We start from the raw sequence: 72089 nt of genomic DNA on the forward strand, positions 1-72089 counted from the left end.
TGTCAGAGAATACGTTGGGAGTGTCGTATGGCAAGAGAAAGAGAGGGGCCCACTGCAGGATGGAGCCAACTCTCAGTTAGAAACAGGATGTCAATCCTAGGCTCAGTCATGAGATCAGTGACCTATGTGGCATGTTTTACTAGTGATAGTGTGTTTAAGAGAGCACATTTAATCCCAGAGGAAATGTTACTGTCTTCATTTATCACAGTAGGGTCAGTAGGTAGACACGATTTATCCCTACTGCTGAGGTTCACCATCAAGATTAAACTACTGACATTGGAGGGCAATTGTATCAAGGGCAATTTCCCATTTACTTCAGGCTGGGTGTCTGTCCTATCTCTAGATCCATTAGCTATATCAGTGTATTGCTTGCGCTCACCATTGATGCCTAACATGTCCTTAACGTTCATACCTGTAGCGATCGTAACTTGTTGCATACACAAAGTCAAAATAAATGGTAGCTGTCGTTAAACATATATGTGATGAAGAAAAGCAAAGAAACTGTGGGAATACAAAAAAGAAAAAAATGCAAGGTAACACAGGTGACGACTGAGGAGTGCAATCTTCATGATGTGTTCAACATAGAATTACTCGCTGATGCAACAGAGCCCCAATTGCCCAACCCATGAGTCGCGCACCATTGTGTAGAGATGCTGCGATAACTTGAAGCGACGAAGAAGAGTTAAGGGGCACCGCCATTAGCAGAAAGCCAGTCCTCAGAGATTAAAAGCAGTATTTCCCTTGCAGCAACACACATAAACGGGGTCATTTTCATTGAGGCCATAAAGAGACCGGAAAGGTATAAAAAAAAATAAAAAAAACAGGCGGAGAGAAGCCCTCTATTTTCCGGATCATTTTTATGGGGTTTCCTAATCAGAGCAGGGGCATGGAGTGGGAAACCACCTCCACATGTTCTCCCTGCTGCGTGCAGGAACACCTCCTGCGTCTCTGCCCACATTTCATTCTGAGGCAGTAGGAGAGGCCCGTATCCCTATGGGTCCCACAGGCTTTTCACAAGATTAAAAAGCAAGCAGACATCCATAGGGATTCATTGTAAGGCCAGATGCTATGTACGTGTAGGGAGTCTGGCATGAGCACTTCTTTTCTGGTCAGGGTGTACAAAAAGGCACAGGTACCTTGTCATGCCATATGACACCCCCTAACACACGAGTATTAAAAGCTCAGCGAGGGGGGCACTGGAATGTATGCAGCCCTTTACATGGGAATAGCACAGAGTTAATATAAGCACCTATATAGTTTGAACACACACTCACTGGCGAGGACGAAAAAAACATGCTGCATAATAAACAATGTTTACTTAATTATTATTATTTTTTTTGCTTTCATCTTTTCCTCTGACGTTCTGTGAAGTGAAGATTTAATCATGTTATGTAAAAAAAAAATGTATACTCCACCCGTCATCACTGTCAAAGCCGAAGCTTGTCTGGAGAGTGGGGTATTGTGTCCCTGCCGGGTGTCCATACATTGGTCTGCAAGAGAATAGTCAAGGCAGTGGAGCAAAGGAAAGTTTGAAGGGGAAGAATGGATAAACACACATGAATGATTCGGACGGGTTACATTTCATTTATAACGCGCTTAAGACCCAGAGCTTTCTAAGCGTGGACGCAGGGGTCAAACCTGTGTTGCTCTTGTCGTCTTGCTTCCAAGGCGAGAACGTTGCCCCTGAGCTATCCTCATAGAAGGAGAATGCCTTCCTGCAGTCAGAGTAGAATGATGATCAAAGCAGAGCAGGCATCTGAAAAGGGCAGATGTTTAATGCTGGTTTGATGTAGTGCCTTCTAGGGTGTGGAGTTTCCAGGGCGAACAGGAAAATACTGAAATTGGTCAGTAACTGGTTGCGTGGTGGGCTTGAGTTGTGCTCAAGTGTACTCATGAACTGTGTAGTCTTGTTTGCTTGTTAGTTGTTAACAGCACATGGAAGACCCCAAAGATACATTTGGAATTGTCCGGCCACTTGTCAGAAGTGAGAGAGCCTCGAGTGGACTGTGTGCAAGGCGAATGAGGTGGACACTCAGGGGGAGACAGATTAAGTGCATGGACTGTGCAGCATAATGCCATTTTACCAATGACTCACACTGAGAGATGGGTGAAGTGGTAGGCAATAGTGCAATATTCTGATAATACATTTAAGCAATACGACCCGAGAGGCGGGGCATTACCGACTCAGGTAATGCCCCGGGGCCCATAGTTATAGGCCCGCCGCTCGGGTCATATTGCTATTAGTACTCCGGCCCGCATTATGTGTGTGACCGGGGCACTAAAAGCATTTTTTTCTGTCCCAAAATGCTGCAGCGTTTCGGGACAGAAAAATAAAATAAAGAAACGACCCAGAAAATGGCCACCATGGAGTCCGTTTTCCCTTTCCATGGCAGCCATCGGGAGCGGACGCGCTGGGAACACAAGTGTTCCCAGCGCGTCCGCTCCTGAAAAAGGATCAGAAAGAAGGTAAGTGGGGTTGGGAGGGCGGGAGTGGGGAGGGGATTAAAAAAAAAAGTTTAAAAAAAAATAAAGCGTACCTGCACCCCCGGCGAGGGACAAGGGCAGCCTCCAGCCTTTGATTCTCGGCCGGGCAAGGACCCGGCGAGAGCCAATCAGAATGCGTGTTGCATTCTGCTTGACTCTCGCCGGGTACTAATGTAATATATATCCTACACTTTTTGTCCAAAAATCGCCAGATTTAAAATGTGGTAATTCTGCCAGCGGTAAATCTGCCAAACATCCCCATGGAGTGATATGGACTCTTTACTGCCACTTGTAATCCCGTCGTAATGCCACAGGACCATGTGGGAAGTAACAGTAATTCTGTTTGGTGGTATTTGTGCAGATTTACCACCAAAATACTGCCACACTTGCAATGAAGCCCATTGTCTAAGAACGCAGCCAAGTTGTCTAAGAACGCAGCCAAGTACAGCTCAAGGTGTTACAAGACTGAAAACACCTAAGTTTATGGAACACGTGTTGCTTTTATAGCGTCTTATGCCGCCTCACAGCACTGAGATTGAGGAGCAAAGAGCAAGGCTTTGAGGCCGCAGACCAATAATGCATCGAGCCATGCTCTCATAGGACTGCACTGAAGGGTCTCTAAACCACACATGGTTGGCTCTATAGTAGGGATAAGAGGTTATCCCTGAAGACACTTCCATGTTATAGAGGCCTTCATTATCAAGGCTCCATGTCGAGAAGAGATCCCTGTGGATACTGCCCAAGTAGTCATTTGGCCCTGCCTGCAAACATTTGGGTTTCCTAGAGGGTTGTGGATATGGGCCTTTGTTGCGTTTGGGAATAATCTGCGTCTATACCGCTCATTTTCAACCACGTCAGCACTAAAGTGTACTAAGAAAAATGAGAGCTGTATTTATGCATTCATATTGCGACAAATCCCTCTGTTGTGAGAGGGAGAGGGAAGGTAAAGTATGCAGGGTGTAGTGGACACAAAATCAGCATGGCACACTTCCTTGCCCACCATCAGAAAATAGACTGATACCTGGCAAGTGTCTGGATTTCCAAGTAGGCTAGAAATGAGGGAGACGCAGAGCAGTCTTCAGGCCCAACGTGGAGAACAAGGGATAGAAACACAAATGAATTGGTTCCTAAACTGACTCACAGACAGTACTGGTATTATTGTGCACATTCAAAATGAGTGCGTACTTACAGTCTCAATACTGTTATTATTGGGAAAAGCAAATACGAAAGTCTCCTTACAGTGAAAGGACACCCTGAGTGCGTTTTTACTGTGCATATATTTGAACAGCTAGAGTGAACATATCTTACTGAAGTGTCATTATTGGCATTACAGGGGCAAGCCAACACAATTGGGTGCTGACAGTGGCAGTACTGGCATATATGCACACAGCAGCATCAATCTGTCTTGTCATAGATGAGAAAATACATGACGAAAATAGGAAAGCCACAAGAGAAAGCTTGGTGAGTGTATGACATAATCATTTTGCTGCTTGATGTCAAGAAACACAGAGTGCACGTTTTGATACATTTTAGAGGACGAAATGGGAATGTCATCAAGAGATGGTAGAACGCATTGGCTTTTAAAGTCGCATAGACTACATCAGATGTTACAGAGTGAAATAAGTAGCAAGGAAATGTACACGGGACAATTATTTCTGATAGAGAAAGAAGTGGTTTTAGTTTACACGTCATTGGCTGGAGGAAAGGAATGCATGAAGTGCACACCTGGGATGGTCACTTAATCTAAAGGACGATACATCTGGCCGCAGCAACACATGTATAGCAGCATTCGCTGAAATACATCCATATTTTTAGCATTACTGAGAAATGCATTTGAACAAAGAACATCTTATGCAAACATAACTGTTGATTGAACATTGGATGGGAATGTGCCCTGTGCGGGTATGTGCTCCAGTCCAGTTTTTTCTTGTATACAAACAGAAAGCTATTCCTTCAACATAGGCTTGTGCCAGCCAGGGTGTGGATGTGCTTGATGGAATATTGCATGGGAAGCTTAACGCAGTGACGGAAGCCATTTACTGATTCATGGCATTGTTTAAGAGAATGCTTGACTTCTGTCCAAATCAAGAATATGTCATCAATGTACTGCAGTCATGCCAGTGATTTCTGGAATTTTCATTGTAAGAATTCCAGTTTGAGGTCTGCCTTCAAAGGTTTAGCAGACTGGGTTGCCACTTTTGTGTCCATGTCTGTTCTGAACTTTTGTGTGAAGTGTTTTCAATCAAAGAAAACCTATTTGCATGTGAGCATGAATCTCATGAGATCTGTCTTGGCCCTGATTGAGGTGTCTTTCTGAGTGCTTGCTTTTTCAGCAATCCCCAACATGCAGCTATTCCATTTTCAAGAGAGAGGAATGTTGGAATAAAATTGAGGTGATTTGCAACTTGTCCATGAGTGCATTCCGTAGTACAGAGTTTACTCTTTGAATCTTCCTGAGGACGTGTTTAGTGTCCCGCACGGTGCATTTCGTGCCCATTACCAATGGTTTTAGAGAGGATTCTATTTACACAGGGATGGCTTTATTTAATATATTTTCTCTGGACAAGATCAGCCGCCCAGATTCTCTAGTTTGTTGTGCTTTTGGAGAATAAAGAACTTCTCAGGTGTCCTCATTACTGCTTAGCATGGACTTCATGATAGCAATGTATGTCAAGGAGTTGTGTTTATTCTTCCGTTTTGTAATTCTGTGTATACATGACCACAAGAGTGACAACTTGTCCAGCTGGTTGTTATGTGGTGCCTTTGCTTGTTTGGAAGCAAACTTACCAGAGGGGCAGAACGTTTTTTGCTATTTCCATTTGAAGGGAAACATTAGGCCCAGGAGTGGGATAGCTGACTGGAGAGGTATAATATTGCAACCTGGTTTGCAAAACCCATAAGCAAAGGGGAAGACATTCCTGGTGGTGGTAGTGTGCTAAAAAGTAATGCAACTGCCCCAGGAGGGGGACCCTTGACCAGAGGGTGGGAATGGCCATGCCTTATTACAACACTCTGCAGAAGCACTATATCCCTAGGAAAAAAGATTGCCAAGAAGTGTGCTGTGCCATATCCCTGCAACTGTGTTGCACTGAGGAATTAACCTGAAACTTTCACCAGTCCTTGCATTGTTGCTTCAGACCCAACTCGAGGAGGGAATCCTGATCCTTTTGTAGAGAGTTTATTTGTCCCGATAGCCGATAGATGTTTATCCATAATCCTTCCTACTTTGAGGACTAGAGCCAAGAACTGGGCAGGGTACTATACCCTGAAACTGACAGTGTTAAGGATCTGTAGTTAGGGAACCTTGGTGGAGATGACCATTCCCACAATTTTGCCGAGAGACATTTTGAGTTGAGTCATCTGTATGTGTACCTTACTCCAATAGTTATTATTTCTATTATTTCTAATGTGATTCCCCTACAGCCTTTTGGTGTTTGGTGTTATGCACATCGTCCCTGACAAAGTCAGTCCAGTTTTGGACAGTTGGTTTTGACTCATGTGAGTTCTGTTGATCCTACATCACACAAGCCAAAAAGATGTGAGAAGTAGGATCCCAGTCATGCAGCTTTTCTCAATAACTTGGTATGACAAGGAGTAGAATTTACAGAACGCACATACAATCAAGTGCATCTTGCAGCTGAGTAATGAAGAGGCAATAGGGAAGGGAACCCATCAATTGAAAAGCCAGTTTTTACAGTATGATGGAAGTGAAGACGGTGTGAAATGCAACAAGCTTGAGGGGACATACGGTTCCAAAGTTTTGGCTACAAAACAGTAAAGTATAAGTTGCCAACATGTTGCTCATGGAAAGCAGGAACACAACACAGATTTAGAGGAGATGAGCAAAGCAGCCAAAAGGAGAAGTAAAGGACCATCTTCTCCTTGATGAAAGCATGGCTTGTGCCATATAGAAGGTATTGCCCAAATTGGTCATTTCGAATTGACCTAATGGTACAATTGGCTGAATTCAGCCAGTACCATTTGGTTGTTTCAAAACGACCAATTTGGGTTATCACTACCGAACATGGGGACCTGGGTTTGCGGGGGTGTCCCCCGCTCCCCATGTTTGGTAGTGATTGCCTTTGGGGGTATTGGGGGTGTCCCCCACTTCCTGAGGTATGGAGGCAGGGGACAAAAAAAAAGCGGTCCCTGCAGCGTCAGATCCGACCCGCGTAGGAGGGACGGATCCACCACCGCAGGGTCAGAAAAGGCCTGACTGTGAAAAGGTAAGTAGGGGCTGGGTGGGGGTGTGTGGGAATGGGTGGGGGTTTTTAAACAGGGTGGTTTTGGCCATGGCAAAATTGGCTTCCCAGCAGAATTGGCCACAGTCAATTCTGCTGCAACCAATTGTTACACGGCCAAAAGGTATACATCCCCATAGAAGGCACAATTTACCAGCCAGAGGCAAAGGAGATTCTGTCAAAAACTGGCAACCGGTAGAAGGAACAGAAAGGGGGAGATATGACCAGACCTGCAGGCCACCATTGTCGGGAAGACTGCAGCATTCTTTACAATATGGAGATATCTAGCAGGCATGCTCGAACTTTACATTAGGTGCCCCACTGGACAGCAGAGCTTTCATGGCCATATTCCACAACATAATGGTTGTTGTTTGGCTGTGCAGAGAGGAGTGCAGAGCAAGCTTACAATTTCATTGTGTGTTAGAGGAGCTTGGGAGTGCTTTTTGTGAGTTTAGCTATGTTTTGGGAATGTTTTGAAGGATTGTATTCGTATCTGCTTTTTTATGTTTCTTGATCTCTGTTTTATCCCTCGCCTTTTTGTGTGTGTTTGTGAGGGCCTCCGCTAACATTTTTACCCCTACTTCCTTATAGTAAATATTTAAAAAGCCAATAAATGTAAACAAAGCAACAAGAAAAAAAGAGTTTCCAAACACATTTCCTTTCCTGTGTTTGCTTTTTGTGTGCCTGAAACATCTTCCTGTGCTTGGTCACCTGCATTACTGCTGTGCCTGTGGTATAGTTGGACAAATGGAATTGGCTAGACACATCTTAGCACAATGTGCTAGCTTGGATCCTCTATATATGTGCATGCCAGGCAGACTCACCCACAATTATGAGGCAATTATTGCAGATTCTTTTTGGGATCACTGTCTGAACTCTGACACCACCACTATGCAACTTGCTTTATTCAGGGTATGGCAGCACGTTGAAACCCCTTCTTCCTAATTAGGGCCATGGCGTTTCTCGGCCCTTGAGTTTCCATGGTCCTCTGAATCTTTGGTCTTGTCCTCTCCTAAATAATATGCCTTTCACATCTGATAGTAGCTGGGAGGTCATGGTGTTATGGGTACATGTCCCTCTTTCTCTATTTGTACTTATTCTGTGTTGTTTTGATCACTTGCATTTATCTGATGATATGTCTGATGAATTTGGAATTGCATTGAAGTTATATGATTACTTGAACACTTTGTACTATGTATCATTGGATCGTATGACCCACAACACAAATCAGACTGAAAGGTCGTCAACCTGGGAAATTAGAGGCCCCCATGGATGGTTTTGGCTCCACATATACCTACACATTTGGAATCACACAACATTCCACTGGGAAATAGGAAATCAAGAAAGTATTGCATTGTATGGTTTTGTTCCTTGTATTGCATTGTACTTTGTATTTCAGATGTCCTAAGTTTTATGCTATATGTATTATATGTTTTATATGTTTTTATGAGTTTTATTATGTGTAAAGTCCTAATTATGGACTAAATCACAATACAATTATTATATTACCCTTACTATTTGTGGTTTGTGAACACCTGCTCCCTTTGTGTAAGTCTTGAGCGAACCAATTTTTTACGTTTGTCACTAAGTTTTCGTTGAATATTGATGCCTTAGGTCTCACAAGCAAAATGGTGTTGCTTGTAGAGGGAGTGCCAGGTAGAGTGCCGGGCAGAGAAGTGGAGGAACTGGACTACTCCTCAATCGCTGTGTTAGAGGAGGTAACCAGCAACAGCCAGGAAGGGTGCAAGTGTGAGGAGACAGAGGCAGTAGCTGTGGTGGAGGCTACAGTGGCTGTGATCGAGGAGGCAGTGGATGAGGGGCAGACTACCAGTAATCACCAGGATGTTGTGTTAGTGGCAGAGTCATTGAAGGAATTCCTGGAGCATGTAGGCCCCTATTTACAATTTCACATTGATGGAGGTGTGGGGGTACCACAACCGCAGCAGCAGGGAATGGCAGCTACAGAGGTGGAGGAAGAGGCTATGGATAAGGGAGAGTGGAAGGAGGGTGCAGTGTTGCAAGAGACTGAAGAGCACCAAGAGAAGGAGCGTGGGATAATACCCCAGCAGATGGCTTAGGGGGAAACTGAAGCTACTGCACAGTTGCCTGCTCAGGGGGAGGAGAGTGTGGCGATGCCCCTTTTCCTGCTCTGGAAGTGTGCACGGGTGGGTCAGAAGTCATCCGCAACCATGAAATCCCTCTAGTCTGATCATGGGTGTGGCAGTAATTCAGCATGTCAGAGAGCCACACAGCCAGCAGGGTGGTAGGTAATGTAATATGAAACCTCTGGAAAAAGAAAGCCTATCAGGGTGACCCAAGTCAGACTGATTTGGGCACCTTCTCAATGAACAAGCACTGCTACACAAGGATGTAGATGAGGCGCACACATCACTTGCGGCAGACCCTGAAAGTGGAACACCCTTTTTGAGCAGTTATGGCAGTGACAAAGGATTGTCAGATAGCACTCCACCTCTTTACTAGGCACACAAGAATTGCAGCACATCTGTAAGGCAGGGGAGCTGTGCAACAAGACAAGGAAAAATGGCACGTTGAGGTACACCCTCATGCATCACCCTACCCTCATGGAGAAGACTGGGCAAAGGGGTACCAACAGGGGAGACATGGTGCACTAGGACCAGAAAAAAGCAGGAGTGGTACCTCTGATAGGTAGAGCTAAATAAATTGTGGCAGAACCACCAGTCTTAGAGTTCTTTAGAAGGTCATACCTGTGCTGGTAGGTAGAGCTAAATAGACTGAGGCAGAACAACCAGGCAGTACAATGTCACTGATAACCGGCCTTAGTAAAGAAGATGCCTTGCAAATAGACTAGGCAGAACCGGTAGGAATAAAGAATCGCTGGGTTGGGCAGAGCCCTGTCGGTTTGTGGTGGATTTGATCATGGATGCCTTGATGGGAGCTGGGCCTTGGTCATGACAACACGTCCACCTTGTACAATGTCATTGATAACCAGGCTGAATAAAGAAGCCCGAAATTGGGCACCACTACTAGGTAGAGGCAAACAGACTGAGGCAGAACTACCAGGGATGTAGAATCTTTGATTTGTGCCAAGAGCTGGAGTTTTGGGGTGGATTTGACCACAGGAGTCTTGGTGGAGTCTAGCCCATGATTGAGGCAGAACCTCCACAGAATAACATGTAACCGTTAACCAGGCTGAATAAAGAAGAAGCCTAGAAATAGGCACCACTGACAGGTAGAGCGCAGTAGATTGATTCAGAACCACAAGTGACACAGAATATTTGGGTATTGCCAAGCCCTGGAGTTTTGGGGTGAATTTGACCATCAGTGTATTGGTGGGGCTGGCCTTTGATTTTCGGGAGAACCTCCATGGAGTACAATGGAGTACAATGCCAGCAGTCACTCAGCTGCTGAGAGGTGAATGAATGTGTCATTCATAGCATCGTCCCTTCCCCCGCCTCTTTATCATAGGAATGAAAGGAGTTCACCATTCAAGGCATCTACCCCTTCTCTGCTGCCACATTGCAGGTATTAGAGGCGCTACTCACTAAGGCAACCCTACCAACATTACCCCAGAGGCTTCGTAGAAGAGAGGAATCTGCCCTCACCATGACGTTACACAGACACTAGGTCAAACTGCATTTAGAAATGAAGATGTCACCTGCATTCAATAGACACTAGAAAGTCCATGTGACACTAGAAAAACATATATTAATTGTATACGCTGGAACGCAAGTCACATAAGAATACATATAAAGCTTGCTTAACGCAAAGAACGCAAGAAGAACGAGTGGCAATTTTGAATAAAATGGACGGTGCAGCCACGCTTGAATGAATGGGAAGCATCAAAGAAACCTTGAGGCTGCAGAGAAGTTCAACTCACTGAGTTAGCTGGAAACACAGATTTGGGCAGACCAGACAGCAGCCACACAATTCCTTCCAATGTGATGGTAGAAAAGGAAGTCTTGCACTAGCACTGAGGAGAGCAAAATACAATAATTCCCAAGCACAATACTCATTCCTCTTAGATTAAATAAAGAAACAAACAGCCCTCGAAAACCAAGTGCTCATTAATTAAGGCTTAATATTGGAAGAAAGGTAGCTCAAATAAGTCTCTAGAGGACAGGAAGGGTAAAGACAGCCATGTTAATATGGGTACAAATCCTAGTAAAAGCCGAACAAAATAATCCAAAACATGGTCTCCTCACATGTGAACTGAAACTGGAGAAAAGGGGCTATTGATTTGCTCCAGACACAGATACACTAAGACCTTCAGTTCCCTTAAATTCTCAGAACAAAGATACAGGGCAAAGCCAAGTTCCATGCTAAAAGTCCTGGCTTGTGGCCTAGGAAATCAAAGTTATAATTGGGAAAACCAGCAGCTTGTTGTTGCTCCCACTACCATTATTGTGCTAATGTGCTGATGGTCTGCCAATTAGTCAAGGTTGGCGAGGCCAGTACCAACCAATACCAGCTCTCACATAACGCTGCCTTATCATTGTTGCATTAGTCAATCCACTAGTGTAGAGATGACATGTAATTTAGGGGGTGATCTCAGGTGGAGCCATCAGATAGAGCATGACCAATGAGAAAATAAAGGCACTCATCAGGACATGTAGCACAATGAAATGGGCATTAGGATTCCAGGAGGCCAGATCCAGTGCCCACACCAGGCAGGAGGTGAGGGAGGGAATGAGTGAGAGACTGAGTGGGTGATACCTATACATCCCAAAAAATGGAATCGACTTTAGCCACTGGGCATCCCCAATTCAGCCTTGCTGACAGTAAAGGAGGGGCAAAAGTCCATCATACAAGAAAGAAACCAGGCAGGCCAGGTCAGGAAGAAAATCAGGGGTAAATGTGTTCAAAGTGACTAATCCAATCAGTATGCCTTTTATGAAAGGCAGGCAAGACACAGAGAACACATATTTAGTAGGATAAAGGAAAGTTAGTTTCAAGCTTGAGAACTCCACCTGGCTCCGCAGGCAAAGCAATGCAAACTGGCATACCAGAGATGAGTGGTTCGTGCTCAGGCTACAGAAGATGTCATTTATTCATTTAATTGTGGTAGTTTCTGTGACATGGTTTCAGCCTGATACCCAAATGCATTGAGTGTTGGATTTTATTGTGATGTAGAAGTTCCATTTTGGTTCTATTCATTCATCCACATTTCTTTTGTCCGCAGAGTTTTTTGCTGAATTATTTTGGCTGAGAAAACTCATCAAATGTTTTATTTTTTATTTGGGAGGTTCTCCCTTAACCCCACCTTTTTATTTCTTCCCTATCCTCCCACCCCCATACCCCTTATATGCCGTTACCACCCTCCCACCCCCACCCCCATATTCTTCAATGAGTTTTATTTGGCCAAAATACATCTGAAAAAAACTCCACAGAAAAGAAATGGGAGATTAATGAACGTTGCACCTTGCATTTGTCCATGCTCTTTGTCAGAAGTGGACAATTGCAATTTGTTGTAAATTAGCAGGATGTGTTGCACTGAACTGCAGATTCTTTAAGCGAGGGGTGAATTTTGTATTTGTAAGATGGACTGCGGCTGAACTGTCCTCCAACGATGAACAAACAATGTCTACTCACTTGTGAAGCAGCTCAGCTTGTCCTACCAAGAGCCAACCAGGTTCATGGTCTATTGATACTGCACCAGGCTTAATGGATTTTTAATAGCCGAAATATGACCTTCCCTTGGAAACTCAAACTCAGGTGCTGTGGAGTACAGCCCACATAGTGTCTGAAAGATAGTTATCTTGTGCTGTTGAATAATATAGCCATCAGGTGTCAGGTGTCAAAGCCAGATAGGGAGTGTGAGGAGACAGAGGTGAGACCTTAGCCAGTGCTTAATAGACAATATTATCTGCTACCATGTGTGGATTTAGATTTCTTTACTTCTACCCTTTTTCACGTTCCACACCTCTTGTGTATTATGAAATATTACAACATTTGTTTCACACATACAGACATTTTAAAGAATTCAAAAGGGACATGTTATCAGCAGAATTTACTATCTAATTATGCCTACTCCCTCGCTGACCTAAAACCATCAAATACACCAACATAAACAAACCCTCCTGCCTGACCCGAAACAAGTGGCGGGCTGGCAAAGGGGGCAAGGTGGAAATTGCCACCCAGGCTGGCTGGGCTCTGCTCCCTGGGCCAGAGCTGCAATATATACAAACAAATTGAAAAAGATACAAATCCTTCAGATCCTGGCCTGCCTTCAAGGAACCAAGTGCAACAAGGCCTGCTCGGCTTCTATGTAGGAGTGAGACACTCATCTTGATTTCAGGAATGCTGCATATGTGTCTGGGCGGCCCCCAAACGTAGCCCTCCAGAGTGAGTGGGTGAGAAGGAAAATAGACTAGGCAGGAGGCACATGTTCATACCACCCAGTGATAATGTTCACATTTAAATTACAGATTCTGTGACCATGGATGATAATTGTGGTACCACTGTGACCTATAAACGACTGGCCTGTTATGATCCTCAACAACTTATCACAGCTCCTACTTTCCAAGGAAGTAAGGGTCCATATTTTGTTAGACCTTGTCCGCAGTTTCATTCTTTCAGAATAATTCCACTATGCTCTGGTGAATTTCTTGATTACTTGTTAGTTCATCCAGCACTATGGTGCTTATAGAAATGGATGTTGGATTATTTGTAGTACTCACTTTTGGGCACAGTTGAAAAACACACAGAAGGATGTAACATTCAGGTATTAATTTCTAGTAGACTACAAAGTAAGGGATCATACAGAGTTGGGCAGATTTCATTTTATGAAATACCTCTGAAGAACGATATCACCTTAACCAGTGGTATTAATGAAAATCCATCCAACATCTAGAGGTACTTTAGAAATACCACCTCTGCCGGTGTTAACATAAGTACATGTTTTTTAAACCTTTGTTTCTGCCATTTTCACCTTCAATGTGAATGTAGAAATTAATTATGTACTGTAGTGGGTCAAGGCAAAAACAAAGAGGTGATGGCTGGAAGGTTAAGAATTAATTTTAACCTCTGGGCAAAAATCCAGACCATCGTTGTTCACCTGCCAAGCCATTACAGAAGGGGAAAGACCATATGCAAATCAGGCTTGGTCCTATCCCAAAAGGGGCAGTCCAGCCCAAACTGCTAGGTCACATCTCTTCTGCACGAGACCACAAGCATCCCCAGAAATGTTTTAGCCTAGTTGGGCCTCATCAGTGAGGAGTAGCTTGGGCCGCTAAGCCCAGCAGACAAGGGACCCAAGTCTAGGCATACCCGTCCCACTCAGGGTGACAAAGCAAAAGGGAGGGTTGCCCAGAGAAATGCCAGAGGTTATGATTCATTCAAAACCTTCCAGCCATCACCTCTTTGTTTTTTCTTTATCACCCTGTGTGGGGCGGGTATGCCCAGATGTGGGTCCCGTGCCTGCTGGGCCTAGAGACCAGAGCTACTCCTCTCTGATGAGGCCCAACAAGGCTGAGAGTTACTTGTCAGTTGCACATGGGATGCAATGTATCTATTTAAGGGTTCCATGTCATTTCATCAACAGGAATTACTTTGTGGTAATTTACTACAAAGTAATTCCTTTGAAATTATACTTTATTTTGTCTTTTTAATTTTGGGGGGTCCTCCCCCATACCACCACTTCCCCTTAATTACTACCCCTCCCCAAAATCCTCCCCACGCCTTTTGTACACCTTAACCGTTAAATACCTATATATTTCAATGTAATTTCGTAGTAAATAACGTTGAAGTTATTCCTGCCGATTAATAAACGGTATACGCTATTTAAGAGAGAGAGATTGACATTGGCAATGTGAGCTAGAGAAATGAGACGTGCCTTCAAGAAGAGGCCATTGGTTGGAGTGCATGACAGCAAGTTGCTTTGCCTTGTCAGCCCTATCGCCCCTTCCCCTGACTAACCAACTTCCCTCTAAGATCTCCTACAACTTCACCCTACACACACATACCCCCTACAGACGGCTGCCAGAGTCCTAGTCATTATAACATCAACTCTAACCAGCAACAAGCACCTAGAGAGTTCCAAGTACACCAAAGTGAAACTGGCATAGAAAACAGACAAAGCTAGCTAGAAACGCTTGCCGCCTAAAAGTAAACAAACCCAAATTGGCAATGCAGCGGACACATTCAGGCAAACACTATGGGATCACCATTTTTCAAATTGATCATAGAGCATGCACATCACCCCCAAAGGTTGAAGACAGAAAAAGTAAGGAACAATTTACCAAGTGTAGTAATACAAAGAAGAACACACATCAGTGTTTTCAACAATTGGGCAAAGATGATGTAAAACATATATTTTTTTAGAACACCAAAACTTGCATATAGTCCTCAAAGTTACCTGATATGCTCAAAATTTTTACAGCATAGATTTCCACAATGAGAATATATTTTTCCATATGTTCCAAAAGTTTTTACAGTATAGATTTCTACAACAAGCATATATTTTTGCACATGTGTTTCAAAACAGATCAACACTTTCATTACACTTACGGAGCATCTAGTGTTTATGCATCAAAAAATCTATAAAACTTTCATACTTATTTTTGGAACGTGCTGACTCAGAACCGTTCTCGCACAGGGGCTGCACACAAAGTCATTTTAGAATCAATATATAGCAATCAACCAAATTCGTACATCAGGATGTAAAGATGCATCTATTTTTATGCATAAACGTTGTGCCACTCTATTCCCTCATTTAAACCAATTTCATGGCTCCTGATTTTGAAAATTATATTTTGTTCCAATATCACTAATTTTTTGTCGTGGCTTCCTTATTAGTGCTATAAACACGTTTAAGGATTCCCAACATAGATCTTCAATGTGTGCCCCTTCTTCAAAAAATGCTTAACCCTGGGGGTTTGCAAAACTTTGGACTTAATGCAGCTCCTGTGCTCGGTCATTCGAGTCTTATATTTACGATTTGTCTTGCCAAAATATTTAAGACCACATGGACAAGTCATTAAATAGACCACGTTCATGCTGTTACAATTACAAAAGTCCATACATTCCGCCATTTTAAAATGCCTTAAGTTAATGCAAGACACCATGATTTCACTTACTTTGCGGCACCGCAATATACATAATAAAATCATACAACTTGCTTAACAGCACCCAAAGTATATGGATGGAATATTGTTTCACAATGGACAATGGACTATATTCAGGTCACAGGAATCGCACCACATAATACAGTTTACAACCTCAGTTCACAATAGAATCTGACCAATAAATTCTTTGCCTGTAACAGAATGTATTAAAACGATTTGCACCCAGAGACATATGCGCACCGTTGTTATAGATGAATTTGGCATATGATAGTTTGAACCTCAGGAGGAAAGTAAACCACTCTGTCACAGTGGCAATGGATGTTTACAGCACTATGCACTTTATTGAGAATATCTTCTTCTTGTACAATTAATGAGTTTATTTATAATTAAGCTATTGCCCGTATATGAGGAATAATGATGGCACTATGCACTTTATAAATTTTTGGTTTTATTCAGAACCAATGTTTACAGCACTATGCACTTTTATTCATTATGTTTCCTCTCTGTTTTCTTATATCTACGGACAATACACTTAAAGAAAAAGGAGATCTCAAATTGAATTTGAAATAGCAGTATATTCATTTTATTGTTCATTAAGATTGGGAAATGTAGTTGGTTTGCCAGTAAGCGAGTTAATAAGGTATATTTATACCGAATACGCAGCATTTCTTGCTTTGACCACTAGCGTCACAACATTTCTGCTAACACCATTAACAAATACTGCCGGCTTACCGAAAAAAATGTTATCTGGCATTTATATCCGACATAACGAGAATGATTTGAAATACACTCCAAAATGGCCGCCTATAGTTACACAGGAGAGAATCTATATGGATTTGGGAAAAAGTCGATAGAGAAAAGGGACTAATTGTAGTGGGTAAAAACCATAGAGTTCGAAACTTTCTTCTCTGATTGTATTTAAACGCTGTGCAAATCACTCATTTTATATGTGATCAAGCAACGGGATTGTTGCGAAACGCGTCAGCTTTGTTATACACTTAATAAAACTGGATATGGCATAAGTAACCTTGTTGGCGAATGGTGGATTTATTTTGAAGATTATTTTGACATCCTGACCGCTTTGAGTGCCGTCCTTGTTGGAAAAGTGGAATTTTCTTTTCCTTTTGTTTTGAATACTTTCGCGCCTAGCGACAGGCGCTGGACGAGCACCAGCTGGCTCCACCGAAGCAAAGAAGGAGTACTGTGTCGCGTACAGGCTGCCCGCCTTTGCTCCAGACCAGGAACTGAACCAAGGGAGAAAGCGTGTGCCGTGGCCGCCGGGAGAGACTCGACCAATCGAGGGTAGACCCGGTTTCATCAGAGGGTGAACGGAGACGCCAACGCTTTTGGTGAGTGTACTCTCGAACTTCCTACACACTGCGATATCCCTATCTTTAACGGTCTGTTAGGCGGAAAGTGCGTTTGACTTCACTCGCACATATCACTGCTGCCAGGATATAATGTCAAAATCTTCGTAATTGAACATATTCAGACGGAGTGTGTCTGAAATTTGCCTGCCAGCGCCATTCCCATCCAGTATATTGTATGAAAGAGAGTTTCTAGAAGGAACATGGCATCGCAACTCGAGAAAGAAAATACATGCCGCGAAGAGGCACAGAATCTATTCAGCGAAGCTCAGCAATTTAAATCAGCAAGCAAAAATACAACAGAAAACAATATAATTGACAAAAATGAAATTTGCCTACTTAAAGAGCTGGAAAAACTACAGAAAAAGGAAGTGAGCAAATGGTGGGAGGAGCATTCTCTTCAGAACTACGTGGATGTTGGGAGGATTCCACGTGGGCTTAGAATCTTAATATCACCCTCCTTTGAGGAACAAGACCCAGAGATGCTCAAGGAATGGGGTGACTCCACTAATATGTGCTCGGGACAGTTCCTAACTATATTGATTAAATATGCCCGAATTGACAGAGACAAGGTGTTAACGAGAATTGAAGAAATTAATGAGCAATTGTCCGCTATTGAACCTAGTGATGAAGGCAACAAACTCAGAAAAAGTATGGAAATAACCCTCAAAACTTATGTGGAAGATATAAAAGTGCGGAAACAGAGGAAGTTCCTTCGCGACAAAGAAGATTACTCAAGAGGAAGAGTTTACACCTTTGCACGCCGATTTGTAAGTTTGAGGAAAAATATAGCTAATCAAAGTATTGAGGGCAAAGAAACAACCCAGTCTCGAGTGAAGTAGCAACAACCTCAGATTCAGAAGCATCAACCAGCACCAACGAAAATCCACCCAAGAAAATCAATTTTTTAGAAGAGATGAGGATGCTCGGTCTAGATGGAAGAAAAAAACCCACCAAAAATATGGGCAAAGGACGGGGCAAATTTCAAGGGTCAGGAGCAAGAAGAAAACAAGGAGGGGACAAGGGCACAAGCAGCTCAGAGTCAGAGCAAGGTATAAGAACACGCTGTGGGAGGAAGAAGACATAATAGAACCCAGCAACTCTGACAGAAGCATCATCAATTTGTCAAAGTACGCACTCAATCAGGATCAAATAAAAGTTCTTCAATATGGATTTAATTTTTGTCCCACAGCAGGTTACGACCACATGGAAACCAGAATAGATTTCTTCAAATACATGAGAAAAATTTGTTTGAAGAAATTTTTCATTTTGAATCCACCTAAAATGAAACCCAAATCAAATTCATCTAATTGGAATTCACGGATTCGTCAACCGATATAGGCATTGACATCACCCCAGAAATGCTAAACATCGAGACTGATTGGCCTATTGAGAGCACTCTAAAAGCCAAATCAAAATGTAATCCCATGTTTTAGCCAGGTGGCAAAATTGAAGCATTTCAGGACTTGGTAATTCACGACCTGAAGAAAGCTAGATCACATAAAAACAATATGAAGCCAAATTTCTCATTGAAAGAAAGAAAAATTCTCAAAGAACTGCAAGAAATTGACCATGTAATCATAAAAGCCTCAGACAAAGGAAGTAACATTGTAATTCTCGACCGAGAAGACTATGTGAAGGAAGCACAACGCCAACTTGGCTACGAACTTTGCTATGAAAAGCTTGAAGATAATCCATTGGAATCCATTAAAACGAAAGTTGAGTGTTTTCTGCACAAATGGCAGGAATTTAATATCCTTGATGATGACGACTGGAAATATCTTTTCAATAAAACCCCCATCATCCCAACAATTTACTTCTTGCCAAAGATACATAAAAACCCTATTTGCCCCCCTGGAAGACCCATTGTCACCCTAAACGGTGCTTCATTAGAAAATATGTCTAAGTACGTTGATCAAACCTTACTACCTTTAGTTTTAACGTTACCTTCTTACCTACGTGACACGAAAGACTTCCTCAGTAGAATTGAAGGTATCACTTGGGAAAGAAATTTCATGTTTGCCACACTAGACGTAGTATCCTTGTATACGTCAATCCAACATAACGATGGTAAAAAAGCATGTAAATACTTTTTGGATAGCAGATCGCTAAACTATTTGAGCCATGGAGAAATGGTTATGGAAATGGTAGATCTATGCTTGACCAACAACGTATTTCTCTTTGATAACGTTTACTACAACCAATTACGAGGTACGGCAATGGGCACAAGCTTTGCGCCATCTTATGCAAACCTTACCATGGCATGGTGGGAAAAATTCATTGTCTGGACTGATGCCAACAGTAAATACACAGACCAAGTTGTCCTCTGGTTACGGTATATTGACGATCTGTTTGTCCTATGGAATGGTGAAGAACAAGATTGGCTAGATTTTGTGTCTATATTGAATGTTAACAACTTAAATCTCAAATTCACTGAGACCCACAGCCAAGAATCATTAATTTTCTTGGATGTCGTGGTAAAAACTGACAAAAAAGAAATCAGCACTGAACTTCACCGTAAACCTACAAGTTCGGACATGCCGTTATTTGCGACAAGCAATCATCCGACTCCGCTCAAATGGAGTATACCATATGGTGAGTTCATTAGAATTTGACGCAATTGTAGTAAACTGGATTGCTTTGATAGAGAGTGTAAAATTACAGCCCGGAATTTTAGAAAACAAAGATATCCTAAGGCTGTTATTGAAAGAGCTTATATCAAAGCTCGAAATTTAGATCGAGCAGTATTGCTCTCCACTAATTGAATTCCTGAACAACCATCTGAAACTGATGATGTAAGACTGATACTCACCTATGGCTCACACGCTAAAATAATAAGGCAAATACTACAAAAACATTGGCATGTCCTAAAAACCGATGAAGCTCTATCTCCTTTCATGGGAAAACGTGCTAATATAACCTACCGAAAGTCAATCTCCATCAAAGACACGTTAGTAACAAGCTTTATGGCACAGAAAAATGCAATGCAAGCCGAACTCACATGGTTGAGCAAGAGAAATACTGGTTTTCTGAAATGCACCAAATGTAAAGCCTGCCAATTTGCCCTTAACAAAACCAGTTATATACATCCGATACTGGGACATGATGTTGAAATTAAAACCAAAATCACATGCAACACCGAATTTGTGGTATATGTTTTAGTATGCTCATGCAATCTTTGGTATGCAGGCAGCACCATTGGCAAGCTGAAATTAAGGATCTTGCAGCACATGCGTGCCATAAAGAACGTAGATGCCTCATACCCTATGGCAGTACATTTTAGAGATCAACATCAGAGCAAGTTGGACAGTTTCAGATTTTTTGGTGTGTACCACATTAAACTCAATCCACGTAGTGGTAACCGGGAGCTAGCACTGCGACAGATGGAAACACGCTGCATTTTAGACTTCCAAACCAAAAAACCAGGAGGACACAACTTAGATGAAGAACTGTATACTTTCCTTGGGACATAGGGCACCCTTCCCATTTGAACTCTGACAAGTTTTTTGTAGCTCACCACTAATGGCAATACCTTAATTAATAATATTTTTGATACCTGAGCTCTTTTTAACATTTTCTAATATTTTGTAAATTGTATAAATCTTTTTGTGTGTATTGACTTTTTTAGTGAAAACTGCACAGCTTTTTTTATCCCTTCTCTCTCTATACTTTCCCTTTCGTTTAAAATCCGGCATGTATTTCCCCCAATTCTGGTTTTATTATAACCTATATCGCACACTGATTCACAGTGGCAATGGATGTTTACAGCACTATGCAATTTATTGAGAATATCTTCTGCTTGTACAATTAATGAGTTTATTTATAACTAAGCTATTGCCCGTATATGAGGAATAATGATGGCACTATGCACTTTATACATTTTTGGTTTTATTCAGAACCAATGTTTACAGCACTGTGCACTTTTATTCATCATGTTTCCTCTCTGTTTTCTTATATCTACGGACAATATGCTTAAAGAAAAAGGAGATCTCAAATTGAATTTGAAATAGCAGTATATTCATTTTATTGTTCATTAAGATGGGGAAATGTAGTTGGTTTGCCAGTAAGCGAGTTAATAAGGTATATTTATACCGAATACGCAGTATTTCTTGCTTTGACCACTAGCGTCACAACATTTCTGCTAACACCATTAACAAATACTGCCGGATTACCGAAAAAAATGTTATCTGGCATTTATATCCAACATAACGAGAATGATTTGAAATACACTCCAAAATGGCCGCCTGTAGTTACACAGGAGAGAATCTATATAGATTTGGGAAAAAGTCGATAGAGAAAAGGGACTAATTGTAGTGGGTAAAAACCATAGAGTTCGAAACTTTCTTCTCTGATTGTATTTAAACGCTGTGCAAATCACTCATTTTATATGTGATCAAGCAACGGGATCGTTGCGAAACGCGTCAGCTCTGTTATGCCCTTAATAAAACTGGATATGGCATAAGTAACCTTGTTGGCGAATGGTGGATTTATTTTGAAGATTATTTTGACATCCTGACTGCTTTGAGTGCCGTCCTTGTTGGAAAAGTGGAATTTTCTTTTCCTTTTGTTTTGAATATATATATATATATATATATATATATATATATATATATATATATATATATATATATATATATATATATATATATATATATTAACTGAAAAAAATAATTAAGTTAGGGTGCAGTTAAGTTGATCATATAATGCTATCTCCCCCCTAGTAACATTTTGTATGTCATTCTGAATCCATTCTCTTATCATATGTATGTGCTCATGGGCTTTTCAAAATGGAAAGCACAGAGTTAAGCTAGTCATGACTTCCCACATCTGCTGAATTCCAGGGGTGTTGCTGCGTTAAATCTGTTCAATTTAACTGCACCTTAACTAACTTTTTTCAGTGAATTTCAAGGGTTATGTTATACCATTGTTTTTGTTACTGGCCACTAGCCATGGCCACAGCCTTCAGCCGCGTCGACTGTACATGTTCCCCCAATATGTTTCTTTTAGACCCACTAGGTAACCACGACCTTTGGCCATGGCCGCTGTACATGTCTTTCAGGCCCACTAGCCAGTGCCTTTAACCCCTGCCCAGTGAACACAGCCTTTGGCTGTGCCCACTGTAGGCACTTCCCATATTGCACCATTAGGTTCCTTAAAGTAACCCAGTATCAATATCCTTCGGCCGCACCCATTACCCTACCTCACTGTAGCTGTTTTGGATTAATCACATTTTTTTAATACTCTATTTAAAAAAAAACCTTTTTCTCATAACGGTGGTCATATTGGACTTCAAATAACCTGTAAAAAGTGGGCAAAATCTCAAACTATTGCCTGCCCTCACAGGCACTCACCAAGTGCCCACTACTTTTGACATGCTCCCCTCACTCCCCTAAAGTCCTCTTTCCCTACCCAACCCTATCCCATTCTCCCAAACACACGTTGTTTTGGGTGAAGTGGTTTCAATCCCGATCCCATTTTCTTTTATTTTCTTTTATAACCGTGGCTATCCCGCCAATAACCGCAGCTATGAGAAAATGTTCAAGCTCTTATCTTGGCCACCTAACCCTCCCCCTTGACCCCTGATCAATTTCACGTGGTGCCCCCCCCCCACCTCTAGCCTGATGCCAATGTATTCTTTTTCCACCTCAAAAGGGAATTTTTTCTACTTTTAGTTTTCGGCTAGCCATGGTTATTCCTGTAATAACTGTGGTTATCTCTCACATGGAACCAACGAAAATGATGGATTTTTATTAAAAGTCTCTCTCCTGCAAAGCACCATGGGAAATATAGCTATAATTTTGGGAGATGGGGCACCCTCTTCTCCATGAAATATTTTAAAAACTACTGGATGGAGTAATTCTAGGCCCCTCCCAGAAATCGAGTCAACGTTTTGTGCCCAAGCTGTTTCATACCAGGCCCAAATCTGTCCAGCAGTTTTTGCTGTGCGCTGCGCAGACATTTTGACTTTTTCTTTATGGGAAAATTAATGGGGAGTAGGCCGAAACATGTTTCTTTTCATTCTTAATAACGTTTGCATTTATTAACGGATCTTTCCCAAAATGTTCCGTCTGGGGGGCCTGTGACAAACCTTTTGTTTGCAAAATTCCAGCCAAATGAGTTAAAAGTTATTAGCAGTTCTTTTTTTGGGTTTCCTATATAGCTGAACACTAAACTTAACTATAGTGTGCAACACCACACTATAATATATATAATATCTACTCACACACACACACACACACACATGACATCATCAGGGTGTCAATGCCCATTCATTTGGTGTACGAGGTCCTTCAGAAAAAGGTCAGTGGCAAGAAACAAGAAGACCATTTCCATGGAAACAATGCGCAGTGCTTGTTCTTTTTTCCCTCTCCTCTGGTCCCTTTTCAGACTTGACAGAGTGGCATAGCCTCCATTGTGCTGCAGCTTGTTTTCCTGGCACGGGTCCTCCAGTGCACTGTGTCCCAGGTTGCTTAGATCATCCCAGGCTGTGTTCAGAGCACAAGGGAGCCGATTGTTGCCCCCACATTGAGACATTTACATCACTGCATCGAACCCTCATTAGTAATTTGGAATGTGCCCTCTCTTCTCGATGGTGGCAGTAATTCACATGTTCAGTTGCTGCCCTGTATACAAGCTGCATGGATGGGAGGGAAGGCCAGCGGCAAAGCATATTTAAAATCAAATTCCAAGTGATTTGGAGAATATAACAAGATATCTTGTTTTTTAGCAGCATGCATTATGTGCAACTCATCACAATCTCGAGCGTATGCCTGATTGTACCTAGGCCTAGGGATTGCCAGGAAAGATAATATGTGTTATCATATGGCATCCCTGTTAAATAGCAGGTAAACTATGGACTGGACATACACACTTCATGAATGAGTAGTAGATAAAACTGCAAAACAAAATTTTATTTCGACTAAAAGTTCCTCAATATTGCTTATAAAATCTGACATTTAAAATGGGTTTACAAATGCAGTATGCCTTGAATCTAGGCAGATCAATGTGGAGATTTACTTTACAAACTGCTTTTCATTTGGAAACATCATGTAAACACAACTTTACAACTGAATCATGTTATGCAACTGTTTACAAGAAAAATACAGATTGTAAATATCAAGTGTATTAATGCTTGAGATTTCTGAGGAAGCTTGCATTAGGTTCAGGTGTAAACAAAGTAATAATTATAGCCACTAAAGGACAAACTGAGCCAAACCAACAGTTAGCAGCACTGGTCATTATCTTACGGCCATTCTGTGTGCTGGCTCTTCACAATCAAATATAAAGGTGCAAACTCAAGCCTATATATTGGAATTTCTGAAAGGTCAAACACCATTCCTTGTTGTTCACGGTGCAAGAATCAACAACTCTTCCATCAGCTCTGAGTTTGATCAACCTTGACTTTAGTTGCATGAGATTATTTAAAAGCAGTGTTACTGTCACAGTTCTCAAACATGCAGTTTAGATGGACTTGTATGCTGTGTGATGTCACAGGAGAAGGGTTGTTAGTCAAACGTCACGGAAATACTTGTGGGGACCGACCAACAGAACACAAAACTAATGATCTAGGGAGAGGACAGGCTTTATTCTTGCCAAGATGGGAAATAGGAGGTACTGGTGCTTTCACTATAAGGGAAAGTGTTGTTCTTCTCACTGAGCAATTAAGACACAGGTGGAGGAAAGCGATCAAGTGCCATGCATCTGGATTTTCCTATTTACTAGGTATACTGGTCTCCTTTCGGTGCTCTGTTAAAAACACATTGGTAAGGATGGAGCACACAGCACACTTCTTGAAGCACGCTCTCAGTGATGTAGCGCCCGTATTACTGTTACCGCCGCCTGCCATCCCGGTGCTACCGGGATATCACAGACGGAGGCCGTACGCCACATTCCCATTCCCATGGAGTTTCCTAGGACTCCATGGGATGGGAAACCTGAAAATCCTACAGGTAGGGCCTAAACTCCCGCAGGTCAGGACTGCCAGTAGATCTGTGGTCCCCACTGGCAGACTCAAAGTGATCCGGTCTGGAAAAGGTTCTGGTAACATTTTACCAGCTCCTTTATTTCCAGATCGGATCACTTATAATAAGGGCCATGGTCTCAAGGAAGTTAGCACGTATAGACCACTTGAAACACAGTCTCAAGTTAATAGCACCTAACTCCTTATTTGTAACCGGAAGGCTGCTGGATCATTTGCAATCTCTGAGGGATATAGTGACCAGCTCAGTTCTAGAAATTCCCAGGGCAAAGTGCCCTGCTCAATTCCAGGCATAGACTGCTCTGCCCACAGTCTATACAGGACAAGGGTCTGCAACATTTGGCTCTCGAGCTGCTTTGGACTACAACTACCATCAGACATAGCCAGGAAAGTCAATGGTGAGGGATCTTGGGAGTCATGGCCCACCCCTGATCTTGGGATATAATGCCCTGCATGCTCTGCCACAATTTCTGGGATGTAGTCCCCAGATTCATTTCACTGATACCGATATTTCAGCCAACTGTCTGGGTCCCCCTCTGAGCAAGGTGTGATCTCACATGTCTCTCGGGACACCTGGGCTCCTTGCCCTGTCTTCCACATTTGTTGGGGCACTCAGGTGTGTCCAGTCCATCAGCTCCTATTGATCTCTTATAGCTCTCAGCTTTCTCAGCTCTTTCAGACCTCTCAGCTTCCTTAGATCTCTCAGGTTGTGAATGCAAAAAGAAGATATCGAGGCTGAGTACCCCAAAAGGAAATACACCAAACGCGGGTTCAAAAGATACACAGATCTTTATTCTACAACTGAACAGTTTCAAAGGACAAAGCAACAGATAGCTATCAGGCCCTCAGTACAACACAGCGAATACCAGCCCTGTTTGGTGTGTTCAGTGAGTGGGACTGTACATCAGAATAGTCGCACCTTTTATACAATCCAAAGCATGATGTCCAACCCACTTGTAAGTTAATGAATCTCGGATCTGAGGTTCATGCCGAGTTCACTTCTAATTTATGCATCTATACATTTACGGATTATCCTTAATACCTTCTCCAACAAATTACAATAGCAACAGTATATTCTTGGATCTAACATAAGCCTTAGTACATATTTTAATTCAATGCAGTCCAACAAGTGTTCACGTTTAGTATTTACACAACATTGTGCTTAATATATGTCCATGGATTAGTATCGTTGGTACAGGCAATCCTCTATACACAGGTCAACGAAGGACAAGGTCTCAGTACATGACCCTAACATTTGGCCTGCGGGCAGTTTAAGCATTAACATGCATGCAGAGGTCAAGACGGCCGTTTTACGTTCAAAATGACACTGTCCACCATCTTAGAACACAGGGTGACTTTGGAGTGAGAATCAAAACGGCGGATGAACCTAAAATGGCGGCTAACACAGATCTAAGGTCAGGACCTTGCAACGCGGATTTCCTCGCCGAGCGACTTGGCCTAGGCCAATATATATATATAATCAAGAGGGTATAATACGATTTCCCGTTTGACAAGGTCTCTCAGCTTTATTAGCTTTCCCAGGTCTCTCAGCGTTATCAGGTTTGCTACCTCTTTTGGGCTTCTGAGATTAGTCAGCTCTCTCAGTTCTCTATGGCTTGCTTGTTAGTACTCCCAGCTCTCCTGGGCCTCTCAGAATTACTGGATCTTTAGAACTCTGTCCTTATCTCTCTGCCAGGTCTTCACAAGTACTACTCTTGGGCCTCCCGTCATCCTCCCTTGTGCCCCTGAAAAGTGCCCTGCACGTGGCTGCATGCCTCATCAAGGGTCTACGCAGATACGACCACATCACCCTGGCCCTCATCGATCTTCACTGGCTCCCACTGCATATATGAATCACCTTCAAGTCTTGCCGCATCATCCATACGACAGTGGCCCTCAAGTGACCCAGCTACCTTGCACAGAAACTCAGCATCTTCGGCGGACAGCGCACCACCAGAAGCCAGGACATGAGCAGACTTGAAATCCACGACTGCAGAAAGGAAAGGACCAGAAAACAAGTCTTCTCTGTCTACACTCCAAAACTATGGAATCTCCTCCCCGTCAGTATCAGACTCGCCCGACACTCCGACAATTCAGAAAAAAACTCAAGACCCACCTCTTCAAGGAGTCTTTCCTCCTGAACACCTAGACCATTATGTCACTCCACACGCCACCTGATTCACTAGGTGCCGCCCGCACCTCTCCTCCCCGCTACACAGTACAGATGTACCCCTCCTCTGTGCCCTACCCCGCTGTATATCTGTTTTGTTGTTACCACTGAAAAGCGCTCCATTATGCATCTGTAATATTGAATACCTATGTAAATCGCTCTGTTATGTATGTGTATTAGTGTATACCTCTGTAAAGCACTCTGTTGCTTCTCAAAGCTAGGTCTGCGCACAATAAATACAATAATAATAATATTTATAATAATAATAATAATAATGATAATAATTGGGTTAAGTTCCCTCTGCGTTTTTTGCCCATCTGTGTGGTAATCTTCCTTAGCATAGTTTTGGCTTGGTTCTGAACTTGGAAACTCTCTTTGAGACCCTCTGCTCAGTTTATATGATTGGTTGTGCCATTTGATCCACCTGTGTGTCTGGTGCATACATCCAAGCCTTGAAATTGCCTGCTAGCCATTTTGCGGTTGATACGAAACTCCACATGTGCTCGCAGTCTGGAAGCAGCTCCTCTGTTATGCTCTCTCGCTGACAATCTTTTACATGGCAGTCAAAATGGTGAGTGTTATCCTCCTTTTGATTTGCTAGCCAAGCAACTGCCGATCTGTAAGCAGACCACGAGTGAACGCTTTTTTTGGCAGGGAGTCCGTGGCAGGCAACTCCACTCTCACAAAAAGCAGCTGCTGTAGTTCCCGCCCATGTTTCTCCTGAGTTTCCTCTTCTCCTGAGCAGTTTGGGACATACTTGTTATCAAAATGAAACAGTGACGGAGCAGTTCAGGGGCTGGGGGTAAGGCAATTCCATTGAGTTTGTCTGGATTATGTAGAGGGGGATGTTAGCAATCCCATACCACCCATTACCAGCTCGGAGTTGCTCAATGAACTGGCCCAAATTCCCTCATAGACTGACTTTCCTGCCTCCAGAGCCCCCCTCAGATCTTGGGATGTCAACTAGGAACTGACTTCATCACATGCTATATAGGCCATACATATGTTGACATTTCTGTCTGGGTCCCTAAATGCGAAGAAATGCCATACATATGTCACTCCACCCATATATGGATGAAGATGTTATCTGAGCATGTGTGTGTGTGTATGCCCCCTCTTTCTTTTTACAAAACAATTGTACTGATCAAGTGCATTTATTACTTCTTTATTTTGTCTATTGGTTGAGTATTGACCCAGGACTTTCAATAGGTAAATATTTCCACTTTCATATTTTCAACATGATAAGTATAGGAAGAATGTGGACATAATCAAAAGACCCACTATATGCACAAAACAAAAAATAATGTGATACTTGATGCAACAATAAAACAGCACTAATCAACAAAATAGGTGAGAAAAAGATCAAGGGACCCCTCAATAAGGTCTATTGCGTAAAGCTATTGTTTTCCACTGTCTGGGGACACCACGACAATGCTTTATAGTAAATAAGGAAAACATACCTAATTATTTCTATAGATACAGATGGTGTTGCACACAGACTAGTTAATAAATCCAACCATATCTGATATATAAAATACATATTTTATTATCAGAAAATACTCAATTTATTACAGAATGTTGTGTATCTATACACTAACCTCACAACCCTAAAACCAGGTTATAATACATGATCACACAGCACATATACATGTAAAATACAAAAAAAACTGCACATTAGAGATTGAAAAAAACAACAGTTAACATAAAAAACATAGAAAATTCAATTTGTTGTGTTCTTATGTATGACCCAGCATGTTTCCGTCCAGAGACTCATTGATGTCTGACATTCATCAGGAGTAGCTCATCTCAAACCATAGTAGGCAACCGTCCACTAGAATCCTGGTGGGGATAGATCTTAGAAAGATCTCAATAGAAATCTTGAGCTCAAAGTGTTCCAAGGTTAAATCGCTGGAAAAATGCCAACTCAGACCACCGGTTTTCCATCAAATAGAATAACCCTATTAATGGGTATCAGGAGGACACACTCTTTGAAACCACCTAAACCGGTACATTTCAAATGCAGCGTGCCTTCTTAACACACACCCATCTTCTTATGGATAAAGTACCATATTTTCTTCTTTGTTTTTTGCCCATTCAATCGGTACACAGTCTAGAGTACTGTGCCGTCAACTAGAGTCCTACAACTTCTAACAGCCAACACAGCTGGAGAAACGCCGTAGTCCGCATTAAAGAGCACTCTGTGTAACAATAAAACAGCATACAGACAAATGGCTGAATGTACTTCCAAAATGAAATAAAGTACACACTGCACAATACATATAGCAAAATGCAGAAATCGTTTAAATAATTGAAAACTAGTTGGCAGGGACACTTTTTGCGCATGCCCATAATTGATCAAATATATGAGTGTGGAATACAGTAACACAAATGGAATGCCAAATCACTGTGGTTATTCCCTACCAAAATGCCACATCATTCAGAAATACAGAGAAATTAATATGACACCATGCACGCTGAATGCTTGCAGTTGACAATCACCTGGCATAACATTAGAATACCTTCCAGAACTGATCACAGTATTAGAGATACTGTGGTGTGTGTTACTGCTCACCCAGCCTCACCAATGGCTCACCAGATACGAGGTGAGACAGTGCGGGTAAAGGGGTGGTGTTGTTATGGAGATATTCCGACAACCATAGTCATATGGTCATCATTTGCATGCACCTTATTCAGCAGGTATCAATCATCCTGAATGATCTTTGTCAGAAAGAAATGGATGAGCAAGCTAGGAAGTTGGGCCACCAGCACAGCGCATAGGAAGTTGGGCCACCAGCACAGCGCATAGGAAGTTGGGCCACCAGCACAGCGCATAGGAAGTTGGGCCACCACCACAGCGCATAGGAAGTTGGGCCACCAGCACAGCGCATCAGCAAATGATCACTAATGTCTTGAATAGGGTGGATCGGATGCAGGGGTGGTGCAAATCAATTGGCAGTGTTACATAAAGACAAAGGTGTGGCTGTGCAGCCAGAAGTGAAATTAGGCGTCACAGCGAGATGAAGACAGGCACAAAGTCACACACGTTGAACACAGACGGTCACATCAGAAGTTGCAGTTAGGAGGAAGATTCTAAGACATATCTCCAATCAGCAATTTACTTGACCAGTGTCAAGTATGTCAGAGGCCATATTAGTGAAACAACGCAAAAACAAAAAACGTAGCACAGTCAATTTCACATTGATGTCTCAGGATAGGCACATCATAGCACGCCAGACATACCATGCACTCATTATGCAACTATTACATCTGTTTTGGAAGGGAATTCTCCAGGGACTGTGTTCAGTGTGTGATTTTCATCACACACCAATCTAATAAGTCTTTGGTCTCTCGAAAGTTCACTCTGCTCGCCTTGAGCATCTGTGGTTGAGCAGCCAGGGCACAAGCACGAGGTGGGCCACCAGAAAACAGCATAATACGTTATTTTGTTGAATGACTGCATTGTCGACCCTCAGATTAGCAAATTAGGGAATTTGTTATCTGCGTTGTAGATGTGTACAGAAAAGGTATTTAGAGAAACAGGTAAGTATTGAGAGTAGAATATGAAAACATATGCTTGAGTAGTTGTTAGTGAAGTGCGGGGTAAACCAGAGTTAATTGGAAATGCAGAGTTCAGTGTTCTCAGCCAAAAACTACAATTCTCGTGCACAGGATTTGCATGAAAGTTAGGAGTTAGTGAGATCAAAGCTAACCTTGGATTTCCTGTGGGGTTCCCACTGTCTATGTGATCATCCATTGTGCAAATGCAGCAACACAACCTTTCAGATTCTCTGGTTGCTTGCTACAGTGCAGGATCTCTCTGTCAATTTTCTTTGTTTAACAAACCGTGCTTACCCAAAGTGTTCAAAGGTAGCAGCAGCCATTGTTCAGATATTTATCAGTGCTAACATTCAACTGTGGTACTATTATGTGAAAAGGGTCTAGAAAGGCACTGATACCACAATAGCCAAGAGAGGCATTCTCGGCAGTCCCAATTGCTGGGGATGTGGTCTCTGGTTGCAGGATGAGAACGAGACAGACCTAAGTGATGCAGCACTAGCTGGATAATGCACCATCCGTGTGTAAACGATGTTGGCAACTTCCTGGAAAATTCCCCGTAGAACCAGAGGTTGCCAACGCTACTGAGTGTTTTCGGTCTCCTCATCCGATGTCCTCTGTTTCTAGTATATCAAGGCAGTTAGAGAAGTCTTGCGACTCAGCTGTCTAGTGAGGGCCAATGTCAGGTCTCCAACAGTCCTGTGGGCACGATAGGGACACCATGCAGCACCTGGGGATTGCTGTTCAGCTAGGTAGGAGCCCTGGTTTGATGATGTGCACCTTACAATGTGCTCACTCCCACACTACTAGCTGGTTTCATGCTTCTCTGCTATCTTTGTTCCAATGCTCCACCGCATCTCCCCTCTAACACGCCTACGCGGCTTCCCACTCCATTGCCCCTCCATCACAACAGACTGCGCCTGTAACATACGCTCCACCCTCTAAGCCCTCCAAGTTTCTGCTGCCCATCCCCTTTCCCACACTCCACGGTGGACTGCACCTGATATATGATATGATATGATATGGCATCTATAACGCGCCTATACACAAGTGTTTCAAGGCGCTACGAGGCAAGGGAGGGGAAAAGGGGAAAAGAGGGAAGACAAAGACAGCGATCCTACTAGGCCAGGTGACATTGAGATTGCGCAAGTGCAGGGGAGCGGGGAATGGGAAAAGTGCAGGGGGAAGGGGAGGGGCAGACAACAGGTGTCAAGTGCTAGTAGGGGCTGTAGGGATACTGAAACAGTCCCCGAGTGCAAAGGTCGCCCAGGAGGCAGTGCGGCGTGCGACTGGCAAGGAGGAGACCTCGACCCGAGATTAGGGGGTAGCCAGGTAACCAGTGCAGTATCAGATTCAGCAGGGAGATCAGAAGGGGAGAGGAGGAGAGAATGCAGAAGCAAAGAGGAAGGTCTTGAGGTGCTTCTGGAACGGAAGATGCATGCATGGTCCACCTTCTTTTGTTTCTCCCACATTCCTGCATCTGTTTCCTGCCATCTCGCAACAGTGGACCACTCCTGACATATGCGGTCTGCCTCCAAGGATTTCTCCTCACCCTCCAAGGTCCAGTACCACTCTTTCTCCCCACTAGGAATGTGTCTGAGTGAGCATTTGTAGCTGATACCACTCCTGGCATATGCAGCCACCATTTCCTGGCTCCCTCTTTGTTCCCACCTACCCTGAAGCCCTTCTCGTCTGTTACCGCCCCTCTGGCTGATAGACATTGCCATCTCCTACAGCTCATCGCCCAAAGTCCCTTCCAGTGACCTTTATCATATACAGTACCTGCTATGCATTTTTTTACATGCTGTCCTGCTGCTTGCAACAATTTCTGCCCTATGCCTCTCAGCGAATCCTGTCAGCCTGGTTGTTGTCATACTGGCCTCCCGGTTGAGGTGTTGGCCACTGGACTGCCCTAAGAGGTAATCCCTATACCTTCAGGGCCCTGTGAGGTGGAAACTGGCAAGGCAATTACACAAGCACTCGCTAAACTTCCTATAGTAGTCACAGTCCCACTAACTTGCTGCCTGCTCCTCAGATCACAGATTCACAGCCTGAGGGTTGCTTCTGCCACTCGCTCCTGCTTATTGGATGTTCCTGCAAAAAGTTCCAGCCCGCAGGTGAGCCTCACACCTCACCCTAACAACTTTGTGGTCATGCCTGGGGCCCTGCACTGTGCTGTTATTGATGGCTGTGCGAAGCATGGTTAGTCTGTTTATCACAGCCAGTACATGCCTAGATGAAATGTACGTGCATTGTCTCTGCTGATCCTGTGCTGCAGACATTTCATCTTATTGAACAAGCACTATCAAAGTACAGTACTTTTTCTTCCCATCGTACTGGGTGATGTGCACAATGTATCTGCCTGCCTTTGTGTTCCTACAGATAACTCAGATAGTAGTAAGATTACTCCATTATCAGTGGTAAAGAAAAATAATATGAGTCTGGTGTGTTTTCAAAGTGCATGGCCTGTTAAATGTTTCAAATTCATGTCTGTTCAATAATAAACATTCTCTGTGATCTTGTGCAGCCCAGTTCTCTATTACACGATGTTCATCCCTGAATCAGGCCACATCCAGTAGATATGGATACACCATCTATCCATGCCATTATCATAGTTTTTCCTCTAAGCAAAAGGTCAAATGATTGTAATCAATAAAAGCCAGTTCAATATGATTATTTGAAGTATTATTCATAGCCAGGGAAGGGCTCTCAGCAAATCAGGTGGCTGGAAAAGCGGGTGAGAATGCACTGTGTACTGGCCGCTTTTTCCGGCCAGCCAAGGCCCTTCACGGATGGTGCCATCTTTATTGTGGGGAGGAAACAGAGAGCCTCTCCCTCTTGCCTCCCCATAGCCACATCTCCCCCTATCACCCCCAAATACATCCCTCACCCTTTCCCCAAACCCTCTCCCTCCCTCCACACTTACCCGCTGGACCGGAGCTTTATGCTCCGGTCCTGGCGCTCCACCAGCCCCTGCCGTCGCCACTGCCATGTACGCGCATCTACGTAGGGGTGATTTCTTCGGTATTCTCTATTGAGAACAGAGGAATGATTAAACAGTGTATATTACAATATATTCCTGCGACAACTGATGGCCGTTTGTTTGGCTTTCTAGTAAAATAATCTATTGACTATTGTGGGTGCCAGGATCATATAAATGTCACTGCAGGAAGACATGACCCCGAAACCTGTGAAGCTTCCACATAGTGTATGCATGAAAGAGTATTCCAGTGGCGTCTGATTAATTTTTCAATTGGAGAAGTGTAAATCTTGTCCATTATTATGCATGTGTGACTGAAATCAGATCAACCTACCGATGCGTATTTGGGCGGAGGGGGATTCTCGCACAGAGATTAGATAAAATAATGGGTTGCAAATTCGGCATTTTACAGTACATATTGTTTGAAAAACACATCCATACAAATGACACTCTGTTTTGTTGGGTAACACATGACAATAATACAGTAGATGCCAGGTCAGAACCCGCACATTAGAGCCTTTTTAAATGCATTTTCGCCGTACCTTTGGCCACAATATATGTCAGTATTCTACTAGTGTAAGAAGACATTTGTATTCTTGCTATGCCCAATAACGCCAGTATTATCACTGTAAGAAAACATGTACTTGCTGGCTCTGCCAGTATTCCCTTTCAAGAACACACTCGTGTTTGCTGTACCCATAATGGCAGTAATGCCATGGTAATAAAACATACCCATACTGACTATGCCAATGTATGGTTAATATAAACATTCATGAACACACTCATGTTTGCGTTGCTCATGATGCCAGCATTAAATAATGCCATGCCACTTTAATAAACCTTGCCCTCCATGATTGTACCACTCTAATGTCAGTATAACCATGTGAAAGCACACTCATGCTTGCTTTGCTCATTATGCAAGAAATGACACCATCAGAAAATATGTCAATATTGTTAGCATACCCATGTAAAATCACACTCATACTTGTGTGCCCATCATACAAATAAGGCCACCATATGAAAGCATGTCTATTCTGCTTATATTATCATTATCACCTCTTTAAAAGTACAATTATACTTGGTTTGCAAGGTTGGCAAGTAATGCCACCATAAGCGAAAAATGTGTCCATATTAGCTGTGCGAAAAAAAAGCTAAAATCCCCACATCCAACACACCTCGCAAACATTCACAATTACATACCCTCCAAGATTCGCATGCACACATTCATTTACATTCACTATGTATTCACGCACACATACACCTTTGCACTGTTCATACATACTGTTCTTCCATTCATACTTGCCTCCATTAAAGCCCACAAAATCACATGCATGCACTCGCAGACACACACAACCCATGCATGCTGTTAAGGAACCAAACTACACCTCACTGAGGAGGTCCAACAATGCCGAAACATGTCTGGGGTTGCTTGTGTTTCTGTGTAGAGGGGACCTGGCTTAGCAGTTCGGAATGGGCTGCTACCATTGGTGGCAGTACCTGACTGATTTGCTTATGGCTGGACCCCTTTTGCAATGGCGGAGACGGGCTAAAAAACGGTGGTGTGGAAGGTTGCCCAGAGCAATCCCAGTGGTACAGATTAATTCAAAACCTTCCACCCATCACTTTTGTGGTCACACATGTCTCACTATGTGAGAGAGGGTATGCCCAGACGTGGGTCCCTTGCTCGCTGCGCCATAGGGAACCAAGCTGAACCTCATTGAGGAGGCCCATTGTGTTTCCGTGCAGAGGGGAAATGGCCTAGCAGTTCGGGCTGGGCTGCGACCATTGGTGGCAGTACCTGACTGATTTGCATATGGCTGGACCCCTTGTGCAATGGCACACACGGGTTAAAAAACAGTGGTGTGGAAAGTTTCCCAGAGCAATGCCAGTGGTACAGATTCATTCAAAACCTTCCACCCATCACTTTTGTGGTCAGAGTTTGTCTCACTATGTGAGAGAGGGTATGCCCAGATGTGGGTCTCTTGCTCGCTGCACCATAGGGAACCAAGCTGCACCTCACTGAGGAGGTCCAACAAGGCCGAAACATGTCTGGGGTTGCTTGTGTTTCCGTGCAGAGGGGACCTGGCCTAGCAGTTCGGGCTGGGCTGCTACCATTGGAGGCAGTACCTGACTGATTTGTATGTGGCTGGACCCCTTTTGCAATGGCGCCGACGGTCTGAAAAACGGTGGTGTGGAAAGTTGCCCAGAGCAATGCCAGTGGTACAGATTCATTCAAAACCTTCCACCCATCACTTTTGGGGTCACAGTTTGTCTCACTATGTGAGAGGGGGTATGCCCAGAAGTGGGTCCCTTACTCGCTGCGCCATAGGGAACCAAGCTGCACCTCACTGCGGAGGTCCAACAAGGCCGAAACATGTCTGGGGTTTCTTGTGTTTCCGTGCAGTGGGGACCTGGCCTAGCAGTTTGGGCTGGGCTGCTACCATTGGTGGCAGTACTTGACTAATTTGCATATGGCTGGACCCCTTTTGCAATGGCGGAGACGGGCTAAAAAACGGTGGTGTGGAAGGTTGCCCAGAGCATTACCAGTGGTACAGATTCATTCAAAACCTTCCACCCATCACTTTTGTGGTCACAGTTTGTCTCACTATGTGAGAGAGGGTATGCCCAGACGTGGGTCCTTTGCTTGCTGCGCCATAGGGAACCAAGCTGCACCTCACTGCGGAGGTCCAACAAGGCCGAAACATGTCTGGGGTTTCTTGTGTTTCCGTGCAGAGGGGACCTGGCCTAGAAGTTCAGGCTGGGCAGCTACCATTGGTGGCAGTACCTGACTGATTTGCATATGGCTGGACCCATTTTGAAATGGCGCAGACGGGCTAAAAAACGGTGGTGTGGAAGGTTGCCCAGAGCAATGCCAGTGGTACAGATTCATTCAAAACCTTCCACTCATCACTTTTGTGGTCACAAGGATTTCAATCAGGCACACACCCGGGTCTCGCTTAGCATGTAATGCACAAATGAAATACTTATTTATTATGTCTATAGGTTCAATATTCTGAGTGATATACCACTCATATCATCTCAAAATACCCCCCAGGTCACATCACAGTGGACCAGGAATCAGGCTGGTTGGTAAAGGAAAATATATATTTATTATTTCAAATTCAAGTCAAAAACACTATATATATTATTTATTATTTATTATATATTTATTATTATTATATATATATATATATATATATATATATATATATATATATATATATATATATATATATATATATATATATATATATATATTACACAGCCACGGTAGTGGCTGTGTAGTTATGGTTAAGTTGCTGTTTCCATAGGAAGAGCACTTTTTGGGCGGCTTATATCTTCGCTCCCCCTGGACGAATCCTCACCAAACTTGTTTTGCAAAATTTGGTGAGGATTCGTCCAGGGGGGGAAAAGTTATAGGGGGGGTCCCAAAACTTTTTTTTTTCCCATAGACTGAATGGGAAAAAACTTTGCGCACGGCTACAGCCCGAACCGTTGGACGGATTTACACCAAATTTGCGGCAGGAGCGGCGGCCTGGTCCCGAAAGCGTGCTTTTGCAAATTTGGTGTAAATCCGTCCAGTAGTTTTTAAAAAAATTACCAAAATGCAAGGCAAAAAAATTAGTGATATCTGTGTTCGCTTTGCGGACAGACTTCCCTGTTCGCTCCGCGGACAGCACCCCGATTGGCCCATGGCCTTGCGTCATGTCCGCGGACATGCGACGTGTTCGCTGATTGGACGGCGAGGGGTGTGGAGCGCATCAGATTTTCTGTGGCGACCGCCATCTTGTATTCGACGTCGACCGCGTACAGCGCGGTGAAACGTGGATAAAAAATTGTATTTAGTGCCGTGTGTTGGTGTGTAAGAGTGTTTGGGGAGGGTGGGGGAGTATGAGATAGGTTCAATGTTTTGTTTTTTTATGTGCTAGACGTTTTTGTTGCGTTCGATTTGTCCGCGGAGAACACGGCTGTTCTGACATTTTGTAAATAAACTAAATGGTGGGGTGTTTAGAGGACGGAGTATGTGTCATTTTTGTTCGCAAGGAAGGTAAAAATGAGCTATGAACACTCGCGGTGTACTTAATTGTTTGTAAATACACAAACTGGGGGTGTCCTCAGGACGCTGTCTGTATTGTAATCTGTCTAGTTGAATGTGTTCTAAGAACACTCGCGGTGTCCCGAAATGGTTGCAATTACACAAAATGGGGGTGTTCTGAGAACGTTGTTTGTATTGTTCGTTGTCAGGGTGAAAGTGTTTTAAGACCACTCCTTTTGTCCGCTAATAGTACAATTTCCTATGGGCGTCAACCGACTTTTTGTCCACTAAAGAAACGATAAATCCGGCTGGTGTGTGCCGAAATTATGTGATAATCCTATGACTGGCGCTATTGACCTGGCTGACTTGCTTTTGCGACACTAAATCATATCTCCCGCCCCTAAGCCTGATATTATCAAAGCATTCATATTCCCCGCCTCTCTCCGTGACGTTACAGGGTGCGTCATCAAACGCGCCCAGTTCTCTGCAGTCCTAAGTGACTTTACACAGAACCCGGAAGACAACACATATTATGTCACAACACAGCGCGCCACAATTCGGAATATGAAACAGTGATTTAAAAGCAAACAGCAAGATTGTAAATTTTGTAAAGTACATTTATTTGACATCAAATGTTTAGAGAATATTCAGCAATTTGCATTTGTCTTTGTTGTCGATCCGCAAAAGTTCATGTTGAGGCACGCGATGTTCCTTTGCGGTACAGAGGGTATTAGATCAGCTTACAACTCAGAGCGCCACAATTCGGAATATGAAACTGTGGTTTAAAAGTAAACAGCAGGATTGTACATTTGGTAAAGTACATTTATTTCACATGAAATGTTTAGTGAATATTCAGCGATTTGCTATTGTCTCTGCTGTCGATCAGCAAAAGTTTATTTGGAGCCACGCGTTGTTCCTTTGCGGTAGATAGGCTGTTGGTTTATGATAAAAGCAGTAAATGGTCGCTCTGATAATCTGAAGGCTGCTCCAACAACGAACCATTAGACCACCCTATTGGTTGGTATGTTGTTTGTAGCCGCTAGTACTGCGTAAGGGCATATTGGTCCTTGGCGATTGTCCCATAAAATGGTGAGGGTCATGAAGTTGCATATTTGGACCTGCACCTGGCAGTTGAAGACCCCATCCACTGGAGTCTGTAAATCGTGACATAGGCAAAATGGGGCCACATACCTGTTTTAAAAAACATAAATTAGTCTCACCAGTGATCTTCATTAAAAATCATCATTTTATTTATTAGGGCGTGAAACTGTTTGCTATCGAAGATAGTGCAACGGAGTATGTTAATAATAAAATAATAATATTTTCCCATTCATATAGTGCTAAGAACCGTGAGGTATCTAAGCGGTGCTTATTATTAACCACGGTGTGTGGTGCTCATTTATCGACCATGGAAGGATGAAAGGCTGAGTTTGGCCTTGCCGGGATTCGAACTTGCGTTAGCAAGCTGTGCACGGATGTCAAAGCGAGCGTTGTACTCGCTGTGCCACTTGACAGGCTACAGTGAAGTGGCACAGCAAGTAGAGCGCTTGACCGCCTATAGACCGGTTACATTATTTCTATTAACCCACCCTGTGTCGTCTGCCTTTTTCAGAGCCCTCTAAACGACAGGGGATCAATTCGGCGGTGATAGTGCGCGGTAGAAAACATTATGCCACTTCCAACTAACAAGTTCAACTTGAGCGGTCTTTAATGCTACGCTATTGTAATTATATTTGGTATAAAATAATCTAAAGGCTTACTTACAGTACAATTGCAATTTCCATTGTCTACGAGTGGTGCAGTCCCAAAATACGACTCTGCGTGTGCGAACGATCTTTCGCATAGTGATATAATATATAAAAGTGGTTTCGTTTCAGAAATTTCATCTTTATCTTCTCTTACGTTTTAGCAACACTCCTTCAAGAGAAGTCTTTCATCACAATCTCTGTCTGTCAAGGTCAAAACACAATACAACCTTATAGTCTGCTTCGTGAGCCTCTCCGGGGCCCGAGAAAAAAATGGAAGCAGCTGACCTTCACTGTGAACGAGCATAAATTCTTACTTTGCAACATTCTGTGTAAAGCCATCTGTAGAAGTTAGTTTTTGCACGCCATGTTTGTATATTGTTTGCGTGATATTAAAAAAAGTTTGTCTAAGGGACGTTATGGTTCTAAGTACAGCCGAAAGACCCCTGAAAATCTCAAGTTATGGTAAGCTATGAAAAATAACTCGCGCCACCACCGTGCACTGCTAAGACTAACACCCAGGACATCAAAGATGCCATCGCAAATGTCATTGATGAAATCACTGATGACATCAGATGTGTTTGTACTTTTCATGGAATTTGTGTACTAGGGATTTTTATTATAATGTTGCGCAAAAAGCTTCAAGGATATTGCAATAAATATCATACCGTTATTAGTGTTTTGAACGATGCATTGATATAAATAGCATTGTATTATGGGATTCTATCTAGTATACTGAGCTACTAATGGAGAAACATAGCATTGTTTGCAGAGTACAAGATGAAAGTATAATATTTGTAATGTTAATATGTTGAATAATGAAATGATAATTGTCCTGAAATGTTTGAAAATTCACAAAATGGGGGTGTTCTGAGGCCGTTATTCGTATTGTGTGATTGCTTAGCTGTATGCAATGAGGGAATGGCACAGAGAGTAAAGTGGACGCCGTCCGCGGACACCGCGTCTGTTTGTGGACAGGGCGTGCTACATCCGGGTTTTTCCAGGAAATCCAACATGGAAAGAAGACTGTACGGATCAGCCAATCAGATGTCGAGGTTGTGGATTTGTGTTGAAAGAGACTGTGTGTGGTGAAGATGGCAGAAGCAGAGAAAGTCAGGGTGTTGGTGCTTGGAGATATGTTTGTGTATGGTTTACAACAGTACGCTCAATGCAGGCATGTTGCAAAGAACTCTGATGTGAAAGGAGTGGAGGTCGTGTGGAGCACTGTGCCTGATTGCAATGTACAGGGTATTGTACAAGTTTGTGAGGATATGGCACGATGAACAGTCCGCATGTGGTAGTTTTGCACTATGGTGCTTTCCATTTGGGCAACATCAGTGCCCCTACTTTGTTGGCTGATTTGGAACGCTTGGTTCAAGCCGTAATGAAGATCCTTCCAAATGCGAAAGTAATTTTTTCTGGATTACTACCTAGGGCAATATGGGACAATAGTTCAGTTTTTTGTCCTCAGCAAAACATTGCTAGGTGTGTCATCAACCAAGGCATGTGTGCCTTCATGCTTAGAGCTGGTATGTTCTTTTGTAATAATGAGAATATTGATGCCAGTAATGCTATTAATTTTAAAGAAGATGGCATTTCTTTATCTTTTACGGGAAATGCCTTTCTATTTTGGAATGTAAGGGTTGCTTTGGAGAAGGTTATGTGAAGATTTTAGGAGTAAAGTAAGAAAAAAAAACAAGGAAAAAAATACAAAATAACAGGTGTCTATCAAGCATTTATATCAATGCATTGCTTAATGCACTAATTAGCTCATGATATTTATCCCAATGATCCTTGACAGTTTTTGGTCAGCATTATAAGAATCCCTTGTACAGAGTTTTTATGAAAAGTAAATGCACATTTGATGTCATCAATGACATTTGTGATGTCATCTTTGATGTCCTGGGTGTTAGTGTTAGCAGTGCACGGTGGCGCGAGTTATGGTTGCTTATGTTACCATAACTGCTGAATTTCAGGGGTTTTTCGGTTTTACTTTGAACCATAACGTCCCTTTAACAAAGTTTTTTCACTGAATTTCATAGGTTTTTAGTAGCGCAACTTAACCATAACGTCCCTTTAACAACATTTTTTTACTGAATATATATATATATATATATATATATATTACACGGCCACAGTAGTGGCCGTGTAGGTATGGTTAAGTTGCTGTTTCCATAGGAAGAGCACTTTTTCGGTGGCTTATAACTCTGTTCCCCCTGGACGAATCCTCACCAAACTTGTGGTCACTCTGAATCTATTTGCAAATTTTGGAGGTGTTTGGGCCAGGGGGAGCAAAGTTATAGGGGGGGACCCAAACGTCTTTTTTTCCCCATAGTCTGAATGTGGGAAAAACTTTGCGCACGGCTACAGGTGAAACCACTGGACGGATTTGCACCAAATTTGTGCCAGGGGCAGGGGCTTGGACCCGAAAGCATGCTTTAGTAAATTTGGTGACAATCCGTCTAGTACTTTCCTTTAAAATGACCAAAAAATATGTCTGAATAAATTAGTGATATCTACGTCCGCTCCACAGTCACATTTCCCTGTTCGCTCCACGGACATGATCCCGATTGGCCGGGGGGGGTGGCGTCATCACCGCAGACACGCGACATCTGCGCCGATTGGATACAGCGAGCCGTGATGTACGTCAGAATGTGTGGATGCGCCTGACATCTTGGATCCAAAGACAGCGTGCTACTTACCAGAGGCGAAATGCTGTTTTCTAAACTGTTTTTGATCTCCTACAGTGCGTGGGGAGGATCACAGAGTAAGATACGGGTGAAATACTGTACTTGTTTGGCCGGCAGTTGTCTATTATATATTCTGCATTGACGCCTTCTTCAGGATGTTTATACGTGGAGAAAATGAGGCACCTTGAAAATGTTCGCAGGTCACGCGTGGCGTTAGTGACCATTAACTTTAAGTGTATTTCTCTATTATATTACATTTTCCTATGGGTGTGTTAATGCTTAGTACGCCACCATGGTCGTGACATGCTGCAGTGGTTGTGGGCAGGGCCTACATATCCTGCATTGGCGCCTTCTTCAGGATGTGTGTACGTGCAGCGATTTGCTATTGTACGTGCAGAAAATGAAGGATCTAATAAGGCTACTATTTGAGTCCGTGCTGTGTAGAGGCACCTTGAAAATGTTCGCAGGAAACGCGTGGCGTTAGTGACCATTAATTTTGAGTGTATTTCTGAATTACATTTTCCTATGGGTGTGTTATTCCTTAGTACGCCACCATGATCGTTACATTTTGCAGTGGTTGTGGACAGGGCCTAGAGTCTTGGATGCATGGCCGTAGGCCGTAGGCCGAAGGTCATACTTCCAAGACTGTTGGCCCTGCCCACAACCACCGCTGCATGTCACGACCATGGCTACACGTGTAGTATTGATTATCTATTACATGGTTGAGGGGAGAGTGTACAGTGTTGGGTGCATGGCCTAAGGCCATGCACCCAACAAGAAAGTTAAAAGCACTGGAGTTATAAGCCAGTGCACATCAACACATTGCAATAATATCTATGTACAAACAGGTAGGAATGCAGTGTCTGGCCAGAATAAATGAAGCATAGCATACCTATCAATACACCCGTACTACTGTACATCACTGAGGTGATTGTGGGCAGGATGTAGAGTTTTGCTTCTATGGCTGCAGCACGTAGCTCATACATCATACTCGTAAAACCCTAGGCCCTGCCCAGAAATACTACTTCGTATTACTGCAGTGCATACACTCGTCCTAGAGGTTAGCATGTCAGATGGTTGTCGGGAGGGTGTACAGTCTTGGCTGCAAGGCCAAAGCCCATGCACCCAGTAACGACCTTGTTAGAGGTGGAGGTATAAGCCATTGCACACCTATACATTCAAAAGTACGTGGACATATATCTTAACCTATAGGTCCTGCCGGCACCCACTGCAGCACATTCGAGAGGGATGTTAGTGACTGTGTTGCTTTTGTGGAGTGGCTGTTTCCATAGAAAGAACTGTTTTTGGCTGCCTTATAAATGTCCTACCCTTGGACTAATCGTCGCCAAACTTTAGAAAAAAATATATCGCCCACTCTGACTTTGGTTGGAAAGTTTGGTCATGTTTGGTGCAGGGGGGCAAAAGTTATAAGTGGGAGGGGTTCTCTAAACGTCTTTTTTCCCCTTACACTGAACGGGGGGAAAAGGTTGTGCTCACGACCATGTGGCTCTTTCCCAGATTTTTTGCAAAATAGCGTGCAGTAAGGTACCTTTGTTCGGTGGCCCCCTCTCTTCTACTAATTTTTTTGTGTGCGCGGATACCGCCAGAAACAGCTGCAAAACAAGAGTGCATTAGACTTCTCACACTCAAGTAATAGTATTTCACAAGGTGACATTTGAGGGGGCCCAATGAGCTGTGGAAGCACAAAGTGAAAAAGTGCAGTTTTCTTGTCTGCAAAATGATACATTTAAATGGAAGTTCGTGCTCACTGCACCACAACCAATTACAGCGTGTAGATTAAAATGTGTTTTTTCCACTACTATTTCCCTCAGATTGGCCTCTACAGTTTTGAGAACTAAGGATATCATCTGCATTGTTTGCTTGAAACAGCGCTTCTGACGCTGTATGGGAGTACAGGTTCTCATAATTAGATTTCATTATGTTGCTTCAAAGCAAGAATGTATTTGCCTTCTGAGTGAAGGCCACACAAGTTGCTTTTTTGGTTGACCGCTCAGTACGCCCGCGCATCCGAGTGAAAGTAAAGGGGCAATTGTTTTTTGACCTTGAGCCCAAGAGAAACCTGCGCGCTATTCACGGAATGAAAGGGTAAAAAAGAAACGCAATTGATAAGGTTATGTTTTAAAAAGTTTGTAAGTGACATGCGTATCAGTCAAGGAAGATTCTTCGCAGCAAACACATTTGTGACTGGTTTGTCGAAAAAGAATGGAGGCTGTAAATATTTTGTACGTTTATTTTGGCTCACTGTACAGCAATCCGTGCTTTATTTTTACATAACTGCCCATCTAATTGTGCTAATATACTTAACATATTATTTTTCTGCCCTTGTACAATTTTCTTTTAATGTTGTAGAGTGCACACGTTTCTCATATGCAGGGTATGACTGCACTCAACCTTTTTTACTATTTATATTTCTAATTTGAGACGCTTAATTTGTCCACATAGGTTTGTGTATAACGTTTTTTTTTGTCTTCTTTGAAATGACGAGACGAAATGTTTTTTTATTTCTCCACACTTTTTTGTTTCATACCTACATTATCGTCTTTCTGTGTACTTGACATTTTGTTTTCTCTTACGGCACATGCAAAATCTCGCCGTTTCTAACCTCCACCTATACGTACATTTGGACATTAGTAACATATTACTAAAATGTCAACTTTGAGCACGTATTTTTGTGTACCACTTTGCACAGTTTCGATTTGATCTTATAAAAATGTTTGGTACAGGTTGGTTACTGACACTTATTTTTTGTAACTTTTCCCGAATAGGTATATTTTGCCGTACTGTGCGTGCCATGGTTTTCAAATCCCGAGCAAGGGCTTCTTCGGACGAGAAATACAACTGCTGGTGAGCGGTTGCCTGTCCATAAGAATAATGTGGAATGACACTGTAAGCCTTCTTTGTCCGTTCGCTGAACTCGTTATTCGGAGCAACGTGACATCATTTATGGTGCTGTAGGCTCAATGTCATGACAACTTTTGGGAAATAACTGTGGAAACAAAGCGACTGCTTCAACGAAGTCCCCAAAAGGTTTGTTTGCCAAAAAAAAACGGCCTTCTTATCTTCAACATTTGCAATGTCTCCCTAACCAGCATTGTAATCATTGCATTAATTATGCGATTATTCCGATGGTCTCTGCAAGTTTGTTATTAAATAAATCTAGTTTGTAACCTGTAAAATGGTCATGTGTTCTTTACCATTCCTCTGTTTTATTTGCAAATGTAATTTATTAGCTTGTACGTTGCTGAATGTTTATTTACAGGTTCTGCATCACCCCATGTCCTTGTGCTTTTTGCAACCTACAATGGAAAGGGAAGAGGGGCTATGTATGCAATAACCGCCTTCCCTTTCTATGGCGGCTATCTTGAAAGAGGATTTTCTTTTGTGATCCTTACTGCCAAAGTCGCCTCGGATTACAACAAGTACACATCCTTTCTAGTAGCACACGTTACTGCATTCGTAATTTAGACTATTGCTGGCAAAGATTATTGCGCCTATGTACTTTACAGAGAAATAAGGAGTGCGTGAAGTGTATTCAAGTTTTTTTTCAGTTATACTGTGAAAGGTCGTTGTTAACCCATTATTAACTTTGTTTACGGGTGGCTTTATTTTTTGCTATGGCAGGCAATAAGGTAATATGCGACCGGCAATGAGCAAAAAGGCATCAAACGGTAATATGAGTGACTGTATATGTGGCAATAATTTTTTTTACGTCTGTTATGTGCTAGATAGAAACACAGTTTCTTATGCTTTTGCATCACACCACTTCTGCTGTTTCTTTGGGAAGAAGGCTGCAGTTAGCTGATGTCTTTTTCAGATAAGTACAACTTTCCCTACCAATATATAATGTGTAGTGCATTCACAGTCGCTGCATACCAGTACGTGTTGGTGTTGTTTAAGGCAAATGTTGAAGGTGGATGTTCCTACATGATATAAAATCTATTTCCTCATTGCCCAGCAGGCATACTTCGTTCAGGTAAGTGTGTACTGATTCTGGGACATGTCACGGTGCTGTACGACAGTATATTTTCATGGGGCATTCTGCGGAAGCTATATATTGTTAACCAAACGACCCTTCCTAAAGGAACCTTTTGGTTATGTTGCACTACTGAAAATCTGTGCCCTGCAGTACAACATTTTTTTCTTAGGTACACCTTATACGTAAATTGTACTACTAAAAACTCATACAGTTCACACAAAAAAAACGTTGTTGAGGGGACGTTATGGTTAAGTTGCCCTAACAAAGACCTGTACACTTCACTACAAAAATACTTTCCACCTCCCCTTTATGCTTCAAATTAAAACCAAAAAAACCCTGAAATTCGACAGTTATGGTAAACTAAGCCCCCAACCCTGCCACCGCCCCTGTGCAATGCTAACACTAACACCCAGACCATGAAAGATGTCATCTGAAATGTCAATGATGACATCAATGGTGACATCACTTGTTTAGCCCCTTTCTTTTCCTTCCCTGCCATACATATATATGTGCATTCAGTAAAAAAGATTCACTAAAAGAATGTTATACTTCACAGTGCAACCAAACACCACTGCACATTCCCCCATTATAATAAGCTAAGCAACCATAACTTGCACCATCGACGTGCATTGCTAAGACTAACATCCAGGACATCAAAGATGACATCACAAATATCATTTTACCATAACTGTCGAATTTCAGGGGTTTTTCGGTTTTAATTTGAAGCTTAAAGGGGAGGTGGAAAGTATTTTTGTAGTGAAGTGTACAGGTCTTTGTTAGAGCAACTTAACCATAACGTCCCCTCAACAAAGTTTTTTTTTAGTATATATATATATATATATATATATTCAGTGATAAAACTTTGTTAAAGGGACGTTATGGTTCCAAGTAAAACCGAAAAACCCCTGAAATTCACCAGTTATGGTAAGCTAAGCCACCATAACTCGCACCACCACCGTGCACTGCTAAGACTAACACCCAGGACATCAAAGATGACATCACAAATGTCATTAATGACATCACTGATGTTAGTTAGTAGCGCAACTTAACCATAAGGTCTCTTTAACAAAGTTTTTTCACTGAATTTCATAGGTTTTTAGTAGCACAATTTAACAATAATAACTTTGACTTTATGTACATGTAATATGGAACATACTGAACCCCTTCTACTGAATTTGGTGTACGCAAACTTTTTTGATGTCCGTGGACATGTTCAGACAACAGTACCACTACCTAAAAAATTCTGGCGGGGTATGTTTAATTGTTATATCATAACATAGGAACATTTAACAAATTCACAAAGCAGCACACATACACATTATATGTAGTAATACATAAGAAATGTAACCCATATATGTAACACACTAACCATTCATTTAAATACAATATGTTCTAAAATGGAATATACCAAAAGAAGATAAATTGGCTTCCAACATAATTACCTCACAAACACTCCACAACTAAAAGCAAGACCAGACCTGCAGAGTACTCAGAACATATCTTATCTGAAATAGTAAGTGTACTTCATTTTACTCATATATTTATAAACTTTCTGTATTAGATACAAAAAAATATATTATCTTTTTTTTTCTCACAGAAATGTCTACTACTCTGGAATGGCTAGAGGAACATTTCCCACATGAGGAAATGTCAGAAGATAGTGAAACTAATGGTAGACACTTTACAATATAAACCATTTAATTATTATTATTTTATATACATTTAACATATATATTTTTTTTGTACAGAGCATACCAAAATAGAAAATACCTCTGAAGAAACTGTTACGGATAACACTCTTGACAGCATAAAAGAAAAAATGGATTTATTGTTGACCAATTTTAATAATTTGAAAACGTTTGTTGAGGATCATTTTAAAACAAAAACCTCATACCATTGTCCCACATGTACTTGTCCCCCCTCACCATATCCCAGTCAATTATCCCCAAACCCTCTCCATAACCCAAAACATTTGATGAGACTTCCATCCCTTCTTCACCTGATACCAATCATGTTGAAACCCCTAATTCTCCTGTTTTTGTTTCCGTTTCTGCCTCACCTTCTCTGTCATAAATTGTTAATATATGTTAAATAAAGTTAAATGTTTATATTTTGTTGTAATTAGTTTCAGTTTAAAATATAAAAACAACAATTTAGGTGTCCGCGGACAGCACGGTTGTTCTGAAATGTTCGTAAATAAACGAAAATGGAGGTGTCCTGAAGAACACTATACCTGTCCGTACTGTTCGCTAGCAAGTTGAAACTTTTCTAGAACACCCACGGTGTCCTAAAATGTTCGTAAAGAAACAAAAATGGAAGTGTCCTGAAGAACACTATACCTGTCCGTACAGTTCGCTAGCAAGTTGAAACTGTTCTAAGAACACACGCGGTGTTCTGAAATGTTTGTAAATAAACGAAAATGGAGGTGTCCTGAAGAACACTATACCTGTCCGTACTGTTCGCTAGCAAGTTGAAACTGTTCTAGAACACACATGATGTCCTGAAATGTTCGTAAATAAACAAAATGGGGTGTCCTGAAGAACACTATACCTGTCCGTAGTGTTCGCTAGCACGTTGAAACTGTTTTAAGAACACAAGTGGTGTCTTGAAATGTTCATAAATAAATTAAAATGGAGGTGTCCTCAAGAACACTATACCTGTCCATAATGTTCGCTACCAAGTTGAAACTGTTCTAAGACCACAAGCAGTGTCCTGAAATGTTCATAAATAAACGAAAATGGAGGTGTCCTGATGAACAGTATACCTGGCCGTACTGTTCGCTAGCAAGTTGAAACTGTTCTAAGAACACACGCAGTGTTCTGAAATGTTCGTAAATAAACAAAAATGGAGGTGTCCTGAGGACGCTATGTCTGTCCGTATTGTTTGCAAGGAAGTCAAACTGGTCTAAGAAGAAACGGCTGTCCGTAACTGTTCATTTGACGTGTGACGCACTTTTAATTAGTTCAGGACCCGAACAGTGTCCGTAGAACATCAACACGCATGCGCAAACCAATGTCCGTGCATTTGGTGTCCTGCGGACAGCCGCTTCTTTCGCGAACATGTTCGTGAAGCGATCATATGGCCGCGCCCACACTGATCGCGTGTTCTGAATGCAGACACTGTTCGTGTCCCCGAACAATTTTAAAGTACTTTTTCAAGAAATCCACAATATTTCTCAATAAAAACTCACCATAGCACAAGTCCCACATACTAATCCTGAGTTTCTACATACTTTTTGAAACTTTTTGAACCTTTTTTTGTGTTCAATCTGTCCGCGGACAGCACGCATGTCCACAAACCGCATACAAGCACCCCTATAAAAGACCACGCCCTAGAGCTTATTCTCATTGTGTTTCTGGCTATTCTTCAGAGCACAGCTATTTTTCCTGCAACTTGCAGATTATACCATCATCCAGATGGCATCCATGGCTGCACTACTGCCACCTGGTGTTTCACCTGCTTCAGCACCACCCCCTCCACCACCACCACCTCCCCAAGGGCCTGAAGAGGGGAACAGGAGTGAGGATGCAGAGGAGGAAGAAGAGGATGTCGAGAATGAGGTAGTGGAAATCCCTACTACCTGCACTCGGCGTGAGTCTTGGGTGTGGCGGTTATTTACCATTCATGGGAATGGTCGTAAGGCTCGTGTGAACCGAGTCACCTGCAATGAGTGCAAAATGGTACTCAGTCGCGGGAGGCATGGTTGGTATAGCTTTGGGACCACCACCATGAAGCGACATCAAGTCATTCCACACTGGGGCCGTTCGCAAGGTTGTATCTTGTGAGGAGCATAGCAGGTTGATTTCCTCTACTTCATCCTCCATTTCTGATCCTGTCATCACAAGGAACACTCCTGTGGGACAGTGTCTTCCTCAAGCTGCCTCACAGGACAGACGCAATGTTGATGACCCTTACCTTTCGAGGGTCACAGTTGTGTGTATGTACTGCGACACAGTACTCTGCTGGGGGGAGCGACTTCGCAGTGCTTTTGAGACTATCGTCTCAGAGCATGAGAAGACCTGCTCACTACCCAAATAAAACCCACTCTACATCTTCGTCTCTCAGCTCACCCTTTCTTATCCCTGTGGTTGGTTTCCCCCCTTTACCCTCCTTTCCCCTCCTCTCCAAGTGTGTTGTGCATAAAAAACCCAAAAATATATAAAATAACAAAAATCAAAAAATAAGGCTCTTTTCAGAGCTGCCTTTCACAGTTAAAAAATAGAAGTGAAAATAAATGAAGCAGGGCCCTTTGTATTTTTTAGAAGTCCACGGACAGTCCGCGGACAGTCCGCGGACATCTAAAATTTTGGGGTGCTACCCTATCATAACCTTTGCAATTTTCTCTGGGAGGAAGTGGTGGCTCTGAAAAGAGCCTTTGTGAGGTGTTTGTGTTTCAAAAAATTATAAATACTCAATACCTACTTCAAAATGGATGCTGTAATTCTAAAAAAGGTCGCAATGCATTTTGTATGTTTCTTAGAAAAATCTGATTGCCAGCATAAGTTAGATGCACTCCATCTCTGCAAAAAATGTATGTATTACGATACATAATATTTTCATTGTGAAAAGAGGACATGCCAAAATCTCTTAGAAAGGCACAAACAGCCTTATTGACATTGCGCCTTGCTTTCTCCATTTGTGGACCAAATGAAGAAGAACAAAGCCACATTTGTCTCTGCGCAATCCGTGAAAAAATTACTTGAGAATTTGGAAACATGTCCATGACCTTCCCAAGTCCTTCTTTTATTGCAAATTGCAAAGAAATTCCAGACACATGTCCTAAACTGTTCCCTCCACAATGAATTATAATCATATCTGGATGTTGCTCTGTCTCCAGAGTAGCACAGAGAGGTAACAAGTCCAACCACTTCATTCCACGTACTCCATGCCAGTGTATTTCCACATGTGGGAAACCAAGATCTACAACTACTCCACAGGTTTCTGCATGCACCTCAACCAATGTATCCACGAGTCTCCCAAAATCCAAACAATCTGTTTTCTGAAACACACAGCCATAGCTATCTGTTCTTCTCTCAGCAAAAAGAGTATCTGAGAAACTCTCTCCTGGCACAACACACCCACTAAACTTTCCTAACCAATCTCTTTCTGTGCGCATTCTCATTTGCATGACTTCCCAACCCAAAAATCCCCGGATGTAACATCCGATGTCTGCGAACTACCGCCATGTCCACAGACATATCGTAACATGGACAGCCCTTCTACCATTTCCACTTCACTCTCTGTGCCATTCCCTCATTGGATGTAGCTAAGAAGTCACGTGACCATCCACCAATCACATTCAAGACCTCTACATCTAACTGCATCATCATAGATCAGCACTCCAAATGTACTATGAATCTCTCTGAGTACAAGTGTCATATCACTGGCAAGCACCATCTATAAGAAATACTGTACAAGTCTCCAAGATTTCTACTTGCAGCTCCATGCATATCCATATGCATGAACACAAACTACAGGTATGCATATTTTCTGTACAGTACATGAACACATTTTCTAACTGACTTTTAGCTTGTATAATCTGTAAAATGAATCTACTGTCTTTTTTTCAATCTCATAAAATCAACTGTCACTTACAAACCTTTATACTATTTAATTTCTTTATACACACACACACTCAAATCATGTTAAACTAACATTTTTGAAATAAAATATATAGACTACATATAGTCAAACAAAATTGCATGCACACTCTATGTGCAAATCTCAAACAATAATACTTGTACAATTACATAATTTTGTTTTATTTCTTTATTTATTTAATTACTTACATTTATATAGGACAAGCAGCCCATGACATTGAGGCACTATTACTTGGAAGAGCTTAGTAACAAGAATAGTGGTATTCAGTGGTACATTATGAATTTCACAAGGCATAGTAAAGATATTTTGTTTGCTACAGTTAGTGTTTGCAATACAATTTATTCATTAAGAACATATGATATGTATTCAACTGGTGAGACGTATCTTATGTAAACAAGATAGTTTTAATGGTTTTGAGGAAGGCGCTGAGGATTTCAATTAAAAAAATCAATGTCTAAATTAAAAACAGTGCTATATGCAAACAGAATTACTAATTTGTTTCTTTTACAATTGCAGTGAAGACCATTCTCCTGAAAAGAAGCAGTCGAATTTGAAGTACAAAGAACAACTAAGAAGTAACCTGCTCATTCTAGAAAAAAAGTAAGAAGAATATCACCATAATATTTGTATTATTACTCAAACACACTGTAAGGTTAATTCATACTATTTCTGTGCCTAAAAATAGAGATTCTGCACCATTCTGTCCAAAAATCCCCATGTCTTAAACAGTGATTTCCAGCCAGAATGGCCCACAAATTCCTATTATTCGACACACAAATTAACCAACTCAGCCGCTAGAATTTAGATGTTATAGAACAAACAAAAGTTTTAATTGTATAGCATTAGATATACTATTTATACTTCTCCACACCACTACCTTACTTTTTTCTGTCATCTGGACCCCAGTTTAGTAACACATTAATTCAAGAACCCCCATCCCTACTAGTTGTAGTTCCCAATGCACAATCACACACCATTACATACATCTTTATCATCTTAGTAAAACACTCATGCACACAGCACACATACATTGCAGAGCACCCCAACCCATACCGTCTTTATTTTATTCAACAGATCCTAATGAATGCCTACCAAAAATCAAGTCTGTAGAATGCAACGCAGAAGTAGAGCAAATGAAAATAAAAGTGTCCAACATAAACATCCATCTCTAGCAGAATTTGTAAAAAAAAGTTGAAACAAAACAGCTAATACAGTCATTTAGTGAAACAAAAGAAGTTTCTAGTACAAAAACTTTACCTCCTCGATCAAAATGTAAAATAAACCAAAAAAAAAACAGAAAATCAGCTATTACTACAGATAAAACAGCTTTTTTAAATCTTGATGTAGTGCAAAGTAAGCATACCAAGAAAAGTATTTTAGCCAAAATGTTCCGTCACAAAGTCCTTCAAAATCTTATAAAAACAGGAGAGAAACCAGGTTCAATGCTTAAACCCTATCGTAGGAAATTAATCTTAGAAGCGTTGATAGACAGTGCAATTCTTCTCAAAAGAAAGTTATATATTTTAGTGTTAAACAAAATGAAACCACTAACAAAACTAATAACTAAATTACAAAAAAGACTTCTCAATAAACGAAATGTCAACAGAAAGAACTTCTTAAGTATCTGCAGAGGTGAATGGAGTCACACTACGAGCACAGAACCATACTTTAATGAAGAAGCGTACAAACAAAAGCAAACAAATACAATTGCCATACATAGCAGTGGTCGAGGTTATGAAAAAGTTAATAATACCATAATGGAACAAGAAGTACTCCTTACAAAAATATGCCCTGAAAACTTAGAATTACCCGTCCATTCAACTGATTCAGAATGTCTAGTGTACAAATGGCCATGCACGTCAATGTGTAACATTCCCTAACAATTTTTCAAGTCTTTACACCAGTTCCTCAATCAATATGTGAAAAGCAAAGACAAAATCAAAATTAAACTACTGCAAAATATGGATACCTGTCCAGTACGCAAGTACACAGGACTACAAGGACATTCATTGGCCTGCATTACAGGACCTACTTGCAAAACCACCTTCCATGATATCAAAAGGATATCAACACATCATTCAACTATAAGAAATCTAGCTTATATACTGTACTATGCTAAAAGTCCTGCTTTAGCACTAGCCAATTTAAATATCATTCTTCTACATGGTACAGCAAAAGACCTACTAGAAGAAATCGACTATATCCAGAAAATATATTTTGGAAGTGAAACCCACTTACACAATGAAATAGCTGTAAACCAAATTAGTAACAATTCTACACATGGCAACCTTTTACTACACACATACAAAAAAGAAATACTAAAATTTAAAAGTACATCAGCTGAAGTACCAAACCATGTGTGTGTATGTTGCCGCAGAACTTTTTATAAAAGTAACACAAAAACTGTAGACCAATCATACAAAATAGAAGACAATGAAGATTCTCAATGGTTTGAATTAGCTCTCTACCTTATAGCAGAAAACAAATACGAAATAACTGACCCCGTAATACTTTGCAGTTACTGCACTACAAAACTTGACAACAACCAACTCCTTAACATGCTATCACAAATAATTTGGAATTACATCCACTACCAAAACCCCTTCAACAACTTAATTTATATGAGAGCATCATAATTCAAACAGTGCACCCATTTCAAGCAATAATACGCCTTCAACCAAAAACTGCAAAATTACCTCCCTCTGAATTAGTGAAAGGTATTCGTGGAAAAGTAGTGTATTTACCATTAGATCTAAAAGAAAATGTGCACACTCTTTAATTATCTTGGTAAATGGAGTACCTACAAAAGACAAAAAAATTTGGCAACAGCTGGTAGATTTACATAAAGTTAGAGAAGCCTTTCAATATCTTAAAGAGAATAATGAATATTACAAAGAAATTAATATTGAAGAAAACTTGAAGGATACAACTGAAATAATTCAAGAGACACAAGAAGCTGGTCAATTTGAGCTCCTAGATCCTGCTACAATATCAAACACTTTAGACCATTATACAATTCATCCATTGCACTCTAATGACGCCATAGAAGATGCACTGGAAACGTACCAAATGCGTCAAACAAAAGGATCACCAATCAGCATATGGGAAAAAAGTATAGAAGCACGTGCTTTTCCTCTACTCTTTCCTACTGGCAAAGGAGGAAGGTACGATGATAGACCTATTCAAATATCAGCATCAGAATACCGCTCATTACGGATGTATTCTGAAGATCCCAGATTTAGACAAAATGTGGAATACATATTCCACCTACTCTTTGAAAGTGAACTAGCAACTTTATGTTACGGAGTTGCACACATATTAAAATCAGGATCGCACTTTCAAAATATGACAGCTACACAATTATTACAAAAAGTTCAACAAAAAGATGAGGTTTTACAATCAAATATTACAAATCTAATAGCAAATATGCGTGGTACAAAGAGTACTGGTTTCGCCGTCATGGAGATGTACGTTGTATGATCAGAAACCTTGGCCCACCCACTTGGTTTGTTACATTAAGTTGTGCAGAATATGCATGGGAACATTTACATGATTTCCAACGCATATCAAACAAAAACAAAACAAACATAGATATGCTAACACCTGGAGAACTTTGTTCTCTGGGTCCTGTTAATGTTTCAAGATATTTTCACCATCGCTTCATTGCTATGCTACATTTTATTTGTAATAAAACTTTCCTCCCCTTGGAGAAGTGCAACACTTCTTTTGGAGAAAAGAATAACAAGCCAGAGGAGCACCACATATCCACATGCTTTTATGGATTAAAGATGCTCCTAAATTTGGTCAAGACAGTGATGCCACTGGTTTACAGTTTATTGAAAAATATGTCACTTGTGAAATTCCATCAGAATCCACAAATAGTGATCTTCATACACAAATTTTACAATTTCAAAGACACAAATGTGGCAAATATTGTTGTCACAAATACAAAAACAAAGGGAAATACTACACCAAATGCCGATTTGGTTTCCCTAGACCAGTTACAAATACAGGTCAAGTGAACAACCTCATGTCTTCAGTTAGACATAGTATTAAAGGTAAGTCACCTAAAAATACATATTACATAAAAAGAAAAGAAGAAGAAAAATATATCAATGATTACAATGCAATCATTGCGCACTTATGGAATGCAAACATAGATGTGCAGTACATTGCAGACAATTCTACTGCAGTTGCACGATATGTCAGAGCATACTTAACCAAAGCAGAAAAGACAGAGCTGCAAGACCTCTGGAATGACCTGTCATCAGATAAAACCGTGTCTCAGAAATTATACAGCTTGGGCATAAAAATGCTGTCCCATAGAGAATGTGGATCCTATGAAGCAGCTGATCGTTTAACTGGTACTGTAATGTATGGTAAATCTGAAAATATAGTATGGCTAAGTCTTGGTCCAGCTAAATCTAGAAAAAGAGTTCTAAAATCATACGAAGATATAGAAACAATAGCCAAACATGATCCCAACAGCCAAGACATTTTAAAAAAACAATTTATTGGACACATACTACCCAAACAGGAGTACCACTTTGGAAACCATGTGTCTATACCACATAGCCCAAAACTACACATGCAAAAATAATATAAAACCTGATGAAAAAAACGGTAAATATAGAGTGACAAACTGTTAAGGCAGCTTAGTAGAACTCACCAAACCAAATTTAATTAATCATATCAAATTGTCATTAAAGACTCCTCAACATAAAGAAGTATATTACATGTCCCTGCTACAACTCTTTAAACTATGGAGAAAAGAAGAAGAAATACTAGATAACTATGACTCATATGAAGACGCTTTCAAAGCAAATGAAAGCACTATAACTGATGTAAACTTTACACAGTACAAAACAATGTTGCACAATGAACAGCAACATGAAGAAGAACTCCAGGCCCAACTAGATAAGGACAATCCTGATAGTAGTCAACCTTCTGTAACAGGAAGCCAAGAACCACTGGGAGAACCACTAATAACAAATGAGGCAGAATTAGCTATGATAGAAGTAGAAAACACCATGTGTCAGTATTAAGATAAAGAAGACTTAACTATACTACAATCAAAACTAAACAACGAGCAACGTAGCATTTTTCAAGAATTAACAAAAGAAATTGCACATGGTGTACAACATGAAAACAAAGAATGCACCTGCCAAAATTACAAACCTATACTATTGTACGTCAGTGGTGAAGCTGGTTCTGGCAAAACATTCCTAATCAAAATCATCAGTAAGTTCCTTCAACAATTGACAAACAACAAACTGTCAGCTGTTGTCACTGGTCCCACAGGTTTAGCTGCCTACAACATAGGTGGTGTCACTTTACACCGATTACTACTCATGCCAGTAGAACACCAAAACAAATTAGACTATTACAAACTTTCTACAGAAGCTGCAATGGAACTACACAGAGTATTGAAACAAATGAAAATGCTACTAATAGATGAAGTGAGCATGGTGTCCAACCTACTGTTGGCTTTGATTCACCTCAGATTACAAGAAGTACTCAAAACAAACTATGAAGAGCTCTTTGCAAGAAAACACATTATTGTTTTCGGAGATCTTCTTCAATTGACACCAGCAAAAGGTAAGCCTATTTTTAAAACATTAGGACACAAACTCTGCTGTAAAACTGTTGGCAGCATTGGAAATGTCAACCTTTGGCAACATTTCCAATACAGAGAATTAACAGAAAACACGCGGCAATCTGCAGATCTCACTTATGCCAACATCTTTAAAAGTATCAGAGTTGGTGTACTTTCTAAAGAAGCAGAAGCAATATTGAAAACCCGGCACATTCATGCACTTTATGGTGATAATGCATGTGCTACAGATGTTATGGAACAATTAGCCCACAAAAATGTCAATTGTATGGCCTTAATGCCAACTCTTGCAAGCTGTTTCAAATTCAATGAAATAATGTTAAGTAAAGAAATGCAACCAATAATGGAAATTAGGGCCACAGACAAACTAGATGTACATTGTATGACTCTACCCATGTGTGACCAAGCCACAACAAGACTAAATAGTTTAGAAAAATCAATCTCAAACACAGCAGGCTTGGAAAAGATATTACAATTATCCTTAAATTGCAAAGTAATGCTTAAATGTAACCTTGACGTGGACCAAGGACTAGTTAATGGAGCACTGGGTACAGTTGTTGGCTTTCAAACATACCCACATGACAACAAAATTCAGTTTGTCAATATTCACTTTGACAACCTTCCAGAAGTAAAAAGGATAGGACGCTCAACAGCTCGGTTCCTTCTCTTCAAAGACATATATGTACGCAGAGAACAATTTTCTCTAACTCTTGCATACACAGTCACCATTCATAAATGACAAGGTCTTACCCTAGACAAAGCAATGATAGACATTGGTAACACAGTCTTTAAAGAAGGCATGAGTACGTAGCACTATCACGTTACGTACACTTAACGGTCTATTTCTAATCAACTTTGATGCAAGTAAAGTAAACGCTGATATTCCTTGCATTTTAGAATACACTAGACTTCGCTCACTATACACCCCCCATCTAAACACATATTCTGTACCACAAAAAGTAAAACGTTGCAAAAGAAAACTAAAGCAAACAGAAATGCAACAGGATGTCACTGCAAATCCTCCAAAGAGAGTAAAAGAAACTAAAACTTCATCAAGTACCACAAACATAAAAGAACACATTAGGGAAAGTAAACCAGGTACTTCATCAAAGAAGGAAGACAAACTAAAAAAAAATCAATCAGATACAGAACTACCTGGATCATTTAAACTCTCAAATATAGTTGGAGTAAGTTGCTACGCAAATGTAGCAATGAATTTTCTATTTCAATCGCCACTAATTGTTGACAACATTTACTTACACAGTACAGACCAATTGTGTTTGCAAATGTTAGTACTTCACAGAAATGCAACAAACAATCCTGACAACACGTATAGTGTTTATGGAATAAGACAACAATTAGACGACTGTGCTGGAATGGTAAAATTCACTATAAACTCACAGAAAGATCCACGAGAATTTCTAATGTATTTACTACAAGTACTGGAAAACAGAAACATACCTATAAATGAAATCTTCCAGATTCCATACCTGTGGAAACATACATGCACTCTCTGCAACAATGTGACACAAGAAGAAATCCCCAATGAACGCTTCATATATATATATCAATACCTAATTGTGAATCCATTCCATTTCAGCAACTTCAGTACTACCTGCAATTCGAATAATCGCTCCACGTTAGTAATACAAACACATAGTAAATATGTAATACTAATGCTTCTATGTTACAATGCAGATGGTACCAAAAACAACTGCAAGCTGACTGGATTCACACATGGTCAAATATCACTTGGTAAGAAAACCTTCACAACAATAGGTATAATCTACCAAGCAGGAGCCAAAACCAATTCAGGGCATTACACTGCATATATAAAAAAAGAAATATGGATGGTTTGAATGTAATGATAGTACCATTACTCTAAAGCAGAGATTACCAGCAAATCTTACAAATGCTTATTTAATGTTCTTAAAACCAAAATTTGATAACTAAACTGTACTTAAAACTTAAGTAAACTTGTAGTAAAAAAGCTATCTAACTGCCCAAAGATTCTACAACAACTAATCAGATAAATGAATACCACTAAATTAGGTCAAAAAATAGACAGAGTACACCAATTGGTATCTAACTGTCCCAAAATTAAACAATATCCAAACAGATAAATCAATACCACTAAAATATATCAAAAAATAGACAGCTAGAATACGCCTACTGGTATCTAACTGCTCCAAAATTTTACAATATCCAAACAAATAAATAATATGTTACTGCTCCAAAAAACTGCAACAAGCCAATGTATAAAGCATCAGCCAGAAACAACAAGTGAACACTGAAAACAAACAAGTAAACTGTAGCATAACAGTAAAAGGTTTTTTTTAATCCAACTTGGATTTTTTTTCTCCCACAGACCCAATGATTTTAGCAACAAACACACAAACTGAGCAAATTGCACAGTACTCTGGTTTGTAATCTACTAAATATGAGGGTAAAAAAAAAAAATGTTGATTACACAATGTAATAAGTCATTACAAAATACTAACACTAACATGCTATTTTCTTTTATCACAGAAATTAACAAGAAATACATGTACTCCAGTTACTAAACCAAACAGTAAGTAGATTATAATAAGTACAACCATCGCAGCATATCACACCCATAGTGGATTATAACTTTGTTCCTTATAAGTTTGTTTTTGACCCAAAGTTATAAGCCACTATGAGTGTGATATGCTGCCCTGGCCACAACCACCACAGCATATCACACCCATAGAGTCAAACATTTCAACTATGGCCTGTGGAAGCTTTTAATGTCCGCGGATATAATGAGTGTTCTTAGAACACTTCCAACTTGCCAGCGAACAATACGGACAGCGTCCTCAGAACACCCCCATTTTTTATTTGCGAACATTTCAGGACACTGCGAGTGTTCTTAGAACACAATCAACTTGCCAGCGAACAATACGGACAGCGTCTTCAGGACACCCCCTTCGAACATTTCAGGACACCGCAAGTGTTCTTAGAACACTTTCAACTTGACAACGAACAATATGGACAGTGTCCTCAAAACACCCCCATTTAGTTTATTTTGCGAACATTTCAGAACACTGCGAGTGTTCTTAGAACACATTCAACTTGCCATAGAACAATACGGACAGCGTCCTCAGGACACCCCCATTTTGTTTATTTACGAACATTTCAGGACACCACGACTGTTCTTAGAACACATTCAACTTGCCAGAGAACAATACGCACAGCGTCCTCAGGACACCCCCATTTTGTTTATTTATGAACATTTCAGAACACCACGAGTGTTCTTAGAACACATTCAACTTGCCAGAGAACAGTACGCACAGCGTCCTCAGGACACCCCCATTTTGTTTATTTACGAACATTTCAGGACACCACGAGTGTTCTTAGAACACATTCAACTTTCCATCGAACAATACGGACAGCGTCCTCAGAACACCCCCATTTTGTTTTTTGCGAACATTTCAGGACACCGCGAGTGTTCTTAGAACACATTCAACTTTCCATCGAACAATACGGACAGCGTCCTCAGGACACCCCCATTTTGTTTATTTGCGAACATTTCAGGACACCACGAGTGTTCTTAGAACACATTCAACTTGCCAGAGAACAATACAGACAGCGTCCTCAGAACACCCCCATTTTTTTATTTGCGAACATTTCAAGACACTCCGAGTGTTCTTAGAAAACATTCAACTTGCCAGAGAACAATACGGAGAGCGTCTTCAGGACACCCCCTACGAACATTTCAGGACCCTGCGAGTGTTCTTAGAACACTTTCAACTTGACAATGAACAATACGGACAGCGTCCTCAGAACACCCCCATTTTGTTTATTTACGAACATTTCAGGACACCACGAGTGTTCTTAGAACACATTCAACTTCCCATCAAACAATACGGACAGCGTCCTCAGGACACCCCCATTTTGTTTATTCATGAACATTTCAGGACACCGCGAGTGTTTTTAGAACAGATTCAGCTTGCTTGCGAACAAAACGGACACATATTGCGTCCTCATAACACCCCCCCATTTACTTTATTCAGAACATTTCAGAACAGCCGTGTTGTCCGCAGACAAATCGAACACAACAAGAGCGTCTACCACAAAAAAAACACAACATTTAACCTATCTCATACTCTCCCACCCTCCCAAACACACTTACACACCAACACACTCTACTAAATACAAATTTGAAACCAAATTTCACTGCGCTGTCCGCGGACGTCCACGAATCCAAGATGGCGGGCGCTACCGAAAATCTGACACGCTTCATGCTCCATGCCGTCCAATCAGCTAACACGACGCATGTCCGCAGACATCACGCAAGCCGATTGGCCAATCAGGACACTGTCCGCGGAGCGAACAGGGAAGTGTGTCCGCGGACCGAACACAGATATCACTAATTTTTATGACCTACATTTTGGTCATTTAAAAAAAAAAACACTGGACGGATTTTCACCAAATCTGCAAAAGCACGCTTTCGGGACCAAGCTATTGCTCCTGGTCCAAATTTGGTGAAAATCCATGCTGCGTTTTGGGCATTCAGTCTATGGGGAAAAAAAAAGTTTTGGGACTCCCCCTATAACTTCGCCCCCCCTGGACGAATCCTCACCAAACTTTGGAAAAAAAATTCAGAGTGGGCCATATATTTTTTCTGCAAAGTTTGGTGTGGATTCGTCCAGGAGGAGCGAAGTTATAAGCCGCCCAAAAAGTGTTCTTCCTATGGAAACAACAACTTTACCATAACTACACAGCCACTACCATGGCTGTGTAATATATATATATATATATATATATATGGGGCAGCAATCCCCAATGTGGTGACAAAACAATTCAGAACGTAAGTATAGCAATTGAATTCACTTTTGAGCAGCACAGGAGTTAAACACAGGGAAAAAACAGTTTTGGTTTATAGAAAAGGTAGCATTTAAGTTAAGGTTTCCCCCTGCCAAATTCTTAATTCACAAATGAGCAATTCTACACAGATGTAAGTAGGCAGCAGGTATTCAGGAATGGACAACAGAATACAATGTTTGAATATAATCTTCCCTCCCCAAACAAGAGACAACACGTTTTTGGAACTTTGACACTTGTAAAAATGACAGTTGGAAATGGCTTTTTGAAACAATGAAAAGTATGCAAAAATGCTTAAATTGATAAAAGTTCTTATGGGAGAAATACTAAACAGGTTCTAACAAACATTAGCTACAAGATGAACAACATAACACACTTTAAATCAGAATGAGAGTGTGGAAATACTTTGAATGAGAAAAAGACATGTGTGGAACTTTTTCAAAAATGTGAATTTGCGCTTAATTTTCGCTGTGCGATTTTTAATATAAACGGGTCAAATATACTGCTCCACAATGGTTGTGGATGTAGCTAAGGGTCTTAGGTTTAACTGAGAGTTGAATTTAGATCTCTAGCTATAAAATTGAAGAAGTTATGTAAGTTTTAGTGAGAGGCGTTTTTGGAAAAGAAATAGAGCAGAGAAAAGCAGATATTTGGTTTTAAAAGGACAGATTGGTTTTATTTAAACTATATTAAGGACTAAGAAAAATAGAATGCCGCCCCGGGAATCTCCACAGTTACGCAGGGCCTCTTGCAACTCTTCACGTGGCAGGTACTACGTTTTCTGTATGGGAATTACTTTATTTAATCCAAATCATTAATGGGCCATGGTTTTGTAAAACAAATGAGAGAAAATCACCCCTAACACTATGAATTACAAACAGGGTTGCAAACATTTTTCTGCCAATATTGGAGGTTCTTAGGTTAAAGATGGGATAGGTCCAGATTGGGATAAAACAATGCAAATATACTATGGGTCACTAGGATTCCTTTCGATACTTAAAGTCCACTGTAAATTAAGATTGCACCGTCAGGGTTCTGGTCATCACAGGTCGGGTGTACTGGCAGCAGGGTACCTCTGGCAGAATGGTCAGCTGGGCAGTTCGGGTCAATTGGACTGGCACCTCAGACTGGATTTGGATTGGATTGGCAATTCTGGTCACTGGAAACATTCGATTAGCAGGATTGTGAGTTCAGTAGGCAAGCATGAATGGTAGCAAGCCAGACAGGATCAGAATTATTCTTTCCTGAAGTTTGGGATGCTTCAAGAATTGGGTCTAGCTGAATAAGAGTTCAGCAATTGCTGGGCCTTGGTATTGCAAAGTAATCTGGAATCCGCTTCAAGAATTCTGGAACAGGGCGTCACGCGGCAATCCGGATGGAGTCAGGAATCAGTGTGTCTGTGTGTGGTGAAGTTCCTATATTTATCATGCCAAATGACATCACAAAGTTTATGCTAGAGGCAGAATTTCAAACCATTGATGGGTCAAAGCACTTGCCTTTTCTTGATTGGAAGTCAGTAAGAGCTGTCATATTTTATGATGCGATTTGGGAACTCCCACATTGATTTGAACCACAATTTAACTTTCCCACAAATGTGCATTTCTATAATTATGCCCCCTAATAAAATCAGAAACATGCATTACATATTTGATGGGTTATCCTTACATTCAATTCCCATCTCTGTGAAAGTTGTCTTTGTCATTCTGTGGAATTTTGTCAATTTTAATCATAACGGTTTAGCCTAACAATTCCTAATTCAGTACATATCTGGGCAATCATCACTGGAGCATGGGTATACAATATTAGACTTGCAGCATTAATAGTTTTGGCGCAATCAGTGTTTTGGTGTATCTTTGGTTCCTTGTGCAGTACAAGGTTCACTAACATCTTCAAAGAAAGGGCATAAAATTAGATTTACAGCTACCAATTTTTAGATTTGTCCTTCTTCATGTTGCAAAGTTAAAGAGTTTCAAAATGTAATCACAAATAGGCAATTAAACACCAAAAGTTCTTGTCAGTTTTGTTTTTCTCTCCTTTCAACCGTCAACAGCTGTCACATTCCTTTGATCAGGGTGGGGTCCAGAGAGAAGTTTCCAGCCACTTCCCTAAAGGGATCAGTAGGCAGCCTGCCGTTGTCTAATCAGTTAATTGTTGTCAATATGCGAGAACCTCCTGCATCATTTAAGCCTTCCTGTAGCAGGAAGGTGTTAACATGAAGTGTCATCTTTCCCAGGCTGTGCACTGTCAAGTCAGAATTAATTATTTAATTCCAAACTGGGTTTTGACTTTAAAGAATTACCTACTGCTTTCATTACAACATATAACTTGAACACAGTTTATAGGTAGATTTGATATTTAAAGAATTAGGCCCTTCACGAAAACATGCTTTTAAACAGGCGATTTTTGCACTTCTTCCCTGAAAAAGCACATTTAATCTGAGTCTTTTAAATCCACTTTTCTTATACAGCACATACACTATTGATTCAGTATTATTTCTGTCCTTGAGTGCTGTCCTTTGTTTTGCAATATGGATATATATATCCAGTCTTTGTTTGGAGTTTTCTCTGTACAGCTGAAATTGTTATATGTTGCCACTTTTAGCCATATTTTTCACGTGTAACTGAAAAAAACTGTTGCTGGACTGGTTTTTCATAAAATACATTTCTTAGCTGCTGTCAGTCAGTGAGGCCCGGTTTCTCTAAAAGGCATTTTCGGTTTTTAGCCCAATTCTGTGGTCTTGCTTCATGTTAACTGTAACAGCACCCACTGCCATTCTACTGCAGTGAGAATTCGGTTGTCAACGCCACGTTGATTGTGTGGCAGGGGTGTGCAGCCTTTGGTGAGTGACCCATGTGCAGTTTTGTAGATTTTTGCGCACACAGGGGTTAGTGCTTCAATTCTTGGCTGTTTATTTCGCCATTTGTAAATTGAGGCAGTGAGGCTCATTTTTATGGGTTAAAATATCCCACAAAACCCCCCTCCCGACTTCGGCTTGACTTCTAGTCATCAGGAAGTCACGCATGTGGGATTTTTCTTTCTGTCCATGTGAAGAAATCCGGTTGCTTCTCCCGTCAGCGATTGACGGAAAATGCTCTCCTCACTGGTTCTGGTTGGAATGGGAACGACACTCCCATCTTCTCTCATGCTTTCCTTTCCAGTGTGGAGGGACATTCCAGATTTCTTGGGTTTTTCCTCTCACAAGATTTCTAATGTAGTATGAAACCCCAGATGACCGGTGGTGGCCGCATCATGGATGTGACTTAGCATCAGGCTTCAGAATGAGGTAGGGACCACCCACTGGTCACAGCCAGATATGGATCTCCTCACCAACAAACCATTTTGGATTCGAAAAAAAATTTGGACATTTCATCAACACTCTGAGGTCCTCTTTCCCAATGCAATCGGTATCCGTCAGGAGAAAGTTCTCAGGGTCCTCAATGTGTTGATAAAACTTACCAATTATTGGATCCCCATGTTGAGCTTTGATTAAATCAGCATCTGGGGTCTCCTTACTCCACTGGGCAGTTGAGAGTTCATTGTGAGCATTTGTCTGGGACCTAGTGATAGCAGTGACCTGGATTTCCCCCAACAGGGACTTGATCTCAAGTAGATCCCCTTGGATGGCCTTGGTTTTGGCCAGCTGATCAGCTAAGTCATTTCCAGTTTTGTCTGGTCCCTCTACTTTGGAATTACCCTTGATCTTTTTCCAGTAGATGGTTATCCCCCTAGAGGTGACCAGATCATCAATATTCTGTATTAGTTTTCCATATTTTAGTGGTTTATTGTTAGCACATAGCATTCCTCTGGTTTTCCAATTAACCAGGTGCTCCACAAACCCGTTCCAGACATAATCTGAATCAGTGATTATGACCAGTTCGTGGAGTTGGTGTTGGACAGCAGTGAGGATGGCTTGATGCACAGCCATCAGCTCTGCCACTTGACTACTATGGGGACCGATTTTGTACCCAGCAGAGGGTTCTGGGGCATCATTCACCCAGGAATCCCCCATGCCTGCCACTAGTTCCTTTTCCCTGTTGTTGTCAACATGGTAAGAGCACCCATCCACAGGGAAGGCAGTCCTGGTGGACTTGAAAGATCACCTCATCCCTTCAGAAGTCACAGGCCACCTCTTCCTTACCATATGGGCAGGAAGAGTACACCAGGAAATTTCCCCCATGCCGGGTGAAGATCCTTTCTGATGTTGTGTCATTGTCGCTATCACTGTCAAAACAGTCATTGGGGATTGGTCCTATCAGTTCATTACCTAAATCTATGGAAACATTTCGGTCATCAACCGCTATTCCAATAATGGAGCCTGCGCCCAGAGTGATACTCCTAACGTCGTTGTTATCCACCACTATTGGAATGGTGTTTAGTTCTGTATTGAGGAATGGTGTTGGGTTTAACCCCAACCCTTGCTGTTGGAGATGGGCACTGAGGTGAACAAATGCATCAGGTTTTGCAGTTTCTGTCCTCTTTTAATTTTTACTTTAAGTGGGAATAGTCGGGTCCATTCTGGGATGGTGACTTCCTCTCTAATTTGAACTTCAGCTGCATACGGCAGCAATTGAGCTGAGCGAAATGCTTTCTCTGGATCATCAAAGTCCATGGGTTTACCCGCTAATTGGGACCGGGCTTTGAAGTTCATCAGGTCCAAACTAATGGCAAAGCGATTGAGAATGTCACCGCCTAAGTAAAATGCGGCAGGGACATCTCGCACGACTCAACAATTATGGACTATGCTCTTGTTGCCTATGGAAATTTTGAGAATACACCTGCTAAGCAGGAGATGTTTGGAATTGGGAGTTTCCTGGTCCATTTCCCATTTGTCTATCAATTTAAAGGTGGGAATGGCTGGATCTTTTGGTAGTTTTCGGGACAATGCTTCGCTGATGAAGCTCTTACCGTTGTTCACGCACACTCGGGCGAGAACAGAGTCCTTCCCCTCATTTAACTGAATAGGGATGAACAACTGTTCTCCAATTTTCTGAACGTCAGCTAAACTTTGAGCTGGTTTCTCATTCTTTTGGACTATGGAAGTGGGATTTTCTGATTGTTAATTGGTATATAATTTCAGAGTATTTCCTTCCAGTGTGTAATGTCACTTGAGACTGGGAGGAAGGTTGATTTTCAGAAATAGAGAGGAATTCCCATCACCAGTTTGTTGCCCTACTGCAATTACGGTCACGTCAGGGATTGGTTGTTTTGAAAATGGAATTCAGTATGATCCTGTTTTTGTTCAACCATGCTCTTCTGGTCACTGGACACAGTAGATTAGGGGGATTGCGAGTTCAGTAGGCAAGCGTTAATGGTAGCAAGCCAGACTGGATCAAAATTATTCTTTCCTGAAGTTTTGGGATGGTTCAAGAATTGGGCCTAACTGAAGAAGAGTTCAGCAATCGCTGGGCCTTGGTTTTGCAAAGTACTCTAGAATCAGCTGCAAGATGTAGAATTCTGAAACAGGGCATCACGCTGCAATCAGGATGGAGTCAGGAATCAATGTGTCTGTGTGTGGTGAAGTTCCTATATTTATCATGCCAAGTGACATCACAATGTTTATAGTAGGGGCAAAATTTCAAACCACACCCCCACGGCTGTGATAGGTCAAAGGCTCTTGCCTTTTCTTGATTGGAAGTCAGAAAGAGCTGTCATATTTTTGGAACTTTCCCACAAATGCACATTTCTATAATTATGCCCCCTAATAAAATGAGACACACGCATTACATATTTCACGGGTTATCCTTACATTCCATTGCCATCTCAGTGAGAGCTGTTTTTGTCATTCTGGGGAATTCTGTCAATCCTAATTCAGCACATATCTGGGCAATCATCACTAGAGCATGGGTATACAATATTAGACTTGCAGCATTAATAGTTTTGGCGCAATCAGTGTTTTGGTGTATCTGTGGGTCCTTATGCAGTACAAGGTTCACTCACGTCTTCAAAGAAAGGGCATAACATTAGATTTACAACTACCAATTTTTAAATTTGTCCTCCGTCATGTTACAAAGTTAAAGAGTTTCAAAACGTAATCACAAATAGGCATTTAAACACCAAAAGTTCTTGTCCGTTTTTTTTCTCTCCTTTCAACAGGCATCAGCAGTCACATTACTTTCATCAGGGTAGGGTCCAGAGGAAAGTTTCCTGACCCTCCCCTAAAGGGATCAGTAGGCAGCCTGCCATTTTCTTTCGCTGGGCCCCAGACAAATGTCTATTCAGTTAATTTTTGTCAATATGGGAGAACATCCAGCATCAATGAAGCCTTCTTGTAGCAGCAAGGTGTTAACATGAAGTGTCATCTTTCCCAGCTGGGCACTGTCAAGTCAGAATTAATTATTTAATTCCAAACTGGGTTTTGACTTTAACCTACAGCTTTCATTACAACATATAACTTGAAGACAGATTATAGGTAGATTTTGATATTTAAAGAATTAGGCCCTTCACAAAAACATGCTTTTAAATGGGTGATTTTTGCACTTCTTCCCTGAAAAAGCACCTTTAAACTGAGTCTTTTAAATCCACTTTTCTTATGCAGCACATACACTTTTAATTCAGCATTATTTCTGTCCTTGAGTGCTGGGCTTTGTTTTACTATCTGAATATATGTAAGAACTGTGTGTTCAACACTATGCACACCTCTATTTAGGATGGTAATTGTATCAAGGTAACTTACTAGAATTTTGGGTATTTAAAGTTATTTGTTTTTAAGAAAATTTGAGGTGCAGGGGAGAATATCTCAACCTTGGCATCTGGGTCGGTACTGGACAAAAAAAGAAGGTGGATGTTCCCAACTTGGGGAACTCCCGTCCCCTGCACACTATCCAAGATCTGTATAAAAAGAAAAATAATTTGACAATGAGGTGTACTCTCATGAGACAATGTAATGTAACACTGTCATGTAGAGTCACCAAAAGGACTTCATATGTTTTTAGGAAAGTTCATAAATTCTTAATTTGTTATGGGTTATGGGTCTTCTAATTGCTTTGTCCAATAACTCTTCTGGGAAGCCTCTGTCCATAAATCTATTTTTGAGAGTGGCATATTCATCCTGTAGTTTCTCAGTGTCTGAAGTTATCCTTTTTAATCTAAGCAATTGGCTATAGGGTAGATTGTCCTTGAGATGTTTGGGGTGGAAACTGTGGAAATGCAGGGAACTGTTCACATCTGTGGGTTTTCTGTAAATTTTTGTATTGAACCCTGAGTTGGTAATTTCAATTGTCATGTCCAAGAAATTGATTGATGGTTTACCAATTTCTATAGTAAACTGAATCTTGTCATTACTTTCGTTGAGATATTTCCAGAAAAGCATAAGTTCTGATTCTGTTCCAATCCAGATGCCGAATATATCGTCGATATATCGGAACCAGCTCTTGATTTTGTCCTTCCAGATAGGATTCTCCAAAACAAATGTTCGTTCGAATCTATAAATGAAAATGTTTGCATATGATGGGGCTACAGATGAGCCCATAGAAGTTGCTGATTTTTGAAGATAGTATTGATTGTTAAAGCGGAAATAGTTATTGTACAAAATGAGATTGATGAGTTCAATGGTGAAAGTTTTGTATATATTGATGTCCTTGTATTTGAGTAAGAACCATTCTAGAGCTTCAATGCCTTGGTTGTGCGGAATAGATGTGTACAGACTGCTTACATCCATGGTGAACAGTAGTAGATTTGGTTCATCTGTTTTGATCAGTTTAATGATCTGTAGAAAATGTGTGGTGTCTTTAAGGTAAGTTTCTGTCATTTGTATAAAAGGCTGTAGGGCTGTGTCCAAATATATTGCAAGCGGTTGAAAGACACTATCAGTGCCTGCTATTATTGGTCTCAAGAGTGGGTCCGTTCTGTTTTTATGAATTTTTGGAAGGCCATAGAAGACCGGAGTCACTGGATGTTTGTTGGTTAGATAGTTACTTGTTCTTTCTGAGATCCAATCTAGATCCTCCGCTTTATCAATGATTTTTTTGATAGTTTCTTTGATTGATAGAATTGGTTCCCCATCTAGCTTTAGATAGGTTTCTTGGTCTGATAGCAATTTATGACATCCTTCGTTGTATTTTGAAGTGTCCATGATGATAAGAGCTCCGCCTTTATCAGCTTGTTTGATGGTCAGGCTGTTGTCAGATGCTAGGTCTTTGATGATATTGAGCTGGTGTTTCCTGATGTTCAGTTTACTGCTGGTAGTATATTTCAGGCTTTTAAGGGCTTTAGTGGTCTTGATCTTACATAGATTCACCAATGGGTGATTGATTTGGGGATAAAAATTGCTTTTGTCTTTCATTTCCAAATATTCTGAGGACTTTCTTTCCTCTGTGCCTTCTGTCAAATTGTCAAAGAATATTCTAAGTTCCATTTTCCGAACAAGTTTAAACAAATTGATCTCTTCTTCGAATAAACTAGTGTTGTTCGTCGGAATAAAGGATATTCCTAAGTTTAGGGTGTCCATTTGTGATTGTGAGAGTTGTTTTGAAGAAATATTGATGACTATAGGGTCTTTTAATGCTTGTTTTTCTGTCTGGGTTTTCTTTTTGCCTCGTCTGGCTTTCCGTCGCCTAAAAAAGTTTCAGGTGTCGGTGTGGTTGCTGAGCTTGCAGAGGCTGTTGGTATGTTGGGCAAAACTGGAGTTGGGATAGCCCGGGGTACTTGTAGATGGTCTTTCCTCTAGTTCCCCACTGGTGATGTCACTGCTTTCTGTATTAATGTTTTCAGATTGTGGTTTAGAAGGTTTGTTTGGTCTAGGGCTAGGTCTGTTATTGTTGTAATACTCTTGCCAGGAGTAGACAATATCTCTGGCGTAGTCAAGCGTGTCACGTCTAAATGTTCTTATCTTCCGCTGATCAATTTCTTTTTTGTAACTGTCTAATTTGTGATTAGTATCTTCTAAAATTGCTTGTAGTTCGTGGCAGATTTAAGTTTTGTCAATTGAGTAGATACTTCTTCAATTTCTTGGTTAATCACAGACAGGGATTTGGCAAGTTCTTCTATCGTCAGCAGTATAAGGTCCAATGAACATTTGTTAAGGATCTGTTCCCAACGTTTTACAAAATCCTTGTTCTCTTTGCATAAGGTAGGGCATAGGTATACACGTAATCCTCTTGGTATTCTTTTAGCTCTGAAATATTGAGCAAGTGTTGTTGCGTGTAGTTTTTGGGAGATCTCCCTACGTATTAATCTTTCTAGTCTCTGTATAAGATATTGTGGATTGTCCATACTAGTAGATTCTCGACTTGTGTCTTTGATAAGTCCCAAGATTCTCGTGGCTTCTTCATCAGAGAAGGCCAATGTAGTTGCTGATTTGTCGGTAAGCGTATTAATTTTAGAAAATGACATATCAAATGGTATAGGGTGCTGGTGTTAGATATTGATGCCAACCCCAGTTTTGGGGAAACAAAGACAAGAACTGTGTGTTCAACACTATGCACACCTCTATTTAGGATGGTAATTGTATCAAGGTAACTTACTAGAATTCTGGGTAAAGTTATTTGATTTTAAGAAAATTTGAGGTGCAGGGGCATATGGGTCATTATCTCAACCTTGGCATCTGGGTCGTTACTGGACAAAAAAAGAAGGTGGATGTTCTCAACTTGGGGAACTCCCGTCCCCTGCACACTATCCAAGATCTGTATAAACAGAAAAATAATTTGACAATGAGGTGCACTCTCATGAGACAATGTAATGTAACACTGTCATCTAGAGTCACCAAAAGGACTTCATATGTTTTTTAGGAAAGTTCATAAATTCT

This window comes from Ambystoma mexicanum, chromosome 6q, assembly GCF_040938575.1.
Source record: "Ambystoma mexicanum isolate Mex_15411 chromosome 6q, UKY_AmexF1_1, whole genome shotgun sequence".
Lineage (NCBI taxonomy): Eukaryota > Metazoa > Chordata > Amphibia > Caudata > Ambystomatidae > Ambystoma > Ambystoma mexicanum.